Source organism: Mytilus californianus, unplaced genomic scaffold, assembly GCF_021869535.1.
Source record: "Mytilus californianus isolate M0D057914Y unplaced genomic scaffold, xbMytCali1.0.p SCAF_4, whole genome shotgun sequence".
Classification (NCBI taxonomy): domain Eukaryota; kingdom Metazoa; phylum Mollusca; class Bivalvia; order Mytilida; family Mytilidae; genus Mytilus; species Mytilus californianus.
In genome coordinates this window covers 28,717,684-28,789,772 of record NW_026262690.1, presented here as the reverse complement: position 1 = coordinate 28,789,772, position 72,089 = coordinate 28,717,684, and the positions used below count along the sequence as shown (strand labels likewise).

The 72,089-nt window shown below is 32.0% G+C and overlaps 2 protein-coding genes and 1 long non-coding RNA gene across 4 annotated transcripts in view; 2 read left to right on the top strand and 1 right to left on the bottom strand.

The window, feature by feature from the left end:
* Nucleotides 1-1,787, top strand: part of LOC127698213 (uncharacterized) — a 5,210-nt gene extending 3,423 nt beyond the window's left edge. Inside the window, exons 2-3 of the long non-coding RNA XR_007980754.1 lie at nt 1-60; nt 1,413-1,787. The exon at nt 1-60 is cut by the window's left edge and continues 27 nt beyond it. This is a non-coding gene — a long non-coding RNA (uncharacterized LOC127698213). The remainder of the gene's footprint in view (nt 61-1,412) is intronic.
* Nucleotides 1,788-31,720: 29,933 nt separating this feature from the next.
* Nucleotides 31,721-59,158, bottom strand: LOC127698183 (cyclic AMP receptor-like protein A). 2 transcript variants are annotated; one of them, XM_052201537.1, is made up of 14 exons: nt 59,095-59,158; nt 57,849-57,901; nt 57,316-57,370; nt 53,828-53,884; nt 51,715-51,775; nt 50,486-50,573; nt 46,158-46,247; nt 45,677-45,712; nt 45,134-45,212; nt 43,973-44,103; nt 42,863-42,939; nt 40,284-40,354; nt 39,757-39,883; nt 36,243-36,382 (listed from the first exon to the last, which is right to left on the bottom strand). In XM_052201537.1, exons 1-13 carry the CDS (start codon nt 59,149-59,151, stop codon nt 39,758-39,760), a joined length of 981 nt encoding a protein of 326 aa, XP_052057497.1. In that variant the 5' UTR covers nt 59,152-59,158; the 3' UTR covers nt 36,243-36,382; nt 39,757. The 2 variants fall into 2 exon arrangements, with proteins under 2 accessions (XP_052057498.1, XP_052057497.1); XM_052201538.1 differs by lacking the exon at nt 39,757-39,883 and having other exon boundaries at nt 31,721-36,382.
* A 3,741-nt stretch (nt 59,159-62,899) lies between these two features.
* LOC127698190 (uncharacterized) lies at nt 62,900-69,874 on the top strand. Its single transcript, XM_052201545.1, has 2 exons — nt 62,900-63,294; nt 69,145-69,874. Exons 1-2 carry the CDS (start codon nt 63,118-63,120, stop codon nt 69,823-69,825), a joined length of 858 nt encoding a protein of 285 aa, XP_052057505.1. The 5' UTR covers nt 62,900-63,117; the 3' UTR covers nt 69,826-69,874.
* The last annotated feature ends 2,215 nt before the right edge of the window (nt 69,875-72,089 follow it).

Here is a 72,089-nt window from a genome sequence, read left to right as displayed (position 1 = left end):
CTATAAACAAAAGAAATTATCAACAAAAATAGAAATATAGACGTCAACAAAGCCTAAATGGTAAGTCCACTTCTATAAAAGTTATTGCCCTTGAATAATGATTATTATGAAAATAAGATGTGGTATGATAAATGAGAAAACTATCCACCAGAGTTCAATTAAGTGGATGTAAGCAATGCAATTACTTATTAGAGGCCAATAATGACCTGTAAATAATGAGAAAACCCATACCCTATACATGACATAGTCATCTATAAAAGACACCACAAACAAAATTTGGAACAAAACATAAATTCAAACTTCAAATATACCAGACTAATTTATAAAAAAAAAACAAGTTTTGAAAAAACAAATATGACGGACGTGAACCAACATCAACCACTGAACTATGTACAGGCTCCTGATTTTGGACAGGCAAAATATGGCAGGGTTGATATAAAGATAAGAAGCGGTATGATAGCCAATGAGACTTTTCTCCAATAGAGATCAAATGACATTAAATTTAACAAAATTAGTTCACTGTACAGTCTTCGACAATGAGCAAACCCTATACTGCATGGTAATCTATAAAAGGCCATGAATAACAAATGTAAAACAATTCAAAAAGGGCATGGTGTCTATCCATGCTAAACATGCTTGGGGGAAACACCACAAAGGCGAAAGCTAAGTGCCTGATTTTTGCACAAAACAAAAAACAAAAAACAAATATGATATATATCAACAATTGACAACCACTGAATAACAGGCCCCTGACTTGGGACAGCCACTTACAAAATGTGGCATGGTTTAACATGTTTGCTGGCGCCAAATCCTCCTCTAATTAAGGACAGTGGTGTAAGTCAGTTCATTTAAATATAAAAACTATAAAATCAGTTGAAAAGGGCTATTTTCTGCTCTTTGGTCAGGTTATTTTGATACATTCCCGTTTTCATTCTCAATTTCATTAACTCATTAGAATGCAACAAAGCAGAAAAACAGCTACCAAAAAAACAGACCGGATGTGGCTGGAAATTTATTCTTTCCCTTTAACAAAAAAGACTCAACATACAGATCTATTAGTACTCACATTTACTGACAGCTAATTCAAAGTAAATATCAACTAATAAAATAAACATTTTGTGAGCACCCAACCCACCCCTAACCTGGGACAGTGGTTTTAATAACAGCACAACATTTGAACAAACTGTAAACATTTGTTGCAATTGGCTTAACTCAAAAGACTGCAACAAGGCACAAAAAACAACTAATATGAAAACCATAGACACAAAGCACTGAAATAAGAGTTCTTACAATTTTAAATATTCAAATGAAAGTTTTATCAAAATGTACATAAACATGATAAAATAGCCATTTTATTGCTGTACATGTGTATTTCTCTTCATTTATAATTTTTGAGTTTTGTGTATTTGTAGGTCAGACATCTTGGTTTTCATGATCATCATTCAACAAGTCAATACTGAACGGAAAACTTAAAGTTGATATTTTTCTACATAGTGTGACTTTTTTATTAATTTGAAATGGAATGTGTTTTTTTCCTTCATAAGAAAGAGGAAATTTCATCATAATGACTATAAACAAAAAGGCGTCATATCATCATGATCATAGATGCACAAGAACTTAATCATGTAAATGCAACAACGTAATTATCAATTGAAAGAAAGGAGGAATGAAAAAATATATTAGTATTTTGTTGTCCAAATGAACTTGCTTTGTCCACTCATTTAAATCGCTCCATCCAATAAAGATGTACGGAGGAAGATTTTTGAAGAACAGATTGCAAAAGAGGTTTTGTCTAAGAATTGTAGGAATATTCTAGTGGATGAAATAATTTATTTACTTGACTCTTATATAGTGGACTGAATAATTGTACATAGCAAGCTGAAACAAGAAAAACTAAAACTCAGTCAGAATATGAAATATTTTATTCAGTTCTATTTTTCATAATAAAACAAACAAGACAAAGATTTCAAATCAATATTTCTTTCTTTTATTAAGACATGTCATCATTTCATTTCAGTTAAAGGATTTTATTTTTTGACTTTAAATAGTATTATTATTTCCAAAATAATAATAATCTTTATTGTCATATAAACAAATTAAAAACATGTTTGTGACAAAATGAAAAAAACCAAAATACACTCATATATATCTTATTTAATTTTTTACTACCAAACAGTATTCATTGTAACATACACATTACTGTATATTTATAATTTGAATTCCATAGGATTTTATTTTGTCCCATGGGATATTAAAAATCCCATGGGATAATTCTAGTCCCATGGGATTTTTTTTGTCCCATGGGACAACAAATATCCCATGGGACAACAATTATCCCATGGGACTCAAAAAAATCCTATGGGATTTAACCAAAATCCCATGGGATAATGGTCAATCCCATGGGATTTGCCCTATCCCATGGGATATTGAAAATCCCATGTTTTTCTAAATCAAATTACAAAATATATACAATAATAACAGCAGAAAAGCAATGAAATTATTGAATCCCATGTAATTCCGCACATTTTGGTTATATACACGACATTGTAGGTCTAAGGAGAGGCGGCGGCGGATTTGCAAATGAGTGTTTTGCAAATTAAAAGTGTCCAGTGTTAAATCATTCGCGCAAACAAATTTTAATGCCCAGAATAACAATTTCTACTTATTTACCATTTCCACCTAAATAATCAGATGGCTTCTTTGAATGACTCCTTTCCAGATTGTCCCCCTAAAATGATGACTTTTGACTTATTCGCGAGGTGTGCCTTTAACATCGAAAATTATGATAGGTTGTAACTATAAAATAATCAACAATGCAAAATATATTTTTGACAGGTGAGCAATTCATGCTATCTTGTAATTTTAGTTTAATTAATAAACACTTATCCGATTTATGCAGCAAGATATTTTCTCTCGAATATATGAGACAGACTACAATGTATATAGAAGCTTCTGAATATAGTCTACTATTTTACTGTATGTCAATACTCTTATCCCGGAAATAAAAGTGAGTTCTCATTTGAATAGTTTCTTTGATGCTGTTGGTTTTTTCTCCTTTCTTTCGGAATGAAACAAAGTTTCTTGTAAACTTGTGAAACTGCTAGCATCTTATAAATAAAGTAAATGCGCCTTGAGCAGTGTGGACAGTGCCGTGATATATACCTCCAAACTTGTTTGTAGGAGATGTAAAAAAACGACCCTGTTAACAGAAAAAGAAACGAAAGGACCATGATATTATTGTTCAGATCATACCTCTTTCCGAAGAAATCTGCAATTTGACTTTTTATGTTGGTACTCTTATCCCGGAAATATGATGTAAAGAGAAAGTTTGTGTTGCAGGGAAAGCTGCTATGCTTTCCGTTTTCTCCGTTTTCTGCCCAAATATGACACAATATTGTTCCTTATGTTCTGTTCAACTACTCATATCATACCTTTTTAAATACTTTAATAAACTTACAAACGGACAGTTGTGTGGAAAGAATGATTCCTATATACCCTTAAAAATTGCATTACAATTTCATTTAATATGTCGGTACCCTTATCCCGGAAATATGTAAAAAGATAAAATAGGTATATGCTCCCTTTTTTTTTTTTTTTAGTTTTTTGCTCTGTGTTCAAGGCCTCACTGTGACTTTGAGATGATGCTTTGCACATGCTGATTTTGTGTCTTTGAAAGATATCCCATATCCTATACTTTCTATCAGGGTAGTAGCTCCGATGTCTAAGTTGTTTTCTAATAATCATATTCTTTTCAAGGTGCTCACATCATACATTTTTGAATATTTGTACGGTCTAAACAGACATTCAAGCAAACAGAATATATTAGCATTTACTTCAAACTGTGTTTGCAATACACAGTAAAACGAAATAGCGACTAAACAGTGCTATTCTTTTTTTATTTTTACCATTTTCCATATCAGTCTCAAAAATTTAGCCTGTAATTTTATATCATACTAGAACACACCCGCGAAATCACGGGCATTTAATGCGTGGTTGAAAGTATGTAAACTGTTGTAGGATGAATTTTCGTAAAATATTTTATGACTGGCTAATTTCAGATTAAAATTTTGTTAATCAATGTTTTTTTAATTTTTTTTAGTATTTCCTGTCTATTTGTATTACTTTATTAACGTATTTGATAATGACATCACTATTTCTTTGTTTTCTAGCAATGTGCAGTTTACTATCCATATCCGTATACTGAAGGATTTTTCAGTATACGGATATGGATAGTAAACCGCACATTGCTAGAAAACAAAGAAATAGTGATGTCAACGTCAAGTACGTTAATAAAGTATTACAAATAGACAGGAAATACTAAAACAAATTAAAAAACATTGATTAACAAAACTTTAATCTGCTAACCGAGTCCCTGTGGTCAGCGACCGCCGTGGATAGTAAACTTGGAACTGATAGTAAATTGCAAATACATTTTATTAATAGTATATGTATGATCATAGTATACAGAAAACCGTGAAAATAATTGTCCTGTCCCAAGTACTTTGGAAAATTATGCGCAATTTTAAAACAGTTCTAAACGGAAGTCTTGTTTATGACTTAAAAGTCCGTCCGATGACGGAAACAATATCCGGACGCCTTTTTTTGTTTCGTTTTTCTCCCAAAATAACCCAAACTGAATTATCATGCGACTATGCATGGTACCTATAGGACACAGGGGCATGATGATTAATTTATTGTGGAAGGAAGAGAAGCGACACACAAAATGAGGTCTTCTCGTTTAATAGTATAGATGTCGATACTCTTATCCCGGAAATATGTTTAAATATGAAGGGAAAATATGAAATGCAGGGAAAAGTGGCTAGTTACAGGAATGCTTTAATGTAACATATTTCCGGGATAAGAGTACCTACATATGATATAAAATTACAGGCTAAATTTCGCGGTCAGTATAATTTCAATATACAAATCATTTCACTTTCAAGTCATATATAAAGCGACGATGTGTATACTTTTATCTAAATAAAAATCATACAATTCTATATCTTTTTCAAAAAGATTATATCTAAATCGAAATTTATCTGAAAAAAATTGCTTACATTTTACTTAATATGTCGATACCCTTATCCCGGAAATATGTTCAAAAGAGAAAATACGTATTAATACTCCTTTTCTTTTTTTTATTATGCCAGTCCAAATTCCAAACCATTCATTCCAGTCGACATACCATACAAAACGTGCCTACTCTGTATTGTTTATAGTTTCTCTCCTGAATATTTATTATAAATTGCAACTGGAATTCGGTGTGAGTCAATGCTCCGTGTTTAAGGCCGAACTTTTACCTATAATTGTTTACTTTTAACACATTGTGACTTGGATGGCAAGTTGTCTCATTGGCATTCGTGCCACATCTTTTTGTTGTTATTTAAGCAAACAACAATCAATTAGTCAACCAATTTTAATATTAATTACTTGTTTTTTATCCCATGTATTTCATATAAAATGATCAAACCAAAAAATTACCCCACTTGTATCATTGAATAAATATATTTCATAATCATGGATTCAGTTAAAAAAAAACTATATACAACATTTAGAGAATGAAGCTTCGAAACCTCTTTAATAACATTTATTCGGTGATCAAACTGCATACAAACCAAACAATGTCTGAAACAATCTCTTTAATACTAGTACTTTGTTTTATGTATAGATGTTGTACGAATTAAGATGAAACAATATGAATGTTTAAATAACATTGTATCAACCTATCATGACATGCTAAAATCTAATAACCTACAAAAATGTACATATTTGTTATTATAAAGATATCTTTTCAATACAATGCAACTTAAAATATGCAAGATTGGAAACTATAATAAACTTATTGTCTGTATTTGTAATCTCAAGACGTTGACGAAGCTAAGATGATTGTAAATATTGCGTTACATTAGGTACAAAACATCTATTTGACATCTCAAAATTACACCTCTATTTCACTAAGTTTATTGATACAAATCTATTCCTCTGCTTCGTCTGAATTGTAGTCTTCTTCTTGGTCAGGGTTTCTTATCCTAAGTAGATATTGAACAAGATCATAATTACTGTCCTCATTCAAAGTAATTATACAATTGCTGTAGATATTAGACATACATGTGTGATTGAACAACGAAGCCCATCGACGAACATCATTGGTGAGGTATACAACATAAAGTCCACTGAAGATTAATGCCATATATGACCGAAAGTCGTCATATAAATCCATAAACGGGTGGTTTACTAGTATGAATTCTCCGCCAATCTCATGTTTAAATGGTAAAACAAATCCATGTAATTTTAAAAAGTGATAAAACACCATTGACCGTTCATCTTTTGATAGTAGAATTCCTTTGCCGAATGATTGATCTTCAAACTCAAGTAACTTATGCTGGAGCCACTTGTTAATCAGTTCGAAGTTTTGGTCATTTGACAAAAGTATATCATTTTCGTGAAGCGTATCCGTTGAATCATTTGGTCCTTTATGTGGCTTACCAACGCTTATTTCGTTGTCATCATCGGGGTCAAAGTTTTCTTCTAGCATACTGTCAAGGGTAGTATTTGAGTACAGATCAACATCAAACTTGTCATGGTCTTTATTGCGGTCTATTTGCTTAATATCTTCAGAGAAATTGAATAAACATTGATTTTCAGTGTGGATTGTTCCACAACGATGGCATAATATTTCATTTGTGTTATTCAAGGAATTACACGTATTACAATCAAGGGTTCCGCATACTTCGCACAACATATTATGGTCTGCGCAATCAACGTGTTCGCCAATGGATTGTGCTTGATCGGGTATCAAACTTAAATAGTGAAATTCGGCTATATGTCCTAAGTATAAAGTCTGCTCCAGTGCAACATCTCGTGGTATTATTCTTACAGGTTGAGAGTTTGGTCAACTTGATAATATTAGAATTGGAATCCGGAACAGACATGCGGCAGCAACAAGCACGGTATTATCACCCCATTCTCCATCACGTTCCATTCTTTCCAAATAATCATTCCAGTCTACATCGACCGTAAAATCACGAAAATCAACAGTTCCATCAGAAAAATCAAGGACAGGTTTATTACGTAAAGAGTCAACTATCATATGACGTAATCTTGTGTAAGAAATTTGGATCCCTACTCGTGAAAGGTGCAAGGACAGCGCATGAAACATACAGTTACCATCCGATGGTATATCCCGGTCGACATGTAGATCTTCTTTCGCTGCATTTTGTTGAAGTTCAATCATTTTATCATGCATGGCTTCTTTGTATGATGTTGACATTACTCTGCTTTCGGTAATTATATCATTTAGTTCCTGAAGGATATTAAAAACTCGTTCATTTTCGCCCTGCAAGTTTATGTTCTTTCTTTTTGTGTTTTCTTTTGCTCTCTGATTTTTTTCTCTTTCTTTACTTGCTATTTTGGAAGTGATCATATCTACCCCAAACCAATCACTGGAAGTTGTTTTCTCCTGCGTTGTATACTTAACTTTGTATTTATGTAGATCTTTATTTGTCGCATTTATAATTCCTTCTAATACCCTTGGCGCTGCGATCGATGACCCTCCTCTATACACTCTTTGTCTTTGCCTATAAATTTTACGTATACTTCATCGCCTATACTATATTCGGATGGTGGAAATTTTGCCAAACCATTTTTCTGCATATTTGCTCTAGCTTTTTTCGAAATGTTAAATGCCTGACTTCTAACTTTTTCAATTTGCCTTATTCTTTCTGCACAGTCTTCACTCGGTATAAATGTCATATTCGACTCGTTTGCAAATTCAATTGATATGTCTTCTAAGTTTGTATTTGTGAAATTACATTTTTGTGTTACAGAATTTGGTTTGATTCCCAATAAACATTCATAAGGTGATATTCCCAAAGACGAGTGAACTGCGTTATTGTAAATACTTTGTAAATTCGGAAGATTCGTCACCCAATCGCAAATGCCTCCAAATTTTGAATTAATTAGATCAAAACGAATTTTGTCTTTCCAGGTCCCATGAGATCTTTCTATTTTCCCCTGGCTCTGCGGATGGTAACTTGAACTGTATATCAATTTGATGTTCATATCTTTACAGAGGCGTGTAACAACACCTTTGAACTCTGAACCTTGGTCACTTTGTAATATTTTCGGGTTTCCAAATTCCGCGTATATCTCACGTAGCTTAGCAGCAACTTTTTCCGAGCTCTTATCAGACATTGGTAGCAACCACACAAATCTTGTGAACACATCCATTGTTGACAGAATATATTTATACGAAACATCGTCTTTCTCTACTATGAGCTTACGCATGTCCACAAGGTCAACTTGGTGTCTTTCCATTGGTTGTTTGGCATCAACGGGTATAAGTGGTGCTTTATTTGAAAACAATGGTCGTTTTTGTATCTGCATATCGTTATTAGATATGTATCTTTGTATCATAGGCTCCCCGATTCCAAAGTAATGTTCTTTAATTTGATGGTAGAGTTTTCTTGCCCCATCCGCTTTGCTTAAAGTGTAAAAAAATTTCTATACACTTATCCAATTCCTCCCACGGAAGAACAATTTTCCCATCAATCGTAATCCTGTTAGTTTGTTTACCAAGATACGGATCAATTATCAGTGCTTTCCGAAGTTTCTTTTTTTCCAGACTATTCCTTTCTTTTACTGGAATAACTTCCCTCCTTGACAAAAGATTCGTTAAAATTCGATAATCTGAACAACTTAACTTTGGAGTCCTTCTTCTCTGTCCCTGAAAATAAAGATTAATGATTTCACCGTTGAGTCATAATCTTTAAATTTAAGGAAAATAAGGACAAAGCAAACTTTTGATAAAGGTAGCGACAAATATGCCGACGGTTATGACATCCAAACGATGACGTAATTTTAAGGGAATCTATAAACGCTTCTTTTTCTTTTGTTAATTTTTATATGTTATTTTAGAATGCGTTCAGAAAAAAATAGAGGTTTCACCAAAACTCTATAACTTTTAAGGAGACCACTCTTATTATTTCAATTGAGTATGTTCGGACATATACGAATAGTCAAATGCGTTTTGTTAAAATATACTTTTTCCCTTTTTTGGTCTTTCGGAAAATGTTTTGTATGCTGTATTTAGATCCTGCTACCTAAACATTTGTTTTGCTTGCATACGTAAAAAAAATGTTGTTTTTGTCAAACGCAATCATATTTTTTATTAGGTTTGAACGTTGTTTTCAATTCAGATTTGTTTATGTGTACACATTTTTGCACCTCATGTTTGCAGACTACCATCTTTTCCGCAGGTTAATTGTTTTCTGTTTGGTAATACATTAATAATAAGATCCATTTTGTTACACCTTGTGATCCGTTTTTTGGACAATCGCCAATGGCAGTCAGCACTGTTTTAGAACATCCGTTGTTCGACCTGCTAGTCAAATGCGTTTTGTTAAAATATACTTTTTCATTTTTTTGATCTTTTGAAAAATGTTCTTTGTGCTGTAATTAGACCCCTCTACCAAGAAATTTGTTTTGCATGCACACGTTTAAAAATTGGGGTTTTTATCAAACGCAATCATAGACGAATTATATGTACTGCCCGAAGGGTGACTGAGGAATAGAAATAGGATCACTTGGTCTTCTTCCGACCGGCAGTAAGACGCTTACCAAAGTGGGGCGTGTGTTTGGCTGTGCGGGATGTATAAGTTTGCAGCCACGTCCGGTCAGAATGGGGACGTTAAATCCAATGCCTCGTGTAAAGAGAGTGCAACGCTCTTTGAACGTTAAGAACCCATGCAACAACTCTTTGAGGGGTCCGTAGGTGGCATGTTGCAAGGCAAAATTTCTGTCCCTATCCAATATACCCGCATTTTCTAGATGCAGTCCAAATTTCCCTGTCTATCATCCCGGATGGCCTCTTTTACAAGACCTACCTATTGCATTTATTGTTAACTTATTCTCGTCCTGAACACGCATGAAATATTTGCCACTGGACGTTATGTACTGTGTTACAACGATAGATAAAAACTGACGAGGAAAGGTAGCACCCGGCCATCGAAAGTTGTATTATAGAGCCTAGTTAGTCGAGTAGTCTAGCGCGTCGGGCATAGTGCAAGGCGATTTAGTGCCACGATATTTCAGTAGCATGAGTTCGAATCCCGAGCAGGGAAAAACAAAAAAATGCTTTAACAAATTTACAGATCTAACATTATTGGGCTGATATTAAGACGAATTATACATATACATATAATACAGATAATGGCTGTCGTAAAGTTGTCTCATGTTTAGACGTATAGGCTTTAATATGTATATATATAAGCTTAGCCTGGCATAGATAGTATACATTATACATATAATACGAATTTTTACTTCAAGAGTCATAAGATACGGTTAACAACGGAAGCCTGTTAAGGACCTCTACAAACTATAATTTTAGTCCGAGTTCACGATTTTTTTTTTATCACGGATTAAGTTCGGAGTAAAGAATCTTAGAAATTACAGTTCTCACAGAATTTTATAATTCTTAAATTCGTTAATGCAGTTTTTCGACTTTGACCTGGAGATCAATCTGCTGATATCTCTTCGGTTTGTCTGTTCCCGCCGAGCAGCCCGGTGGTTCTCTCCGAGTACTTCGGCTTCCTCCTGCATAATAACAGATTCTGCCCGGTGTCCTAACACTCCCTGATGTTGGTGTGGGGATTGTCCTTGTAAATATTGAACATTGTAAATACGTTAGTGACACATCTCCATTAATCCCGATAGGGAGTGTACAAGGATTCCACTGTACCCTCGCAGTTCTCGAGGGGTGCTTCATAAACGGACGGATCTACGTACATACATGTACATACATACATATTCATTATAAAAAACAGTAACAACTTATTCTACAGATTCGTTATCACGAATAAATCAGTGTGTGTTTTACCTCGTGTCGATGGTTTGAGTCAAGCAACCAGTTGCTTAAAGTTACGACACATGGAGTTAATATATGTTGTCCCAGGTTAGGGGAAAGTTGAGCGCTCACAACAAACATGTTTACCCCCCCCCCCCCCCCCCCCCCTTCCCCTTCCTTAATGTGTCTGTCCCAAGTCATAAGCCTTTAGTTTAGTAATTGTCGTTGGTGCATGTCTGTCATATTTGTTTTTCGTAAATTATTTTGTTATGAAATAGGACGTTAATTTTCTCGTTCGCATTGTTTCTCGTTTTTCATGTTGGAGCCTGTTATAGCGAACTATACTGTATGAGTTTTTTCTCATTGTTCAAGGTCGTAAGGTGGCCTATGTTTGCTTATATCCACTTCAATTGAACTCTGGTGGAGAGTTGTCTCATTGGCAATCATACATCTATCACATCTCCTTATCTTTAAAATTATAATGTGTGATAAATAGATCTAATTACAAATACTGATAACGATTTTAATCCTTAATCGTGATTTTTCAAAGTCGTGATCTCGAATTCAAAGTACATTTTGGAGATCCTGTAAAGGCTTATGTAGTTCATAGACTAAGTCGATCTTTTATCATTTATAGGACTGCTATGTACATACTACTTCTAAATAGCAGATAGACCAAAGTAAAATTGTAAAAATGTATTATGCATACACATAGGCGTTTTTCCTAAAAAAAATTATTATCAGGCACATGCATTTCCAATATGAAGTACAACAATAGGGGATAAAAAAAAATTAACTTCAGAGAAAATAAACGACTAGATTTCGTTCGAAGTGCGCCGAAAATTTAACAATTTAATATTTAAATATACATACCATTCAGATGCGAACTTTTGCTAATGTTGAATTTCAGAAGGAGCAGCAATAAAACGATTGTATATCAGGAATTGAAATTTAAATATCTTTTTTAAAAGCAGACAACTTTGGGATATATTATGATTTTTTTTATAGCATTTACAAAGTGAAAACTGAGTTTATGAATTAAAATTTCAAACTATACAGAAAATTAAGAAAATTTGCAGGAATGCATGTTTAACACCGCGATGTCAAAACAGTATTTAAGATTATACAAGTACACATAATTTAAACTTGACACCTGTTAGATTCTTTTTTCGGAACGCATAGTGTATTTAGTTTTAATCGTATGATAACCTATTGAAGAAAGTTAAAATGTTTGAAACACGATGCTAGATTACGCTATCCATTCACTTTATTTATTTGAAGGCTAATTAGTAATGACTGGTTGTTGACAGATTTATTAATTTTGTAATGGTTGGTTCAGTTGCATATACTGCTTATTTCGACACATTAAAACAAACAAAGGGGGTTTAGAGTGGTGGTACCTTTATAGTTTAGCTCAAGATTTTTTGTAGACACTGTTAGTGTATAAAATATTCTATTAAATTACTTGATTTTTATTCCAGGAAAATACGAAAGTCCATATATATATCAAAATATTTAAGTTAAAAAAACGTCGCATTTGTAAACTTAAATTGTAGAGTTAATGAGAAGGGGAAAAATAAATAATATACTAGTTATTTCGGGGCCTTTTATAGCCGACTATGCGGTATGGGCTTTGCTCATTGTTGAAGGCCGTACGGTGACCTATAGTTGTCAATTTCTGTGTCATTTTGGTCTCTTGTGGAGAGTTGTCTCATTGGCAATCATACCACATCTTCTTTTTTTATAGTATGAGCTTACCAGGAGTTCATTTAAATACGAGCACGCTCAAACCAATCGATCTGCAATTTTTTTGTATGTATTATATGTATACACGGTGTACTCTCTAAATAATATTATAAAATCACAGAAGAAAAACAAAATAAATAAAAATATGATATGTGTTTTATTTCTGTCGGATCAGTACTATTTGAATTTGATTTATGATAAATTGTTTGTGTTGCTGTACAGTATTTGAGGCTGTACTTTCCGATTAAATCATTACTACAACTGTTTAATCACCGGCAAAATTGAAATATCGAGTTTAAGGTATTGTATCCACACCTATTTTCTTATCCACAAAGAATAAAGTTTTAAGTTACACACATTTTAATCCCCCCCCTTTTACACCCTCGCAAAATAAAATATCGCCCCATTGTCATATAATGTAAGAGTTTGATGTTCAAAACCATAGAACAAAATGAGTTATTAGGTTTAGAACACTTACCTATCTAAACCTAAGATATCTTACGACTTTTCTTCCTCGACAAACCATAAATTTTTCCTTGAACCCTCACAATATATTTTCGGTATTTGAGAACATGTCAATATAATCAAATAGGGTAAGTTGGGTTATGGTTGGAGCGTTATAAGTTACAAAAATGTATCTTGTTTATCTCTAATCATTTGGATTTAATTATTTTGACACGAGTGAATTTTATTTGTCAAAACGATTTCGGCATATTACTAGCACTATGATGATTAATAGAATTGTGTGTACAAGGATTTATCAATCAAAAAATACCCACAAATAATTAATACATACCTTTTCTTTTTCATCTCTGTGAGAGTTGACATTTTTCATCAGAAGAAATAATAAAAAGTTAAGCAGCATCAATATTGTTGAAAACTTCATCTTGATATTACGGACTTCGGAAATAGCGCGAACTAGAGCTGGTTCCTATTTCAAGTTTTTTAAGGGGTAACAGATACACGGGAGACATAATTTTAGATCTCGGCAGCTATGATTCTTATTTCGGTATTAGTTGAATGAATTTGTAACTAAATTAATAGTAAATGCAAAAAAAATACAATTCATCAATATAACTTACGATGTCAAATAATAGAACCGTTTGTTAATACTTGTAGGTATATTTTTTGGAAAAAAATGAAATTTCCAGGATAAGTGTATTTTGTAAGAGTAAATTATCGGGCTAAAAGTAATTCCTGGATAAGTGTATAACAGACGTCGTCAAGACCACACCTGTGTACAAAAAGATTATACTAACGGGTTTAATTTTCTTTCATTTACAGATCATTGATGTCGGATCATGCATGCTTTTTTCGTACACATATTTACGAGAGCACAGAATTGTATTTTAATGCACGTTTAGAATTTCACTAATATTTACGAACTTTGGAGAGATAACAACTCATTGATTTTAAGGGGTGGTGGCGGACCTTAGATGATTAGTAAAGATAAATTGCATGTACCCATCATGATAGCTGTAATAAGTTAATTTGTTCATTTTTCCATTTCAGTGGCATGGAACCCCCAAAAATGACACGTACCATTTCGACAAAAACTCTCCAGTTAAATCAAGTCGCGACTAACATTTTGAACATATCTTTTTTGTCGATATCCCTAACTTTTTTCTGAGTAAATGCAGCGTGAAGTGAATGTCAAAATTTAGAACATGACCTTAACCTTTAACCTTGACCTCATTTTCTTAGTTGGGACCCAAGGACCTCAAATAAAAGGAATCTAGGTTTATACGGTTTATGAGTTCATATGCATATCACTTATATCAAATGCATAAGGGGAAAAAACTCTCATATGGAGTCTCCGGATGGCTTCACTCAAAATTATTGGTCAGATCCTGAGGATATAACGAGCAAATTAGTGAAATAATTTTGTCGTAATCTTTTACGGTTGCGAAGGAGTAGTGGACACAAGAAAAACAGTGTTTGTGGAGATAACTCTTACAACATAAAGTGTTCGGTTAAACGGTGTCAGTTTCAAAAGCGCAACAGTTCGATATCATATACGAAAAATCTAAGCGACATCTTGCGAAACCACAATACAGCGCAAGAACAAAATGTGGCGGAAGAAAAAAAAATAATCAGAACAAAAGCAATAGGTCTTTCCACGGAAAAGTGGAAAGACCTAATAAGGACACAGTTACTTAATGAGAATTGAGTTCGCACTAATAAACACTAAATATCAAGAATTATCCTGCAATCGACCTTTCTACTAGACTAATACAGGTGTACAGATAACACGAAGCGATATACGTATACTAGACCTACATAGTCTCCTGGTATCCTGCTTCTGTTGCGAGCGAACGGTTATGTCAAATTACTGTTTACGTCACAGTTCAATTTGGGGTCTTCATTGCGGTCCGCGTTTAAGTTATGTCAATTTCTTTCAAAAATAAATTCAACGATTGGGATGGAAAAAAATGTACAAAATTAATTGCAGGATAAAGACAATAACTGTTTAGTGTCTTTAAATATCAAGCTGTTGTTAGTCCCAAATTGTGTACAGAAAACGTTTTCTGTAACAGCGTCTTCTCGTTGCAAAGTCAATCTATCAGAGAAGGTTGAGAAAAGGAATAGAAATTATAATATGTTTGAAGGTGCGCTCCAGATATAATTCTGAAATATATGAACTCATCGTAAATGCGATTAAATAAAGGATATTGCTGAATATTGGGGATAAACCTAGTACATTACTAGTGTGTGTAGACCTACCAGTGCTTGGGGTAACATCCACCCAGTAAGCAATGCTTTGGTATAAGTCTGATTAAAAAGATGATTGTACTAAAATTCCTGTTAACAACTTGTAATTTTACTAAAACTAAAAAATCCAGCTCCTCCATGAAATGTTGAACTTTTGTTTGGTTTTAACTGCACTGTTTAAGCCGATTTGGATCTGGTCCTATAATATATTTTTAATGTGTTTTGATTTTCAAAAAAAAATGGCCTCGACTGTACCTGATGAAAGGTAAACCAGTATCATGTGATGTAAACTGGAGTTTTATCAGTATCTTTTATTAATGTGTTTCATGTCTTTAAAGAATTCGATCCCTGTTAAATTATGTAAAATAGTAATAACTTATCTTATCAAGGGACTATTAAGAGATTTGATTATGATAATTGATATACGATATATGCAATTGTCGATTTGTAAAGACCGCTTGTTGCCTTTTTAAAACATGTAATTTGTTTAATAATGTTCAAGGGTAGATGTCCTGTTAATGTTCCACGTATCACTTATTATTCATACAATTTATGTCTGTATAAAATGTTTATGCAAAAAGTGGCAAAACGTATTAATTTTTCCGACAAGTAGATTTGTAAACAAAATGATAAAACTTTTTTTCCAGTAAAACATATAATAATACTTGTCTTCCCGCATTTGCCACATAAAATTTGATTTAAAATGTGCATGTTTGTTTAATCTTCATAAGTGGAACTCCTTGTATAACTCTCTCAGGTTAAAGGCTCTTTTTTTTATTCCCGCAACATGTGTATTTGCAATTCACAAAGGACATCGCCAGGGGTTACCTTTTATTACAATTTTATGGTATTTTAGGTAAAGTAATTTTAATTTCCTGAATTTTGTAACTGTGAGAAACAAAAAAAAAAAATCATTGTTCACTTTAGACTACTTTTAATCTGAAATTATTCAAAATAAAACAAATCGTCTTTTATAGATTTAAAAAGCATAAAATTGAGACAGCCAAGACGTTGAAGTTCATGGAGAGTTAAATGCACAAAAGAAGCCAAATCAGAATAGCCACAATCATAGAATGTCAGCTTTTTCCTTAGAATTTTAATTTGTAAAACTTCAATATGTAATATCGATCTGTAAAATAATTTAAAACAAAACCACAAAACGATATCGTACAAAAATGAATGAATAATACTTCAGAGGATGTACGCAACTCTTTGATACATGTACCTGTACAAAATCCAAGAAACAAGTATAAAATACTAGCAAATAATGATGAGAGTTATTTAAAGCGTATTCAAAGTACTTATGCTTTATGTTTGTGCTGAAAGGTTGCCGTCATACAGTTTAATCGCGTAAAATGTACGGTAAAGTTAAAATCATAATTCGACTAAATGGGCATTGCATGAAGACACGATTCGCAATATCCGCAAAACCTAGAGTCATTTTTCTAGAATATCAATACAGAAAAGGTAAAAGAAATATTTCAGTCTGGTTCTAAACCACAAATTACAAATAAGCAAACCTTAACCGATCCTAAAAATGCCAGATACAATGATCCAGCAATAAATGTTTAGTAGTTAATAAGTCCACCAAGCTGGAAAGAAAACCTAAAAGATAACTCAAAACCTGTCTGAATCACAGACAAAACCAACATAAAAAGTCGAGTATAGAATTCCTTCAAGGGGAATCATATTTCTGGAACAAATAAAGTGATCGTGAATAAGATTAAATAAGTGGAATTGATAAATTATTGTAACCAGTACAGTACTATTGTTGATAAACTACCAGTGATTGAGGATACAATCCACCAAGGAGCCAGTGATTTGGTATCATCATGATTAAAATGATAAATATTTACATAGATGTCTGTTAAAAAACTTTTTAAGTTTACTAAAACTACGGTTTCAACTCCTTCGTGTTTTTGCTTCACCAATAGCACGTGCTTTGCACACTGGTTCGAATCATATGGTAATTCAGAAACTTCAAATTCGAGGAATTTTAAGTAAAAACATCAAATTCCCTTATGACACAAGTAAGCAAATGGAGATTCCTCCATTGGAATACAAACGTTTTTTTGTTAAAAGCACACGAGAAATCTGATGATGCTAAACTAAGAAAAAAGAACACAGAAGAGGCATTTCTTGAAGCTTACAGTAAAATATCTACTATATAGATAGATTGAAGAAGACATTATTGATAGATACTGTTTTATTTGGATATGAAGAATTGCCAAAAAAATAACAGATTTAGAAAATAAGACGCCATACAATGAAAACTTTAGATTTTTTACCATATAGTTTTACCAAATATTTTAACAGTTGTTGCTCATTTTTAATTGTTGAATAAATAAAAATTGCTGAAAACTGACGACATGATTTCATATCAGCAGGTATAAATTACTTTGAGCTTGTTTTCAGTAAATAAAGGCAACAGTAGTATACCGCTGTTCAAAACATAAATGTGTGCATTCTTAAATGAGATTTAACATTGTTTATCATTATTATTGTACTTGTGGTTTTTTATATATATTATACCGTTTAGAGTTAAGTGTTTTTCCTTTACTAATTGTTATTGTTTGTTCTTTAATGCGCATATTGTTCGTTTTTAAATCTATGTTCAAACGGGGAAAGTTGAGATCTAAAAGGAAACCTAGTCAAACCCTACATATATTCATGTGCTTGTCCCAGGTCAAGAACACTCAGTGGTTGTATAATGGCATATATCTATGTCTTGTGTTTATTGTTGAGAAATTTGGTGTTGATGGCAGGATTTGAAAGTTTCTGCTTGGATTTCTATTTGTTATTTCCGTCGTTGGTTTGCAGGCTCATTTGTTCATGCCCAACATTTTCTTATGGCATAGTTACAAAAACTCAAAGAATATTAGAACTGTAATACATATCTTTAGCAGTTGTTTTTCAAGTTGAAAAATGTTTAATTTATTGTTGAATATTGTCATTTTCAGTTTTACGATTGATTTAATTTCAATATTATATTAAAATATTAAGATATGAACAATACGGATGGCCATGGCCTAATAACTTATATTTTATTGCTTACTATACTGTAACTAAACATAAAATTGAGAATGGAAAAGGGGAATGTGTCAAAGAGAACAACCCGACCAAAGAGCAGAAAACATCCCAAGGCCCAAGTCTAAATCAATTAAGAGAAAACAAATCCGGGTTACAAACTAAAACCGAGGGAAACACATCAACTACAAGAGGAAAACAACAGAACAACAGAAACACTGAACTACAACAAAATCAAACGCCAACATACATAGAAACGGACTATTTGATACAACTGCCATATTCCTGACATGGTACAGGACATTTTAAAAAAAATGGTGGGTTGAACCTGGTTGTATGGCTAGCCAAACCACCCGCTTATATGGCAATGTTGAAAAATATCGCTAAAATGACAACACTACGTGACAGGAATACAGTACAAACAAACGCAAGAACACTCAGCACAGAGAAATGCATAAATAAATAATATAATAGTACATTACAACATGTAAACCGCAGAATAACAACGGACATCTCCCATTAACGACAGCACAGGACACCACAAACTGCGTGTCACATGAATGGATAAACGCCACAAAAAGTAATGTCTCGGACAATTTCGAAAATTAGTGCTGATCAAATATTTTAATGAGTTTCCCTTGGAAATATTGAATATATAGAAAATTGCTCTCGAGTCTTCAACTCTAGTGAGATAATTTTTAAAAGTTTAAAGAACAAATTTAAGTTTTTTTTTTTGTTATTGCCCTTGGACAGTACAGATAAAATATGTGCAACGCGGGGAACATTGGAACTCTGCTCAATTATCATATTTGAATAAAATCAGTAGATTGGAGGTATACTGATTGATTTATTCCGTCTAGGAAAACATGGTCGATTCATTAGTGGAAATTTGGCTTAGAGCTTCCAGTAACTGCCAGGACTTTAGATTGGTTTGCTTTTTTTTTCTTTTTGTTAGTCGTTTCATTGCCTTGTATCGATTTGATGAGTCAATCTCTTCCAACTGACTTTTTTAGTTTCTTCTAACGTTGTTCTGTTACATCACTGTCCCCAAGTTAGGGAGACGATGTAGCCCGCCACATTCTGTATGTGCGTGTCCGTAGTTAAGTGGTTATCGTTGTTGTCCGTCTGTCATAATTGTTTACCGTTGTATAGTACACGTACTACCTTTAACCAAAATCGTATGTTTTCTCTGTTTCATTGTTTAACATTTCCGTTTTCTCAGGATATTCTATTGTTTGCTATCCGATATTGTGTTTGCTCGTTATTTAAGGCTGTACGGTGACCTATAATTGTGCATCACCTTCTCGTTTTGGTATTTTTTGGTGGATAGTTATTTCATCGGCAATCGGTTGACATCTCCTTATTTTTATTTTAAGATATTAACAATACGCATGGCCATTGCTTTAACCTATTTTTAGGTTTAAACCAAATTTAGTTATTTTTTAATTATTTGTGTTAATATGATTTTTATACATAGGAACCTTCTTTTTAAATGGGGAATACATTTCAGTTCTTTAAAAGCTGTATTTTTCACAAATTCTTAAATTTACAATATATTCTTCCCCACAATTTTTGTATTTTCAGAATCTTATATATCCAGATTTTGATTTGTTATTCGAACGAACTGTTCCATTACTTTTAATGAACGTATTATCCATTATAAATACTTGAGTATAGACTTCTAAAACAACGGAAGTAAACTAAGCAGTTTTCTATCATAAAAGGTATGTTTCTAGGGGGTGATTTGGGTAAGCACATTGACCACTGATTATAGTTAAAGGTGAAAAAAATCAAGCATAATCGAATCAGACCAATACAAGACGTAATCGTTACCATAATGGCAAATATTCCGGTTTTTGGGATCGTATATTAGGGAGTAACTGTAACTGGCTTTTGTGTGCCTTTCTAATTCCCGCTGATTGAGATAAAAAAAAAATAGGAGGGATAGAGTACTTAAAACCTGTTAAATCCCGTAACATATTAAACTAACTAGTCCCGAATTGGAACTCATTAGTGAATCGCTTTGCCTAGCCCTTTTGGAGTTGAAACTTAACTTACTAACGTTTTATATCATGTGTTTTGTATATTTTTCGAGCGTTCTGTGCTGTTGTTCAAGCAACACCAGTCGGTGATGTCAATTAAACGTATATCATACGTTTTATTATACGAATGGGTTTGTACTGGCCTGACGCAATAAGTTTAAACCAGTGATTGATTTTAGGTAGAGATAACACAATCAGGAGCTGTCTTTTATTCTACAACCAATCCAAATATGGTGAAAAACTGAAAGAAAAAAAAAAGAAAAATACACATTACAACGAACCCAATTAATGATAATATTTAGAATAAGGACACAGTCACTTAATGAGAATGGAGTTCGCACTAATATACACTATATATCAAGAATAGTCCAAAGAAAGAGTCACAAAATGCTGTAAAAAGTTGAAGGCATTAAATATAATGTTGTTAAAATAACTAAAGCTGTTGTTAACCCCAATTTGTGTAACAGCGTTTTCTCGTCGCAATGTCAATCTATCAGAGAAGGTTGAGAAAAGGAATAGAAATCTTTAAAATATTTTACGGCGAGCTCCAGATATGATTCTGAAATATATGATCTCATCGAAAATGCGATTAAATAAATATTTCTGAATATTAGAGATGTAACCTAGTACATTACTAGTGTGTGTGTAGACCTACCAGTGCTTGGGGGTAACATCAACCCAGTAAGTAGTGCTTCGGTATAAGCCTGATTAAAGAGATAATTGTACTAAAATTCCTGTTAATAACTTGAAATTTTACTAAAACTAAAAAACCAGCTTCTCCATGAAATGGTGAACTTTTGTTTGGTTTTAATTGCACTGTTTAAGCCCGTTTGGAACTGGCCCTATAATATATTTTTAATGTGTTTTGATTTTTAAAAAAAATGGCCTCGACTGTACCTGATGAATGGTCAACCAGTATCATGTGATGTAAACTGAAGTTTTATCATTATCTTTTATTAATGTGTTTCTTGTCTTTAAAGAATTTGGTCCCTGTTAAATTATGTAAAATATTAATAACTTATCTTATTAAGGAACTATTTAGAGATATAATTATGATAATTGATATATGCAATTGTCAATTTGTAAAGACCGCTTGTTGCCTTTTTAAAACATGTAAATGGTTTAATAGTGTTAAAGGGTGGATGTTCTGTTAATGTTCCACGTATCACTTATTATTCATACATTTTATGTCTGTATAAAATGTTTTTGCAAAAAGTGACAAAACGTATTAATTTTTCCGACAAGTAGATTTGTAAACAAAATAATAAAACGTTTTTGCCAGTTAAACGTATGATAATACTGGTCTTCCCGCATTTGACACAACAAATTTGATTTGAAATGTGCATGCAGGCATGCTTTTGGTCAATCTACATAAGTGGAACTCCTTGTAGCACTTTGTCAGGTTAAAGGCTCTTTTTTATTCCCGCAACATTTGTATTTGCAAGTCGCAAGTCAATTAAGGACCTCGTCAGGGGTTACCTTTTATTACAATTTTATGGTATTTTAGGTAAAGTTATTTTAATTAGCTTAATTTTGTAACTATGAGATACAATAAAAAAAAATCATTGTTCACTTTAGACTACTTTTGATTTGAAATTAATCAAAATAAAACAAATCGTCTTTTATAGATTTAAAAAGCTTATAATTGAGACAGCAAAGATGTTGAAGTTCATGGAGAGTTAAATTCATAAAAGGAGCCGAATCAGAATAGCCACAATCATAGAATGTCAGCTTTTCCCTTAGAATTTTAATTTGTAAAACTTCAATATGTAATATCGATCTGTAAAATAATTAAAAAAAACAAAAAACACAAACGATATCGTACAAAAATGAATGAATAATACTTCAGAGGATGTACACAACTCTTTGATACATGAACCTGTATAAAAGACAACAAAATCCAAGAAACAAGTATAAAATACTAGCAAATAATGATGAGAGTTATTGAAAGCATATGTGTTACAACTTTCATATGGCAGATACACTTGTCAATTTATAAAAACCGACTGTTGTCTTAAAAAATTACTGTTCTGATTTTAATGTGTTTAAGGGTTTATGTCTTATCAATGTATGCACAGTATCTCTTATTATTCCTGACTTGGGACAGGTAATTCCTTATGTAGAAAATGGTGGATTAAACGTGGTTTTATAGCTAGCTTAACTCTTGTATGACAGTCGCATAGAATTCCATTATATTGACAATACTGTGTGAGCAAAAAACAAACAGACATATAACAGGTAAAAATGTCAAAAATTGGGGTACAGCAGTCAACATTGTATTTTAATCTTAATCACTATAAAACCAAACAAGAATGTCAACAAAGAAAAACAAAATGGCATATAGACACTCTATAGAAAAGAAAGTCAGCAAAAATTAAACACAAGAATACAAAAAATAACCATAGCACAATAACACAATGGCGGGATGTATAAATACTGAGCCACGTCAAAAGGATATTACAAAAAAAGGACTGAACAGTAAAGGTTAAGATATACAAATACAAATAAAAAGAACAATACGTCATTAAGATGGTAAACAACGTCAGTACCTTGAATCTATACTTTAAGACCATCACAAAAAGCCGAGTATACAAATCCTTCAAGTGGAATCATAATTCTGGAACAAATAAATTGATCGTTATTTCGATTAACAGTATTGGTACATTTATTGGATCCAGTCTGGGAAGAGTATATCTAATATGTCAAATTTAGTACAGTGGTTAGTGCTATTGTTGATCAACTACCAGTGATTGAGGGTAACATCCACCAAGGAGCCAGTGATTTGGTATAACAGGGATTGAAACGATAAATGTTTACTTAAATTTCACTTAAAAAACTTCTTAATTATACCAAAATTAAGGTTTCAACTCCATTGTGCAATTTAGAACAAAGATAGTTCTTTTTTTCTTACTGTACCAGTAACACGTGCCCTGCGCCCTGGTTCGAATCATGTTTATATTAATGTGTTTCTTAGATTTAAAGAATTTGGTGGTACCTGTTATTCTATCTACAATATTAACAACTTATCTAAACTTGGGACGATTAAGACATTTAATTTCATATAACAGATACACTTGTCAATTTATGAAGACCGTATGTTGTCTCATAAATTTTCTGGTTCTGATTTTAATGTGTTTACGGGTTTAAGTCTTTTTAAGGTATGCAAAATATCTCTTGTAATTTATATATTTTATGTCTGTATAAAATATTTATGCAAATAGTGACAAAAATAATAAATTGTCCCGACATGTAAATTTGTAAATATGAAAGAAAAAAGTGTTTACCACTAAAAATATATAATTATACTTGTCTTTACGCATTTGACACAACTCAATGGTTTAACCTCCTATTCCGTGTATTGTCCTCTCAGGTGAATGGCTATTTTACCCATGCTACATTTTGAACTGCAAATCGCAAATCAAGGACCTCGTCACTCACTTAGGGAATCTCATAATGTTATTAATTTTGTGATAGTTATATAGAGAGCGTATCTAGCTTAATTATGTAGCTATGACCAAAATACTAAAAAACATTGTTCACTTTATCGTAGTTTTCAACATTTGAAATCAAACAAATTCAAACTAATCGTCTTTTGTTATTCATCGAAAAGCTTAACATTGAGGCAGCCAAAAGTGTATAAAATCACAGAGAGTTCAATGTCTAAAATAGACCGAAACAGAATAGCCACAGTGATCTAATGTCAGATTTTTCAGAAAGTTGCAACCTTAAAAATTGAAACACTTAAACTATGTAATATCGATCAGTGAAATAAAAAAAAAAGTATTCAGAAGAAAGCATACTGAATCTAACTTTCAGTTGAAATGTACTCAACTCTATGATACATGCACCAGTACAATAGACTAAAAAGACAGTAAACAATACCCTATAATAATAGAGTCATCAAAGATACCAGGTTTATAATTTGGTACGCCTGACCAGTGTTTCGCCTACATAAGACTCATTAGTGGCATTCAAATCAACACAGGTGGATGGTCAAATCAAATACGAAGTTGAAGAGCATAAATCCGAAAATTCAAAAAAACACACGGCTAAGGCAATTTCCACCATGGGGCAGAAAAGCCATAGTGTTTAGAATAAGTCAATATTTCACAAAGAGTAAATTTACAGAACAAAATCAACACATCAATGGTATTTCATGTCAATACAAAAGTGCTGACTACAGGGCATGAAACGTTGATCAGAAGTAGAAAAGTATTAAAAAAACCAAGCTCCAAGGTAAATTCGAAAAAAGGGAGTCCATAAAAACTGATAAACTCAATCGTTTGACTATTTCAAACAATGGAACGAATGAAAAACAACTGGCATATTCCTGAATTGGTACAGGCATTTTTCAACGAAAATTATCGGTTCAACCTGGTTTTATAGCAAGGTAAACCTCCAATTTCTATGTGCAGTTTTTTACAGTTCCGTTATATTGACAAAATTTGGTGAGCAACCCAAACAGACATAATTGGGTAATGTGACAATAATTGGGATTCAACAGACAAAACTGTGTACATCACAGACATACGACACAACTGACTAAATCATCCAAACAAACATACAAATAAACATTACAAGGCCGCCGACACAAAATTTATTGCGATTGATACTAAATTTGACAAAGAAGCAAACTATAAAGGTTTTAGTTGATAGTACATATAGTGAATAAAAACATAATGCCTTACTAGTATGCACTTTTCCAAAAAGTACATATTAAGTTGAATATAAATACAAGAGTAAACATAATGAAGACAACAATGTAAAAACCTCTTGTGTCCTAATGACACCTCTTGACCTACTTGCACCAGGAACGCCAAAAACCAAAAACAAGATACCTGGATGCCGAGTCACGTAAAGTGTCATACAAAATAACACAAAGACAAATAAATACATGGGCAACTGTTCAGCAATAAAAGGATAAACAAATTCAGCACGTAGAATGTCTAACTCAAGACCATCTTACATTATTTGTGAGTAGACATTGAATATTTATCTTTTAGGTCTTGGTACTTTCCGATGAACTTTTTGAGAAAAGGAACGAGACGTTTTTTGACAAACCCTGGCTCAGACACCGATGACGTTTTACAAATTCTGAATAATAGCTACAAGCTCTTGAATATAGTATGAGTTGCGAAATGTATACTACATACGAGGGGGAAATTGATATATTGCTGCTAAGGTGAGGACAATTTATAAATTTATAATTTCAGAATTGAAATCGTATCGTTTGTCATAGATTCTAGTAATTAGATGAACGCTATAGTCAATGTCTAGAAATAAGTCGGAGGAAGCTGTATCTGTGGTTTCTTTAACCTCTATTACAAGAGGATATATTAATGGGATCCAATCAGAAATATTTGTATTGTTAATGGAAAGGACATTATCCTTTGGTTATTATGTTTTACTTTAGGACTCATTTTTAATAAAAAAAAAATGCCGAATTATATATCCCAAAACAATCATTTGCAGCGTATGGTATCATTTCTATAGAGGCAAGCATTGTAATTATTACTTTATGCCGGATTTTCAATTTTCATGTTTTACGGTGGTGTATTAAAAGGTTGGATAAATTGAAGGTTGTGATAGACTTTATTTCAGAGAATGATCGAGATTTAAAAATTTCCAGAAGTTTTTATGAGTTTTTAAAATCTACATTTGGTTAATGCCACTACTTGAGTAAACAGTATCACATTATTTTTGTTATCATCCTCTTTTACTGTGGACAACATTTTGGCTAATCTAACGGCCAATTCTTGGTAGAACAAGCAGATGAGCCGGCAAATGTATCGTTGTTTGTACAGCGCATTGTGAAGTTTGGGTATCCAATACAAACAAGATAAGTCCTCAGATTTATTGCCCATTGAAATATCCATTGAGGTCATGAAGGACTCATGGTTTGCAAAGATCTCATCTTTATCAAAAGTTACGTTTATGTGAGATTATGAGATAGGAGCCAGAGGCTGTAAAATTTCATTGAATATATCAGGCTTATAATTTGTTACACCAGACGTGCCTTTCGTGTACTCATCAGTGGCGCTCAGATCAAAACATTTGGAAGGCAAATTCAAGTACGAAGTAGAAGAGCATTAAAAAAAATTAAAAATTCGAAAGGTTATGCAAAATACGACTAATGTAATCCATGCCTGTGGGTAGAAAAAAAACTTAACGTTTCGAGTAATTCAACATTTTATAAACAGTAAATTTACAAAACATTAACTCATCGATAACAATATATGTCAAAATATCTGACTATTTGGCTAATGGTACCATCGGGGCGAAACGTCCGCCAACAGTGGCTTGCAGAGAATTCTTACAGTGAAAATAAACTCAAAGTACTTAAAATGCTTATGCAAAAAAATCCCGACATACACTTTAATAACGTAAAGTACATACGAATTAAAATCATACAGCAACGCTGTAATAACGCAACGCTGTAATAACGTAACGCAATGAGTATTGCAAGAAGACTAGAGGCCCAGAAAAAGTAAAAGCAGAAAAAGCAAAAGAAATATTTCAGCTTCTTTTCAAAAAAAAAAAACACGCCTGACACAATGATCCAACCGCAAGAGTATACTCTGACCCCTATCAACAAGTCAACAAAGGCAGATTACTTGAAGGGTACAGAAAACCTGATTACATTACAGAAAATAATACCACAATAAGCAGAGTATTTAATTCCTATTTTCTCCTCCCGTTTAAAGGCTAGTTTAACTCCGCTACATACTTCAATTCTCTGATAAATGTATAATGGACAATTAAATAAAGTTACAAGTAAATAAAATCCTATCATAGAATGCCAACAGCAACTCAAAGTAGTTAACTGCTTGGAGTGTAATACACTCCAACTTTCGGCAGATGTACTTAGTAGTTAATATCTTACATCAACTCAATGAGCATCTAATTCCTATAGTAATTTTTTCCAGTATATCAATACAGAAATTGTAATAGAAATATAGTCCAGTCTGGTTGCAAAGACAAACCAAAAAATAAGCGAACTTCAACCGATCCCAAAAATACCAAACACAATGATGCAATAAAATAAGTTTAATTATAACCCCTATCAATAAGTACACCAAGCCGGAAAGAAAACGTGAGAGACAGTTCCAAAGCATGTCTTCAATACAGTCACAAATTCTGAGACGTAGTTCTCAATAATTGTATATGGTGTTATTAGGAAAATTAAACTTCAATTCAGCTTTATACATGGTAAAATTGTTTCTTTTACGTTTCAGGATTGAACTTCTGTTCACAATAGACTATTATGGCCCCTAGATTTCCAAGATTAAAAGATTTTTTAAACTATCAAAGAACATACTTCGGGTGTGTACAAGACTATTGGATATCAATATTTATACATTGTTTTTGTACTTTTGAAATTTGCTAAAAAAATAATATAAAAAGGATAACAGGAATCCTAAAAAAACATACTAGGCTCTCAAATAGACCACACCAACCATCAACACCGCGGCACTGGGTCGATGCCGCTGTTGGTGAACTATCAGCCTCGTGTGTATCATCAGCTCAGTAGTCTGTACCTCGGTTCTGTTATGATTTATAACAAACCTTTCTTAAAGTTTCGCTTTAAAAAAAGTATTAAGGTAACACAATACAAAGATTTTTTCACCCCTAATCAGACAACTTTAAACTGATGTAATTTCTTTCATCCAGCTTTAAATTTTATAAATGAGGTACCAAAAGAAAGAAGAAAGATTAATCTTTCAAGTGGTGATTATTTGATTATGACATGATTATTACATAATTAATTATCATGTAATTAGTTGCTATATTGTGATGTCCACACTTGAATGAAAATAGCTTCTTTGTTATTCATACCATCCCAAAATATTTTATAGATTCTTGTGAAACACAGTTTGACCTTCAAAAGGGTGTCTCAGATTTTTCCTATTGTATTTCATTCTCTCATAAACCTTCAATGAAGTTTGCAACCTCAATTCATAAGAGATCACTAAATTAAATTGGGTATAAAATTTGTTCTATTGATGTTTTGGGAAATCTGAGACACCCTTTTGAAGATAACTGGTGAAGGAACAACATGTGTGAAAATCAGGCATATAGGGGCACCCATCTAGGAGGTAATTTCATTTAAAACTACATTTCCATGACAAAAATGAATGTGTCACAATTGAATAAATAAAGATTTTCCTACTTGTACCCCATTTACTTCAATATAATTCACACATGTATCATGGGGATACTTCAGGATTGACCTTTAATCATAAATCAATTAGGTTTTGACCAGTAAGAAAGCATTCCAATTCAGCAATTCTAAATATAAAAAAAAAATGCACACCCTATGCATCAAAAATCAGATCTGGCGGGAGTTTTTATATCATTATTGACCTTGCTACTGATATGGTCAAAACTCCGCCCACCATGATAAACCTTTACTATTAATGATCTCAGAAGTTTAATTACACATTGAATTAACTTTTTTTAATATGGATTTTATTCTTTTAGTACATAAAATGATATATTTTGTTTTTTGCATTGTTACAAAAAGTAAGTTATGCATGTGTACACAAAATGATCAGTTGGTCAGTCTAGAGGATCCTTATGGGGGATTTCTAGAATTATAATTGTATACAATGACAATATGGTGTTTTACACAAAGTAGATTTTTTTCATTTTTTGTAGTTTGAAAATGAAACATTTAATTTGTATTTTCTTTTAAAAAGAATTCATATTTAAACATTCTCCTCAAGAAATTCTAGTATAAACATCAGCAACATTTATTGTTGTACAATTATATTTGTTTAATATCTGTACATTTATATTTTGATTCCCTCTGAAGATCCAAATAGTTGTTTTGTTTGTTTATTTGGAATTCATTATCTTCATTTTTCCATAAATCCCTAATCCACCTCTTTTTCATAAATGTTATTTTTATTGCTGGTCAGTGGTCGTAAAGCTATCAAATGATTCTATTGATTAACCACCTAGTACTGCCCACATGTTCTCATCTTGTATCAGTCAGACACGTACATTTGTTTATAAAAATAATTATCATCAAAACTCATTAACAGTGCAAGATATGTAAATAATTTTTTCTTCTGTGGTTTTTGAATATTAAGAAGTAACAAAAACAGCTGAAAATGCTTTTGTATTGTGCTACCTTAAGAGACAAAAGTTTCAATTCCCTCAGGCAAATTTGACCACCTTAGATGGAATTGGCTATTATTTGTAGGTCCTTTTTGGTCATATAGCTCTTCAACTGTTTCGGTTTTTATACATCCTTGGCTTTCAGATATTTAGCATAGAGCGTTTTTGATGAAGGTAAATCCACAAAAGCACTTCGGCATCATGAAATTTATAAGTGTTGCTTTCATTTTTGTAGGTCTTTTGACGTGATGCATAACCTTCACCAAAAAGATATGTGGTGTTTAAAGATGTAACCTACCAAAATGCCAAAATAGATAACAAATCTTCTCTGCAACATCTTCGACAAATGAACCCAAAGAAACGATGAGAAAACCACAAACGAAGTAACTGGCGTGGGACAGATACAAGCATTTGGCTAATTCGAAATAGTTTTGAGAGTATCAACGAAAGATAAACAGAAGACGGAGAAACGTAAAAAACAATATGGACACGTCATAATAATGTTGCTGGGGTTTTTTTTTGGACAAAGGTCATTAGTTATTATTTATAGCCCCTTGGTATCTTCTCTAATTTTTTTACTGGAAGATAATCTCGAGCCTTACTGTCGATTTTGTAGAACAATTTAAGATAAAAAGTTAAATAAAGCATTGTTGCAGCTCCAATTATATTCCATATTCTATAAGTTGATTGGATGCAGAGATGGCTTACCTTCATCATATCGTTGGTACCATTTTCTTTGTGCTATCATTTAATGGCAGTACTAATTTAATGTTAATAGTTATTGAATACGTTTGTCAAAGATAACCATGAATTTCCCCCATTTTTTGTAAACACAATTCCGTCAAATTTTAGCTGATATAACTAAATGTGATTTATCATTGACATTTTTCTCACTATGATGAACATGACAGATGCTCATAGTAGAAAAGAAAAAAGAAAACAACACTTTATAAATTTCATGAGTCCAGAGCACTTTTCTGGATTTACCTTAATCAGGAACTCTTAAAGCAGAATATTTGAAAGCCATGAATTTATAAATTTAGAATAGGAAAAATAAGTTTGAATAAACTGCTCAAGTTTTCATTTCAAACCTCATATTCTAACATGTCTAGGTATTAGAGGATTTGCGTGTACAAAAAAGAGGGGCGAAAAATACCAGAGGGACATTCAAACTCATAAATCGAAAAAAAACTGACAACGTCATGGCTAAAAGAGAAAAAGACAAACAGAAAAACAATAGTACACAAAACACAACATAGAAAACTAAAGACTAAGCAACACGAACCCCACTAAAAACTGGGATGATCTCAGGTGCTCCGGAAGGGTAAGCAGATCCTGCTCCACATGTGGCACCCTTTGTGTTGCTCATATTAGTACAAACTCGGTAAATAGTCTAGTTCGGTAGGTCATATTCGTGAAAAGGGAACGGGATTGTAGTTACGACATAAGGAACATATCCGCTATCATCTGTGAAACTGATGTTCCATAACGGTCAACCAACTCGTGATGGCGTCCGTAAAATTTACGAAGGGATGATTTCAGCTTCACCATTTGGAACTCTTGGTTTAATAGCTCCCTTGTGGGCAGCAACCCTCTATCAAGGAATCATGATAGGAAATACAAGCCCGGGAATATCGTATCAATTGGGAGATATTGGTCAACATGCAGTCGCTGCGGGAATGTTGCTACATAGAAATGGTGTCGTAATTTTGTAATTTCTTTTGATTAGACAAGAGACATCCACCAAGTCTTACAGGTTCGATTTAACAAGAGCAAAACGATGTGTGCCATTAGTAAAGCAGAACTAGCTAACCCTTCCTGAGTACCTGACTTCAAACTAATTTTTGGCAGGGTTCATGTTGCTCAATCATTGGTTTTCTGTGTTGAGGACTGTTTAGCTTTTGGTTTGTTTTTTGCTATGGTGTTGTCTTTCATTTTCTGATTTATGGTTTTCAACTGATAATTATCATGTCTTGGTCTTGTTTTCCTGAAATATTTGTTCTGCTTGTCGGATTTTAGTTAGTTTAAACATCTATAGTAAGACTGGTTATGAATCTTTTGGTAAAGCGTTATCTGAATCAACATATTTGAGTTTTTATGTGTTTTTTAACTCCTGTGTCTCTATCCTTCTCATTATCTTTCACTTATAAACCATTTAAAAAAGTTCTGATTTTCTATGATACCAAAACGAATACTTTAAACATCTTGTTCTTAAATAATAAATCAATTTTTGTAACAATAAAATTTATTTATTTTTACAACATATTTTACAAATCTGTTAAATTTTTTAATAAATATCTGGAAACAAAATTATTTAAAAAACTGTATGTCATGAAACTTATATTCCCTTTAAACATGTTTAAAGGAGTTATAAACAAGCCAGAATGACTCCCTGAAGAACAATTTAAAAACAGTGATGCATAAATGATCCACTTTTATTTTCCTGTATATTTCAAAAGAAATAAAAAATGAAGAATAAAAGAGAAATATATATCCACCTTAACTTATGCAATATTTAACTCCTAATTCATGATATAAATTAAATCATCACTTGCTTAATTTCTCTGAAAGTAAAATAAAAATCCTATGCATATCCATTAAATCGCATTAAAAAAATCGCCTCAAGTCAAAAATAACATATAACCATTGTTACAACATATTATTTATTATTTTTATCTACCTTTTCAAGTCAACTACAAATTTACAACATGAAGATATAGAACAAACTTAAACCCAATTTATTTTTTTTCAGAAATCAACATGTGTAGCTTTAAAAATATGAACAAGATGTACTTATGCATATTCAAATCCAAACCATTTATCATTCAATACTTCTGTCTAGTCTTCCACAACTTACATCACAGACATGACACAAATAAATAACTTTCAAACAATTAAATTGTTCATTAACAAATGTAAGTAAAGGGGAAGTGTATTGGAAATAACATATTCTATACTCATAATTTATGAATGAATATCACATTTATGGTTTGATCTTTTAAACAATAGTATACAAAAATAAATCATATTTTAAATATCATTATAAAAATCTATAAATACAACAACAATAAATCAACAAGTGTTATTTGTTCAAATATATTAAAACTACTGGTATATAAAAACCTTATAAGGCCAAAATAAAAAACTTGTGTTTAGGGTTTGCCTACATACTCAATTTTGTTATGCCTACCTTAATGTTTTTATTGGAACTTTTGGTAATCAATCAGGACAAAATTGCAGCTTACCCAATACACTCAAGGTAAAAAATGAGAAATAAAAAATCATTTCTACTTATCTACACTATCTATCTTAAGGAGGAAACCCTAACATGTTTTGTATTTTCTTTACTAAAATTGAAATATATAATTGTATATTGTATTCTGCATGTCTGGTACTGGTATTATTAAAAATATCTCTATAAAAACTATGCTTCACACTGAAGCATAGTGAAATATAACTATAATCTAAAAAGATTTTAAGTATTGTATTCATTTTACTTTACCAGTGATAATTGCCTCTGATCACATAAGGTATTAAATAAAATTGCACAACAAATGTCTTATACACAATAAAATGTTGTTTATAAACATTTGGTCATTTCTATACATCTCTCTAGCTATTTTCAATACAGGTTAATGAAAGTGGTAATATTGTAAGACATAAAGAGTTGGAGAAATAAAAATCAGCCCAGTAGTCAGCAGTTCTGTGTGACATGAGTTATCATTGATATGGTCATATTTATAAATTAACTGTTAACAAAACTTTGTTCCAAATACTAAGGATTTTCTACTCTGGGAATAGATTATAGTTGCTGTATTTGGCAAAACCTTTTAATGCTCTTCAACTTCCTAATTTATTTGGCCTTTTCAACTTTTTAACTTCGAGCATTACTGATGAGTCTTATGCACACGAAACACATGGCTGACATACAAAATGTACACAGTGATGAGGTACATATTGAATGTCTAAAAACTTACAGGAGATCAGTATGAATTGATGAACTGGTTAACTGTTTGAATCATAGATCATTACCCATATCCAGATAGAATAAACAGGTTTTACTTTATTCATAAGTTCAAATAATACAGATTCACATTGTAAGAATAGATGATCAATTAATAATAAATGAAAAGAAATCTAAGGCAATTAAAAGGTCCCAAAGTCACCAATAAGCATCAATATTTAAAGTAAGCAATAAAAGCAAAACAAAAGCTTCAATAATTCAAAATAAGTACTTGTTAAACTAATTAAGTAATTATATAAAACTATAACATCAATAGAACACAACAGAACACAATAGTATTTGCCATAATATATTCACTTTATATTTTATCAGTATTTAGTGTCAGACAAAAAGTTAATTAGATGTTCATATATATTCTTCCAATATCTATCTATTCAAGACATGAGAATGTATGATAAGGCCTATAATTTGGCCCCTTGAATTTCAAATAAAACAAACACACCTATGAGTTTATCCAGTTACTAGCATCCAATGTTGACAAGATTCTTACATGTATACCAAAGACTTCTCAGCTTTAAATTACAAATAAACCTGCTTTTTGGATCTTCCCATTTCCATTTAGAAATGAATAAAATCCCTCCTAAAAAGATTGATTGCCAAAAGATATCTTGTATCAAAAAAGTTAAGTGTAACATCCTTTTACGTTAGGCTGATGCTCATTTAATTGTAACAATTTTTTCTGTAAAATGGAAATTTTAATCAAACAGTTCAATTATGATGTTTATGACATCACAATGCTTATTCTGCATTAAAGTCACCAGTTTTACAAGTTTAAGTATTTATTTGTTTCTTTTCAATTTCAGGGGCAAAAGCATTGTTTCTTTTCGTACCTCCTTTGAAATTTTTCTTTTCATGAATTTTAAAACCAGAACATTTATACTTAATGGATGCATATTAATATCAATGGTTGAAAGAGAAAAAAATAAGTTTCTTCTACAAATGATAAGAAAAATGTTACGTATAATTCTTCTCCTAGTTTTTCCAAGAATGGCCAATTAATGTACCATGTAATTCACAGGTCAATGGTGTAGAGTCAGATATAGAAATATTGTTAAAATGAAAGTAAATATTTTTGAAGCACTGTGTTCTATTGATCTGCTCTATTTGGTCTAATTATACAGCAGATTTATCTACTAAATAACAATGATATATAATCATAATGGTGATATGTATACACTGACAGAGTGGTTCCCCTTGGACACGTTATCAATTACTTAGACCTTTGAAAGAATTAAATACCCTTTTCTCTACAAATACAAACTATTAATAAATTGGACAAAAATATGCTGACAAGTGATTAAAATACAAAAGAATAAGAGAGAAAACTGTATAATTATTACCCAAATTATCAGATACTAACTTGCATTGTATGAATCACCATAAATTTGGCAACATAAACATATTTTGAACAAGACTTCATTTTAAACTCATACAGAAAACCTTACACTAACAGAAAATTAATTTCAAAATGAAACTGAATTTCTTTCAAGCCCCAAAGAAAAAGTAAAACATACTGTTCTTATTCTTATAATAAAAATATTATGATAAAAATGGAATGATTTAAAATATTTGTTGAAATATTACAATTGCCTTTATTTGATCTAGTTAATATCCAACATGTATGTAAATAATTTGCAAAGACTGATTACTAATACTTCAAACATCAGTATAATGTCGAATCCATATTATTTACTGCCATTTATCTCTTACAAACAATACATCACTGATATATTTATAGGTAATAAGGCAATTTAATTAAAAAGATTATTTTAAAACAAAAACATCAATCCCTTGAATAAATTAAGCACAGTTGCTGAGGCATATGACTTGTTTGTATATAAGTATAATAAGATAATAATTTAAAGTAAAGATTTAACCTTATCCAGCTTATATTTAAAATAGCAGCATATTACATGATGATAACAATTGTACTTTTTCACAAATTTCATCTTTCTTTCTACATTCTCTGAAGTGTCTGCCATATGGGAATTCAGTAAGCAATGGTATATGTACAAAAAAATGTACATAGAAGAAAATATCATTCCAAAAAATAGCACCAAAGTTAGTATCTAATGATTTGAAATATACACACAGTACCTTAACTATTTGGGATCAGGTAAATATTAACCACTATTTTGGATAATGTGATTGCTGAAATATTTCACATATTTTATCACATGGACATAATGTTACTGACCCTGCAAGGTTTGTGTCTGTGAATCAAATTCCTAATCATTTTACTGTTAATGCCATTAAATTGATGCAATCAACCCTACTAAAAAAATGAAATTGCTGTTAAATTCTATTTAAAGACACTACCATATTGTAGGTCATGGTAAATGGCCAGGAAAGAATTTAAAAAAGAAAGCTCTAGTAGCTAAACAGCAACATATCTGATTTAATGAACAAAATAAAAAAATTAAAGACGGTCAAAAGTTGGCTTACTTTCATACTGCTAAATGACAATCCATAAAAAAAGGTATTATGAACATGTGTAACAGAAAGTGTTTTCTTATGTAATAACATAGAGGAAGTTGACAGGAAATGATAGTTGGATTTATATGTTTGTTTTAACAACATTAAATTCAACATTAATTAATACAAATGTCCTGACAAATATGACAGCAAAAAAGCAGTTGCATTGCAATGATTTTTTTTAAAGGATGTGAAAAGCATTACATGTATAAATAAATAATGATATAACAGTTTCCTGCACATGAATATCATTTGTTTTATATTTGTTCCTTAGTACTCTTGATGGTCTGTACCATGGTCTTCTTCATGCTCTATGGATTGTGCCATGTCATAGTTAGGGGTGTATTCCTGTATACCTTCGTCACGCTGAAACTTACGCTGAATGGCAATCTGTAATCAAAAAACATTTTTTAGTGTTTCACTACAGTAAGTTTGTGAAGAAAAGTGTCCAAAAAATCTACTTGGAATTTTGCTGAATGCCAGAGTAACAATGATAGTTCTCGCACATGTTTTCTTCTAAACTTATTTTTTTTCTTTTCTTTGAGAATCTATATTTATAATAATTTACTTTTATTTTCATAAAATTACATCAAAAACAGTTTAAGTATATTAATTCAAAGCCATAATATCAATTACTATTTACAGATCTACAGAAACCTGCAAATGTTCAAATTACAATTGTTTTATAAGAATCACAAATTTCAATGAAAAGAACAAAAGAAGTAAGCCTCAAAAAGCAAATTAATTTATCTTCATGCATATAAATAGAACCTAATATTGTATACCTTAATGACTTTTGCGAGTAGAAAAATACTGTGAATATAAATTGTCATGAATATGTAACAATTGGACCTTTCCCCATATAAATACATTGTTTCCATGTAGGTTTGTCTAAAAAAAACTTTAACCAAAGACAAAACCTAAATGTTGACGCCGCCTCCGACGCTGCCGCTGGCGATAGCTATGTCTCGCTTTTGAGAAATAAATTTTGCAGGCTGACAAAAATGACCAGTGTTATTTTTCCTTTTTAAAATCACTCAGAAAAAAAGTGAACTTCTTCCAAAGTAGTTCTGACATTCAGTGATGGAAATCACTGATGGAAAGACTTGAGTTGTGTGTATATACTTTCAAATCATATTTGTGATATCGTGGATAACAGAAACAAAACTTGATATCTTGCTATACCACGTGATCTTGCATTAAATCAGAAAGATAATTGGATTTTTTTCAGTTGATAAAACAAGCTTTCCGTAAAAAAAGCATTGAAAATGCATTTTTTAAATAACAAAAATTAAATAACTATCTTCTTAATTTAAATTGATGTTCATTTTTCATTGAGAACAAAATATTTCCTGTATTCAAATATACATGTACAAATCTACACTTGCAATATAATGGGGAATAAACAAATAAATTTGATTGTAGAAAATGATCAGGTTATGCAATTTTGTTTATTGTTACAAGAAAATTAACTTAAATTAACCTAAATTATTGACTAATATCAGATGATGATCATAACACTGATTTTACAAGTAAAATAGACCCTGCTTGCAATTTTATACATTTTTGTTTTTTGTCTTGTCTTAGCAAAAAATGCATCTTTTAATCTATGAGACATAATTTGCAGAATAATTTTATGTAGTGTAGATCAAAAGTAATTGAATACACAATTATTGAGGTCAATATCTGTGTATTCAATTATGTAATACAAGAGATGTTAACTGTGTTCAAATCAGATTGCCATTAAAGTGGACACCATCCAATATAAAGTGTAATTGTTTGTAAATAATGACAGATATCTATCATACTGTATTGTATCAGTACTCTTACTTGCCTAAGGAAAAAATTGAAATAATACCATTTCAAAAAAGTGTGGAAATCAACTTTGATATCAATACACATCATATACTAAATTTAATTCACTTACTTACACAAGCATAAGATACCAATAAGATTTTCAAAATTTTGATCAACTACTTTATTTTTGATATACTACTTTTTCACATAAATTCATAATAATTTGTTATAAATTTTGACTCACAAAGGAACTATATGCAAGTGTATATCTAAAATAAAGTAGCTGTTTGGCTAACCTTTTCTTTATTTAAGGGCAAATAACATGTCAAAAGTTGGCAGTATAGCATTAAATGGTGTATAATGTTTCCGAAAGTCATAAAAACATCTAATTAGTTTCATTATGTCTTCAACTTAGAATTATGCACCATCTCAATATCTAGAGAGATCACTTTGATAATTCTTTGATAAATTGTTGGATGTTCAGAATACTGAGCAAGGTATATCTAACAGTCTTTGTTTAGAAAAAATAGTCTATAAATTTTCAAAAAAGTCATTCACATAAAAAGTGTTGAACATTGAAAGCAGTGGAAACCTTTGTTTACATATTTTATTCCAAAGATGTGATCATGTGTTTTTTTGATAAGTATATCTATACTTTGGTTAAATACCTCAAATGTCTTTTAAACTATTTGTATATGTGTACCTTTTTCAATGTTAAAAGCTGTTTATCATGAAAATGGGAAAAATAAAATTTATAGTTATAGTAAGGATACCTAAGCATGTTTGAAAGAATAATTACTTTTCCAAGATTTTGGTTTTAATTCATTGTTGTATCAACATGGTTAAAGAGGCATTAGCTACGAGATATAAAAAAAAATAAAATATGATTTTTTTTGTTCAATCATTAATGAAAGTGAAATAGTAAAATAATAATTTGCTTTTAGCAGCCAGTTTAGTTCAATTTTGTCAAAATAAGCTAAGAAACACTTGCAAGTGAATAATTCCACCTTATTGAATCCATATTCATGTGGATTTAACCCATTAGCTAGAGATTGGTTACGCATATATTAGTCGTGTTCAGCCATTAAAAGGAAAAGAATGTCAACATTGAAAGTGAAACAAAGGTGAACCCTTTCGTTGACTGATTCTATCCACAAAAAATCATTCTTATACAGGTAAAATCGATGATTAACTTAGCTTTTTACCCTATAACATGAAATCAAACAGACCTAGAAATGTCCAATTGCATGAGGTCGCATATATTTATGTTTATGTTTATATCGGGTTATGTGACCGTCAGCAGTCTTCGGATGTCACCTTGATAGTTAATTAGATGGTGTCTAAACTGAACACACACAAAATGCTGATATATATTATCGAGTCCATACATTGTAAATTGTTTATTTCAAACTTATTGTAATTTGGATATACGTTTTAGTACGTTATAAATCAAATATGAGAATTTGAGTCAAATCGGTGAACATGATTTTGACAGCTAATGCCTCTTTCAGTAATTTTTTATCTTTTATGCCACCTTTAAATAAATAATATTATAAAAATACCTAAAGAACAAACCTGAACCATAGCAAACATAAAAAAGCAAAGCAGTTATAGTACACTTAATCATTATAACAGTTATAATGTCAAAAATTAAGTTTAATATCATTTATATTCTGCTTTTAAAAAAAATGAGGAAATATCTTAGAACTTCATATTTTATAAGGCAAGGTAGAAAGCACCCTATGATCATGTTTTCATAAATGTATAAAAATATATTTTACACCATTCAGTTTTGAAGATAATTGATGATGAAAACAGGATCGAGTTGAACCATCATCAACAAATAAAAAAAACATCAACTGCAGTGGCAAATAAAAAATGCATGCTATAAAATGAATATACTAGCTAATACACAAAGAAATTAAACACACACTAGGTAGAAAACAAAACTTGAAACAGAACAGTACCTCAATGAAGTCTGGAGTACGACACCTTACTATAACGCTCAGGGCGAGAAGGAGACGATGGTTCTTCATCATAAGCTAGAGGATATTCTCTGGGTTTTTGGGGTGATGTATGATTACGCAAGGCCATCTAATAATAAAAGTAAACGAACTAATAACATGCAAGGTGCATGCACAGTTTTTTACATTAACATTTTGAAGGTCACTAAGTAACTTGATTTTCTTTTCCAAAAAAAACCAGTTCTAGATTTAATGCAAAGAAAATTAGCTGCTTAATCAAGATCATTTTAAAATTTACACTGTCAGTATGAGTGCTTGAAAGTATCAGAATTTTTTATTTTTTTACTTAATGAAAAATCATGTTCAATATCTCATTTAAGTATTCTGGTTAGAGAAATAATAGTTAGTCTTACAGTGCATAGAAGCATGCTAACCAGAAAATAAATCTAGAATGGCTGCTTTTACATGTTTAAGCAATGTCTCAAATCAATATGAAAAATATGTACAGGAAAATACAATAAGGTCCATACCTTTAGCTGTGATGGTGTAAGTCTGCTGAAAGTTTCTCTGTCTAAACCATACACAACAGCATTTACAGCACCTACAGGAAGGTCAATATTGGCAAATTTAAAAACACACAAACATTGTACAAGACAGTAATAAATATAGCTAACTGTAGCAAAAACAAAAAAACAATACATAGTACAAATTGTGAAATTTTCAGAGAATTAGTCACCAGGAAAAAAAATTGAACTTTAAGCTTGTCATGAAATATGGAAGAAAATAGCTGTTTTACAATAAGGAATTACAAAGTATTAAATGATCGCTTATTCAAATTGTTACTGTTTCTTTTGGGGGCCTTTCAGTACATGTTTTGCATCATTGCTCCTGAAATTTTCATAGAATTAGTCACCAGGAAAAAAAATTGAACCTTAAGCTTGTCATGAAACATTCTTTAAAAAATTTCAAAATTTTGGTGGAAGAAAATAGCTGTTTTACCATATAGGGAATTACAAAGTATTAAATGATGGCTTATTCTTTTGGGGGCCTTTGAGTACATGTTTTGCATCATTGCTCCTCATGAAATAGGTATTTTGACATTCAGATGTTCATGCTTTATCATGGTGATCATTTGAAGGTGATCACTTCATCGAAAATAACTCCACATTTCTTTAGGATTGTAACAGAGAAGTATCACTAATTCTACAAATGAACTTAATTCAATTTTTTTAAATTAAAAATAGTCATTTAAACATGACATTGTGACTATAGTTTATTTTTCCCAATTTCACAATAAAGATTACATCATGATATTGCCCATCGCTTAATAAAGAAGATTACAATCATGATATTGCCACTTGCTTAATAAAGAAGATAACATCATGATATTGCCCCTTGCTTAATAACAAAGAAGATTACATCATGATATTGCCCCTCACTTAATAAAGAAGATTACATTATGATATTGCCCTCGCTTAATAAAGAAGATTACATCATGATATTGCCCTTTGCTTAATAAAAAAGTTTACATCATGATATTGCCCCTCGCTTAATGAAGAAGATTACATCATGATATTGCCCCTCGCTTAATAAAAAAAATTACATCATGATATTGCCCCTCGCTTAATAAAGAAGATTACACCATGATATTGCCCTTCACTTAATAAAGAAGATTAAATCATGATATTGCCCCTCACTTAATAAAGAAGATTACATCATGATATTGCCCCTCACTTAATAAAGAAGATTATTTTAGGATATTGCCCCTCACTTGATAAAGAAGATTACATCATGATATTGCCCCTCGCTTAATAAAAAAGATTACATCATGATATTGCCCTCGCTGAATAAAGAAGATTACATCATGATATTGCCCCTCGCTTAATAACAAAGAAGTTTACATCATGATATTGCCCTTCACTTAATAAAGAAGATCATGATATTGCCCCTCACTTAATAAAGAACATTACATCATGATATTGCCCTTGCTTAATTAAGAAGATTACATAATGATATTGCCCCTCGCTTAATAACAAAGAAGATTACATCATGATATTGCCCCTCGCTTAATAAAGAAGATTACATTATGATATTGCCCCTGGCTTAATAAAGAAGATTACATTATGATATTGCCCTTCGCTTAATAAAAAAGTTTACATCATGATATTGCCCCTCGCTTAATAAAGAAGATTACATCATGATATTGTCACTCGCTTAATAAGAAAATTACATCATGATATTGCCCCTCGCTTAATAAAGAAAATTACATCATGATATTGTCCCTCGCTTAATAAAGAAAATTACATCATGATATTGCCCTTGCTTAATAAAGAAGATGACATCATGATATTGCCCTTCGCTTAATAAAAAAGTTTACATCATGATATTGCCCCTCGCTTAATAAAGAAAATTACATCATGATATTGTCACTCGCTTAATAAAGAAGATTACATCATGATATTGCCCTTGCTTAATAAAGAAGATTACATCATGATATTGCCCCTCGCTTAATAACAAAGAAGATTAAATCATGATATTGCCCCTCGCTTAATAAAGAAGATTACATTATGATATTGCCCCTCGCTTAATAAAGAAGATTACATCATGATATTGCCCTTTGCTTAATAAAAAAGTTTACATCATGATATTGCCCCTCGCTTAATAAAGAAGATTACATCATGATATTGTCACTCGCTTAATAAAGAAAATTACAATCATGGACAAGAAAAATGCGTAAATTAAACTTCATAAGAAGGCAATGTACTGGAAATTATTGAAACTCAAAATTAATAAAACAGTTTACAGTAGTGATGAATAGCACTGAACTTAACCAAAGACTTAAAACTAATAAATGTCATGGTGATTCAAATACTGCTCATCTTTAAAGATTGCATTGAAGTGGTATGTCATGTTATAGAAAACAGCTATAAATTTTCAAATCTTAATCTATTGCTTCACGGACATAAGTGGACGTGTCACAAAAAGACAAAATTGGAGGCAGTATGGTGACCTTTAGTTGTTTAAAACTTCTATGTCATTTGGTCTCTGGTGGACAGATTGTCTCACAGGCAATCATACCACATCTTCTTATTTTTATAAAATACCATACCTTGTAATGGAGAAGATAGAGCTTGTAGCACAACAAGAGCAAACACTGGAGAGTTTGGTGCAACAGCATTCTGTATCCTGAGAATAAAAAGGAATGCATGTATTTTATATTTCTCTGGGTTTTTGGGGTGATGTATGATTACGCAAGGCCATCTAATAATAAAAGTAAACGAACTAATAACATGCAAGGTGCATGCACAGTATTATTCCTTTAACTTCAATTGTTTGGATAGATAAGCAGAGTAAAAACCTTATACAATTGGTTTAATGACCAAGATTAAGAATCGTCTCTAAAATAAATAACTTTGATTTGACGAATTAAAATTTTGCTTTCAGAATCTTCTTCCACTTTTTACTTTTTCTTCAATCACTGTTTTCCCTTCCTACTGCAAAGGGTGATTGCAGAATTTTTAAGGAGAAATGTCATGTTAAGGTCACTGCATACAGAAAAGCTAACATGAAAAAGAGTACTGGAAGACAATTTAACAGCAGTACATTTTCTAAATATTTGGATATACTTAAGAATTTCTTTTTAAAGTAAGTTATGTTCACAATGTTTTATAATAAAAATTAACCATTCAGTATTTTTAGAGCAAGTGTGGCAGATTTACGCATCATTAAAATAATCTTTTTGAGACAAAAAAAATATATGTCCGTTCCCTACCTCTGACTGACCCTAAGTTTGATTGAAGACCTTGAAAGATTCTATGCTTTCTGAAATAATTATTAAAGGCATAGCATTTGTGATATTGAGTTGACTTCCAATCCTATTTCTAATGGATTATTCGGTAAAGATTGACCAAAATCATGTGCAAATTTTGTCAGAGACTATTCCAAATTGCAAAATGAACCATTGTGAATGCACATACTGGATGTGTTTAAATCAGGATTGGATTTGGAGAAAATATGCAATTTTTCTAGAGGTTGTAAATACTTAGTCCACATTTTTTGTTTACCTTACTATATTAATCAGTAGGAATATAGAAACATCAGTGTGTAATCTAACTTTATGCCAACATTTATAAACTACTTATGGATGGTAATAGAGAAACATCAGTGTTGTAGACTATTATCTACAATATGATTATAATAAACAAAATACATTCCTCACCTATTTATTAGTGGAAATATAGAAACAGCAATGTAAACAAATGGGTAAGCTGTTAGAGGCTTTATATCCTCCTTTAACATTTGTTTCTGTCTCTCTGTGTCTGGATCATATGTACCTTGCCAGCTGGAGGCCTGCAATCAAAAGTAAATCTTCTTGTATCATATCTCATTTTAAAAAAATATGGGGAATAAGGCCCATGTAACCTAAAATTTCCCATAACACAACTTAAGTATAAAGTGTTGAAAAAATAAAAGCAAATTTCACAATTGACTAGTTACCATAGTAAGAAATCATGATGTAGATTGTTTATTCTGTAAAAACTGTTAATTTTCCTAGTTTTGTAAAAACTTTTAAATCTATTATGGATTTTAGAAAAACTTTGGAAACTGTATATAATCACTGTGTTTTTTCTTCATTTTCTGTAATTCTATTGTGCTTCCATCATAAATAATGAAAATAATATTACACCATTGGTTGGATATCTAGTGTATTGGAGAACTAATCACAATGTTTTGGTGTATGCTATTGAAGATATGCCTTAGAATGCATTAGATTCAGTGAAATTGATGAAACAAATGGTAGTAAAACTTAATTTTACAAAACCCATAGAGAGAGTTATCCCACTTAAACATAAAATACCATTGACCAAATACTTCACCTTTTTTAGACGACAGTAATCAACAAACTCAAGTATGTTCACATGACCTGAGTACAGTTTAGAAAATATGATGTAATGGTCAAGTGTTTAACAAATTGAAACAGTTAAAAGTATTTACATGAAAAATGACTAAATTTTCATTGTGATTAAAACTGCTTTGTGCCAGTAATGAGTCAGACTTTTAACATGCTAACTCACAAGGTGAAAGTCCACATGAAAAAGTCTTACCCTAACCAGAAATATCTTTCAGACTTTGAGTCTGACCAATCTTTGTTCTAACTCCTATATGTCCTGTTCTTGAAGAAGAAGCAGTAGAAACCCATTCTAAAGTCTTTGATAAGACCTGGCAGACAGTTGAACCCATAACCTCATTCACAACAGGCAAGTACGCTACCATGTGACTACTGAGACAGTTAATAAACATTAGTATTTCTGATTCTCACATATTTGTATTACTCAAAGTATTTTTGTTTCTGGTATTATTTAGAAGTCTTAAAATTTACCTTTCTATATAAGCTGTATACGATGTATAAATATGTGATAACTAATCCTATCAATATAACAAACAATGGTCCATAGTATCTGAAATACAGAATAAATATTTGTATTAATCAGCTTATGTCACATAATCAGCTAATTAGTGGTGAAGGTGGGGGACCTTGTCCCATAAATAATGTTTGGCCTGACATTATTCAGTTTGACCTTAGTGATCAATGAGGTCATAGCAAACTACATATGTATATATCTTTGAACCCACTTTGTTTTAACTGAATTTAAGTAAATGAACTCATGAAGGGTATAGTATGGATAAAAAAACTTTTTACAAGCTACAACAAAATTTAATTATCATATATTTCTTTAGGATATCATAAACTAACAATATGAAGCTAAGACTGAATGAACTTGGTTAAACTTGGGTCACAAGCTTGATTTAACTCACAAGCTTTTGCAATTGGATATAAATTAAAAAATAATCTACAATTCAAAGACCTGACTTCAAAGTAACGTTACACAATCATTTCTGTCTTACTCTGCAAAATACTCACATGCCTACTCTCCAACCAACATCAGACTCTATCCAGCTGGAAAAGATCAAATACAAGTAACAGCTATTTATTGACAAAAATTTGTCAAATATACCACAACATTTTTTAAATGGTTGTTGCCCCTAAAAATCTGTGACAATCAACAAGCTGATGTCACTTCAGTGATGGTTTTAGAAATCCATCTGAATCTGTATTATATCACTTTTATATATAATTGCGTGAATTCAATTTGGAAGAGTTGCAAGGTTTCATGTATGTCTTTGCACTTTGCTAGTTACTTAAAAGAACATGTAGAATAGAATATTGAAGAGTTCTATCATATTTTTGCATCTTAGGGACTTGAAGAGCAGTCTCTTTTTTAATTTTGTTTGTTTTGTTCAGATAATGTGCAATAAATTATCATCTCCATGCATTTGTCCATACTAGGAAAGTGAAGTTTTAAATAATTTTATCACAATGCAATAATAAGTATAATACTTACCACCAAGCACCAGCAGGTCCATAGTGGTCATTTATAAATGGAAGAAGTGACAATACCAATGGTACTCCCCAACAGAATACATGGTACAACCTAAAATTAAAACCAGAGAATTAAGACTAGTACCAGATATAGTCCCCAACACAATACATGGTATAACGTAAAATTAAAACCAGAGAATTAAGACTTGTACCAGATATAGTCCCCAACACAATACATGATATAACTTAAAATAAAATTAAAACCAGAGAATTAGGACTATATGTAGTACCAGGGATACTCCCCAACACAATACATGGTATAACTTAAAATTAAAACCAGAGAATTAAGACTAGTACCAGATATAGTCCCCAACACAATACATGGTATAACGTAAAATTAAAACCAGAGAATTAAGACTAGTACCAGATATAGTCCCCAACACAATACATGATATAACTTAAAATTAAAACCAGAGAATTAGGACTATATGTAGTACCAGGGATACTCCCCAACACAATACATGATATAACTTAAAATTAAAACCAGAGAATTAGGACTATATGTAGTACCAGGGATACTCCCCAACACAATACATGGTATAACTTAAAATTAAAACCAGAGAATTAGGACTACCAGAGAAACCCCCAACAGAATATATGGTATAACCTAAAATTAAAACCAGGGAAACCCCATACAGAGTATATGGTATATCCTGAAATTAAAACAATGAGAATAAGGACTACAAGAGAAACCCCTAACAGAACAAATGGTATAACCTAAATTCAATACTGAGAATAGAGACTACCAGAGAAACCCCCAACAGAACATATAAAATTGAGAATGGAAATGGGGAATGTGTCAAAGAGACAACAACCCGACCATAGAACAGACAACAGCAGAAGGTAACCAACAGGTCTTCAATGCAGCGAGAAATTCCCGCACCCGGAGGCGTCCTTCAGCTGGCCCCTAAACAAATATATATACTAGTTCAGTGATAATGAATGCCATACTAAACTCCAAATTGTACACAAGAAACTAAAATTAAAAATAATACAAGGATGACAAAGGCTAGAGGCTCCTGACTTGGGACAGGCGCAAAAATGCGGCGGGGTTAAACATGTTTATGAGATCTCAACCCTCCCCCTATACCTCTAGCCAATGTAGAAAAGTAAACGCATAACAATACGCACATTAAAATTCAGTTCAAGAGAAGTCCGAGTCTGATGTCAGAAGATGTAACCAAAGAAAATAAACAAAATGACAATAATACATAAATAACAACAGACTACTAGCAGTTAACTGACATGCCAGCTCCAGACTTCAATTAAACTGATTGAAAGATTATGTCTTCATCATATGAATATCAGGCACAATCCTTCCCGTTAGGGGTTTAATATCATACCATCATAACATATATGAGAAGAACATAACCCGTGTCATGCCAACAACTGGTTTTTAAGTAAATGTGTTTAGTGCCGATGCAAAGACCCTATAAGTGAATCAATATTAACGCCAAAATATGCAATCTTTAATGACCTGACAACAGTATCGTAACTATATCCCTTCTTAATAAGTCTATTTAAAGGTTTTGTTAGCTTCAGAGGTGAATACTGACATTTTTGTGCTTTATAAAGAATATTTCCATAAAAAATTGGATGTGAAATACCTGAACGTATAAGAAGTCTGCATGTTGAGCTATATTTACGAATGATGTCCTTATACCGATGATAAAATTTAGTAAATGTTTTGACTAGTTTGTGATATCGAAAACCCAAGTGTAATAATTTTTCAGTAATACATAAATTTCTCTCGTTAAAATCTAAAACATTGTTACATACACGAGCGAATCGTACAAGTTGAGATATATAAACACCGTAAGATGGTGACAAGGGAACGTCACCATCTAAAAATGGATAATTAACGATAGGAAATGAAAAATCATCTCTTTTATCATATATTTTAGTATTAAGCTTTCCGTTAATGATATAGATATCAAGATCGAGGAAAGGGCAGTGGTCATTGTCAGTATTAGCTTTATTTAAAGTAAGTTCAACAGGATAAATTTCTTTAGTATACATACTGAAGTCGTCATTATTGAGAGCCAAAATATCATCCAAATATCTAAAAGTATTATTAAATTTGTGTATCAGATGTTGTTTCGATGGGTTTTTGCTGATTTTTGTCACAAATTGTAACTCATAGCAATACAAAAAAAGGTCCGCAATAAGTGGTGCACAGTTAGTCCCCATTGGAATTCCGATAACCTGACGATATACGGAATCTCCAAAGCGAACAAAAATGTTATCTAGTAAAAATTCAAGGGCATATATAGTATCAAAGCATGTCCAATTGACATAGTTTTTTTGTTTATTGCTACTAAAAAATGACCTAAAAGAGTTTGAACATATATATTCACATTCTGACTTTTTAAATGCCCATTTAATTAGGTGTGTGAATTTTTTCTTAATGAGAATGTGAGGCAATGTGGTATATAGGGTAGAAAAATCAAAACTTTGAACAGATTCAAAATCACCAATATATGCATGCAATTTATCAAGTACTTCCAACGAGTTCTTGACACTCCAAAAGTAATTAATTCCACTATTATCGAAGGCCTTATTTGAACAATTTATTATCAGGTTTTTGATTGTACCAAGTGTACTGGTAAGAAGAATAGACAATTTAGTAGTGGAACAATGGCTTGAAGACGAAATGAATCTATATTTGTAAGGTGTTTTGTGTAGCTTCGGAAGCCAATACATAGTTGGGACTTTCATTGTATTTGGTTCTGCTTGTAAAGCGGTAGCTAAAAGTTTATGTTTGTTACAGATGTCGTTTTCTGAAAATGGAGTCAGTTGGAATGTTGGTGAATTGGTGATTTCTTTTTTCAGAACCTCAATGTAAAATTTACGTCAAACAATAATAATATTATTAGCAGCTTTATCGGCCGGGATAAAAACAAATTCCTTGGCTAGTTCTTTTAGTTTATGTTTGATACGAGAAATAGGTTTATTGTGGTTATTGTTAAGAGTAAAATGTTCTTTAAAATGTTGAATACGTATATCAACTATGTTCATTACTGATTTAAAAAAAGAGTCCAAAGATTTTTTGTCAGCTTTTTCCCGTTTTATCCATTTCAAACAGTAAGTATGGAGTGAGTCGTGGATGATATTACGACACTCATTCCAATTAATAATTGACGGGGGACGATATTTAGGTCCTTTACTGAGGAATGATTTTAACTCTCGGTCTTGAACGATGTTAAGATCTCCTGTTATAACATGGGAAATGGGTCCATAAATGTATTTGGAATTACTGCAATTACATGAAGTAGGTGTATTTTCACTGATATTAACATCTTTACACATTTGGCTATAATTAAACACAAATTTCCGGGTAGATTTCTTGTAAATATAACAAATAAGAGGGAGCTCAGTATTATCAAAATATCCCGGAATTTGTTCTTTAACAGAATTGTCGTTAAAAATACCGGCAATATTTACAAAATCAAAACCTTTATTGACATACTTTATTTTAATAAACTGTTTTTTATGATCTTCAGGGCGATCAATTTTGGGAAACAGTTTAGAATAACAATATGCCATTATAATTTGAACGATTTCATACTTAGGACTGCTATATGAAATTGTGTTGCAATCCTCTAAAATTTTATTTAACTTATTAACCGGTAATGAACAGAGCTTTGTTAACAGATAATGTCTGCCGTTGTTTTTAGTATAACCTAAAATTAAAACAAGAGAATTAAGACTACCAAAGAAACCCCCAACAGAATAAATGGTATAACTTTAAATTAAAACACGAGAATTAGAACTACCAGAGAAACCCCCAACACAATATATGGTGTAGCCTAAAATTAAAACCAGAGAAACCCCCAACACAATATATGGTATAATCTAAAAATAAAACCAGAGAATAAGAAGCTATAATACATTAAATATCACATTTTGTTTAAATAGTAAAATATGATTGTCCCACAAACATAATAACAAGATAATGTTCAGTGTGTTTCATTATACATTTCCAATGCATAGTTAAGGATCTTCAGTATTAAACAAATCTAGATAACAAATGTAGCTTTTTTTAAATTTTCAATGTGACATTTTAATTTCAGATTGTAACCCACATTCTAGACCATATTTTCATGTACTGAAACTCTGCAGGCATGTTGGGTTTGATATAAGGGGTTTGCCTCACTGAAGTAACTGTAAGAGGACATGTCATTATAGTTTGACATTTTCACAACTTATCTTTGTTCTTGCTCCTAAATTCTATATGCTTTACAGGCAAGTAGAAATTATCATTCTTTTGCCTAATGAAAAACCACTTACCATTCAAACTTCTCTGTAGTTGTCCTTCTGACAACATTCATAAATAAATTAAAAGTTATACAGGCTACCCATAACAGAACTGAAAAATCTGAAAGTATATTTAATATAAGGCAAAATAATGGAATGAAGTATATTTCTAATTTGGAGGTTTATTGCATGTACAAAGAAATAAAGTATCATATTGTACATTTAGTTCAATGACCTCTTTCAAAAAATCTTTTCAAATGTTTAAGAACTAAGTTTGTTTTATAATTCTTGTTAGAGAAAATAAACAGTCTCCTTGTTATAAAAACAAGTTTAACATTTACATGGGAATGCATTGAATGTTTTTCTGTTATATTTCTCACTTTAAAATTGTGTTTTACCCTTTGTTTTTGGTACAGTAACTGCAGTTACAGTGATGTATTAAGACATGATTGATTTAAAAAAGACTATGGCTGTGGAGGCAGAGACAAATAATCATAGAAATGAGATGTGTGAATGCTAATACAACTGCAAAACCAAAAATGATATACTTGCAATTATTGACCCAATTACAAACTTTAACATTTAAACTATGCAGAAGTCAATGGATTATGACTAAGGGAACAAGGCCAAATAAAGTCCATGGAAATGAGATGCGTTCAATGACATCGGGGCCGATCCTAATGCAACTGCACAACAATCATCATTGACTTACCATTTGTGGTTCCTTTTCAACTGATCTAATCACAAACTTACACAAATTGTTGATTCTGCTGATGCTAAAAACAGCCAGCCAAAGTCTTGTTTTCATGACTTTTTGCAGGCCAGACAAAAACTGGTTTTACTGATTTAATCTTAAAAATATTGTGTACATCAGATGCTTGCCGAAAAAAAGGCGTTTGGTTGATAAATGTCTCAAAGGCAATCATACTACATCTCCTTATTCATGTTTTTACTAATATTGAGCAAAACTTCTTAAAAATTGTCCCGAAGAAGTTTTAAAAAAATGGAAATTGAAATAAAACTCAGATAAAGATCTTACAATTTCTTTATTACTGAGAACAGAATACATCATATTAGTAAAAGAGGTTGTGTTTTTCTTTTGCAATTGTTAATATGTTTTCATACATGCATGCAAAAGCAGTATTTGATATTCATATCAATGGTAGTATTTAAATTTTGTTGAAATTCACCATATAATCAATAATGAAGAAAAACATTTTTGTAGAGTAAAATCATACAATTATCCTCATAAGTCTACTTACCAAAAAATTGTAAAAACCAAGCTTGAAAATGACAAGTGGCTCCATCAGGAACAAGACCTCCCTATAATATAAAAAGAGAAGTTTGACATTTTCATGTAACTAAAGAAGCAATATAATTAATTTTCAATTTTGAGTTTTTGTTATATCTATTACAAAGTTACTATCATGTGCCTCAAGTTTGTTTTTTTTATCATTTGAAGACTTTGGTGTTGATGGAATACCTTTGATGGTTTCTGTTTTAACTAATTCAACACCTTTATAGACTCAGAACTTGACATAAACACCTGTCTATAGACGGGAAACAAAACTTCTTAAACTTCAGTGAAATCACATTTACATACCTGTTACCTTAATATTAAATAACATGGTTTCGATAATATAAAAAAAATAATAATATAATAAAAATTAAGGTTTCTCTGCAAGTTTCATTGATGATTGCCAGTTACAAAGGCCATTCTTAAAAAATTCTTTGTTTGATATTGCCTACCCATACCTTGAAAGGTTGGGTAAGTAGGGATTTTATTTTATTTTTGCTAACAACTTAAGTTACATGTTTTAGACAAGAAAATGAAGTTAGAGTAGAAAAAAAAATTGAAATGATTTATGCCTTAAAATTTTTGGGGTAGTCTGCTTTTCAGGTGGGTAGGTAGGCAACATCAAACAATTTAAATCTTATTTTTGACCTCATTCTATCTTAATTCTGTTTTTAAAGCTTTATCTAGTTTTAATGTAAATGTACATCTGTTTGGCTTACTGTGTGTTATAGAAAGATATCTTTCATAAAGAAAAAATTCATAAGGGGTTCCGCAGAACCCTGTGTCTCGCCTGCGACTGCTGCTGTCAGTGTTAAAAGTGTTATGTTGACTTAAAAAGTGAGTCCATTCATCAGTAAAATACAGAATTTAAAAAAAAATTCAAATTTTTTCTTGAGATGCTATTTTGGTCTTGAATATGAGATTCTGTACAAGTTTCATAACAATCCATTAAGGTTTACAAATTTATCATGTAAAACATTTTATCCCAGACTGTCTTTAAATGTTAACTGTAAAAAATGAAGTCCATCTATCAGAAAAATACTAAAAATGAAAAAATATACATGTATTTTCAAAGGTTTGCTTCAGACATTATCTCTCAATCATTAAAAAGCTACTGCCAAAGTTTCATAAAACTCTATGTAGGTTTGATAAAGTAATTGATGTGTAACAAACTTTAACCCCAGACTGTATCTACTTGTTAACTGTAAAAAAACTAAGTCCATTTATCAGTAAAATACTGAAAATTAAAAATAAATATTTCCAAAATTTTGCTCTGGATACTTTTTCTTGGTAATAAGCAAGCTTCTGTCCAAATTTCATACATTTCCATGAAGGTTTGACAAAGTTATTGATGACTGAAAATTTAACTGTAAAAAAAATAAGTCTATTTATCAGTAAAATACGGAAAAATGAAAAAGAAATATTTTCAAAATTTTGCCGTGGATACTGTATTTTGGTCATAAACAAGCTTCTGTCCCAATTTTATAAAATTCCATGTATGTTTGACAAAGTCATTGATGTCCAAAAAAAACTTTAACCACAGACTGAACCTAAATGTTGATGCCGCTGACGACAGAATCTAGGATCACTATGTCTCGCTTTCGCGAAATAAATTTTGCAAGTTTTACAAAAAAATAGAGTAATAACTTAAGCAAGAAACAAAGGTATGTCCTTGGCTGTGTTTCTACTCATATCATTTGCAGAGTTCTTGAAAAGTGATCAGAAGTTTTTGACCATTAAAATTTTGCAAAGGACAGACCCAATTTTTATATTTTGCAATAGAAATAATAGTGACCAGCAGATTTTCTTCAAGGACCTTCAGGGAAAATAATATTTTGAGAACTTTGCATTTGTTTTCATAAACCCTACAAATTACATGCTGACAATGTAGAAAGGCAGTTAAAATTATTAAAGACTTTCATACTCTCACATAGTTATTAACCACTTGATGAAATTGATTGTACAGTACAATTTGTACTCTTGTTTGATTTTTCATAAAAAAAAAAAACTATAAAGAGATTATCAAACACAGAGTAAAATGAGACATTCCCTATCATGGCTAAAGAGGATGTACTTACCATCAGATAGGCAATGGATACAAAAAATGCTGCTATACTGAGGTATAAAATTAGTCTCTGTAAGAAGATAAAGTATACATAAATACAGAGAAATAAATAAACCATATAATGTGTCTTTTTATAGATACATTTCAATATCATATAATTGGAGTTGATAGAGTTTCATATTGTATTGTCTTTTTATGATGTTTTAGATGGATAAGATTTTTTAAAAATCATAATACGACCGCAGAGGTCGAACCCTGAACAGTTGGGGCAAGTATGGACACAACATTCAAGCTTGATACAGCTCTGAATTTGGATTGTGATTAAATATTTGACACAGCATAGGTTTCTGACACAGAATGAATGTGTTCTAAGAACTTAAAAATTTTAAATTGGACATTCAACTATTATGGTCCAATATCCAAAATCTAAATACATGGTTAGATTAAGCATATCAAAGAACCCCAAGAATTCAATTTTTGATGAAATCAAACAAAGTTTAATTTTGGACCCTTTTGACCTCAATGTGGACAAAGTTGATAATGGGGCCCAAAAATCAAAAATCTAAATACATGGTTAGATTCAGCATATCAAAGAACCTCATATATTCAATTTTTGTTGAAATCAAACAAAGTTTAATTTTGGACCCCGATTTGGTCCAACTTGAAAACTGGGCCCATAATCAAAAATCTAAATACATGTTTAGATTCAGCATATCAAAGAACCCTAAGAATTCAACTTTTGTTAAAATCAAACTAAGTTTAATTTTGGACCCTTTGGACCTTAATGTAGACCAATTTGAAAACAGAACCAAAAATTAAGAATCTAAATACACGGTTAGATTCGGCATATCAAAGAACCCCAATAATTCAATTTTTGATGAAATCAAACAACGTTTAATTTTGGACCCTTTGGACCTCAATGTGGACCAATTTAAAAACGGGGCCCAAAATCCAAAAACTTAATACACGGTTAGAATAAGCATATTAAAGAACCCCAAGAATTCAAGAATAAAACCCCATTGAAATTGGTCAAGAAATAAGCAATTTATACGAAGTATCTTCTTTTGCACAATACTGTGCAATTGAATATTTCTTGCTATTGCGCAATACTGTACAATTGACAATTTCTTGCTATTGCGCAATATTGTGCTATTGGATATTTCTTGCTATTGCACAATACTGTGCAATTGAAGATTTCTTGCTATTGCGCAATACTGTGCAATTGAAGATTTCTTGCTATTGTGCAATACTGTGCAATTGAAAATTTCTTGCTATTGCACAATACTTATTATATAATAATTTACACATCCTGTTTGGTGTGTATCTCCTACCATATCATTATTATTTGCTTTTAAATATAAAACAGAAATAACCAACTTAAAATGGAAAATTTTAAAAGAAAAAAAAAAAGGAAAAAAAAATTTTTTGAACCCCCTTATGATTCATCACCCCCAAACTCAATCCCAGCCTTCCCTATGTGGTATGGTACCTTGCAGTACAATTTCAGAGAGATCCATACACTTGAACACAAGTTATTGTCTGGAAACTAGAAAAATGCTTATTTTTGGCCCCTTTTTGGCCCCTTATTCCTAAACGCTTTGGGCAATTACCCCCAAACTCAATTCCAGCTTTCCGTTTGTGATATGGAACCTTGTAGTACAATTTCAGAAAGATCCATACACTTACACACAAGTTATTGTCATGGAACTAGAAAAATGCTTGTTTTTTGCCCCTTTTTTGGCCCCTAATTCCTAATATTTTGAGGCAATTACCCCCAAAATTAATCCCAGCATTCCCTGTGTGATATGGAACCTTGTGGTACAATGTCAGAGAGATCCATACACTAACACACAAGTTATGTCTGGAAGTTACAAAAATGCTTATTTTTGGCCCCTTTTTGGCCCCTAATTCCTTAACTGTTGGTACCATAACCCCCAAAATCAATCCCAACTTTCCTTTTGTGGTATTGAACCTTATGGTAAAATTTCAAAGAGATCCATTCACTTAAACTAAAGTTAGAGTGCGAAAACCAATGTGTCTTCGGACGACGCCAGACGACGACGACGACGACGACGCCAACGTCATACCAATATACGACCGTAAATTTTTTGCGGTCGTATAAAAATCTAAATACATGGTTAGATTTGGAATATCAAAGAACCCCAATAATTCAATTTTAGATGAAATCAAACAAAGTTTAATTTTGGACCCTTTTGACCTCAATATGAACCAATTTGATAACGGGGTCCACAAACAAAAAATCTAAATACATGGTTAGATTCAGCATATCAAAGAACCCCATATATTCAATTTTTGTTGAAATCAAACAAAGTTTAATTTTGGACCCCAATTTGGACCAACTTGAAAACTGGGCCAAAAATCAAAAATCTACATACATGTTTAGATTCAGCATATCAAAGAACCTCATATATTCAATTTTTGCTAAAATCAAACAAAGTTTAATTTTGGACCCTTTGGACCTTCATATGGATTTTTTTGTAAAAAAAAAAGATGCAACATTTGCAGATATTTTTACTGGTCTCCCTTCTTAAATATGCATTTCTTTAAACATAATTTAAAAGCAGTGTAAGGGAAGCAACCAAAACGTTGTATTTGGATTACCTCCCTTACACTGTTTTAAATTATCTTTATTGTTCATTAACCATTACTTTATACATAATTTAAAAGCAGTGTAAGGGAGATAATTTCAATGATGTATTTGATTTATCTCCCTTACACTGCTTTAAATTATGTTTTGTACTAAAGTATTTGTCCATTAACCAGGACAACCTTGTTTACCCCCTTTTTTGCCCCTAATTCCTAAACGGTTTGAGCCATAACCCCCCAAAGCAAATCCTAACCATCCTTGGTGGTATGGAAACTTGTAGTATAATTTCAGAGAGATCCATACACCGTTCCACAGTTATTGTCTGGAAACTATAAAAATGCTTATTTTTGGCCCCTTTTTGGCCCCTAATTCCTTAACTGTTGGTACCATAACCCCCAAAAACAATCCCAACCTTCCTTTTGTGGTATTTAACCTTATGGTCAAATTTCAAAAAGATCCATTCACTTAAACTAAAGTTAGAGTGCGAAAACCAATGTGTATTCGGACGACGACGACGCCGGACGACGACGACGACGCCAACGTCATACCAATATACGACCACAAAATTTTTTTGCGGTCGTATAAAAACATAGGTTACTGTGCTTACATCTTCGTCACTTGGTCCCTGGAGGATAGACATCTCATTGACAATCATACCACATGTTCTTATTTATATATATATATATATTTTTAAAGTAGGCTCAAAATTGAGAGTTGAAGTATTTTTGTTGAAATTTTCTATCACCTTTTTCCCCCCATCTCACAATACATGTATAACTCAATTTTTTGCCTGTGGTATATAAAATAATGGGTTGTACAATTATCTGCATAAACTTATTGAACTAAAATTGGTTATAAAATAAATGTAGCTTCTCAGACAAATTCTTCTTTACCTGTGCAAAAACAGTATACTTCTTGAACAGCCATATCACAACTATCATAAAGAAACTGAAATTAAATGATATGAATTTAATATACAAGTGGTATTTACCCCCTGGTCACTAACGACAAATATTTTAATACTTATTTTGCCTTTATATGGTTTCCTCCTCAATCTGCATTTTTTTCCTGCTGGACCATGTGGACATCAAACAACCATCCATCTATCCACAAATTTTTAGAAAATTAGATTTTTTAAAGTTTATTCTATCGATTTATTTGTGATCTTACAAAACAAAATACCAAAGAAAGGAGATCCCAAGTCCTGGAACCCACACCCTTCATAAAAGGTGTCTTGATCATACAACGTACATACAAGCAATTATAGAGCTTGTTCATTTGCCTCAGACTAAAACTTAAGATATTTGAATTTTAAACTCTCTTAAATAAACAGTCACCATTAAGCTTTTTTTATTGCATAAAAATACAGACAACCACTGAATAAATAACTTGATTTGTTTTCTGTTATCAATAAGTTAACATTTACCATCCTACTAAAGATAAGGCTCCTGTTGTCCTTCGAACTGCTATTACAACATCCTACAAACACAAAAATTTCTTCAGAATTTTCAGAATCAAATTTTCAACTTTAATATAGATAACAAATACATGTAAATAATTCATTTTTGTAATTAGTACATTTTTTCAGGCATAATTATTACATTTAACTTATACATGTAAATGTACATGTAGGTTTCAGAAGCAAGAATATGAGCTGGAATTTTAAAATGCTACAAGAAATTCACAGGTTATAAAGGTAACCATGGTAACATTCTGCTGGAATTTTTTTTCAAGTAATGTCATCTCATGAAGACGCATTAGGTTGACTCTGAGTGGTGACAGACTAAATGCTCTTACATGTGTACAGTACTCCTAAATGTAGCATGCTTACACAAAACTAGAACAAATAGCAAATACCAATTTTCAATTCTTTTGTTTGACCTGGAAAGACACCCAATCCACTGCCTCACACTTGACCAGAGCATGCTATATCAAGACTGCTGAGGTATTTTTTACCTTCTATGTAATGGGAATAGCTGTGTGTCTGAATAAAAAATCTGGCAATTTTTTATTTCATGCAATGCAATCTGGACAGTAAATTTAAATGTGAAAGGAAAAACAATCCTGATTTTCCATTTGAGTAAACAGGAAATTCAAATATCAAAACCAAAAAAATTGAACTGTAAATAAAACATGAAATCATGGTTTCAAGACTATCAATATTCCTAGTTACGTTAAGCATGTAAACAGAGAAAAAAAATATATGTGTATTAAAAGATCAAATTATAATTCATTCAAATGAATAATTTGTTTTTTCATAAAGTTTCTTACTGAGAAGGTCAGTCCTGTTTTTTCCCCTACTGTTTGTTGATGAGGAAGTGTTTATATTTAAACATGATCTAGGAAGTCACGAAAATTTCCTTTCATAAATGTACCAACATCTTCAAATAACAATTTCAGGTTAGGATTACATATGACAATGCCAAATAAAGCACTAAAACTAAAAATTGTAATTTTCCCAAAAACTATCACAGGCAGGCTGATTACTGAAACAAACATGTACATCCTTAGGAAGTTGAGAAATCGAGAACATTTCGAAATCACAATTTATTGTGTCACAAAAAGACACCATTTCCATCAAAAATTTGCTAAAAAACTTTTGACAAAATTTGACGACTACAATATGCCCTAAGATAAAGTTATATAATTTGTTCTCAATGTTCATAACTTACACATTGGTGAGGATTATCAGGAAATATTGTGCATTCAACTTTGGTGACATTTTCCATTTTTCTGTTTATATGAAAAATACTTTACGAATCTCCAATTGGGAGAGTTTCCTTAACATAAAAATATTTGTTGCTACTAGTACAATATGTTTTACTTGTTATTGCTATGTACAGCTATGTACAGTAATTGCGAGAACTTTCAGATCGATACTTTGCGTCTTTAGAAGTATTTGTGTTAGTTGTTTTTGTGAGCTTTGTGTCGATCTGATGAGTTCACAGGTATTTTGGGCATGGACTCACTTTAGGGCCCAACGATGTAAAAAAAAATCTAATCAAGCTTTTTTCATACTTTTCAATTTTCTATTTTTTTACACATATAAAAAGTCTCATATTATGGGTTTATTAGACTTGATATATGTATTAGAATTCAGAAAATTGTAAATATATCTTTTTTTCTACATTGAGGCCAAAAAGGGGTGTCCATGCCCCAAATACCTGTGAATGAGTCTAGCTTTTTTCAACTGATTATTATAGTGTGTTCATAAGTTGGGCTGTCACATCACGTTATTAGGTTAGGGGGTTGGTCGCCCGCAAACATGACACCTTTTACAAGAAAGTTATATGAATAAAACATGAAAATAGAGCCTGTCAGATGATGATGATGATGATGATGATGATGATGATGATGATGATGATGATGATGATGATGATGATGATGATGATGATGATGATGATGATGATGATGATGATGATGATGATGATGATGATGATGATGATGATGATGATGATGATGATGATGATGATGATGATGATGATGATGATGATGATGATGATGATGATGATGATGATGATGATGATGATGATGATGATGATGATGATGATGATGATGATGATGATGATGATGATGATGATGATGATGATGATGATGATGATGATGATGATGATGATGATGATGATGATGATGATGATGAAGAAGAAGAAGAATTAAGATTAAAATGGTCTATCTTCTTATCAATCTCTATTAAAGTCTCCAATAAAAAATAGTTTCTTTATTTTTCTGAAAGAGTTGTATCAAATTCCTACTCAAAAAGATCTTTCAGAGACTGAGGAGAATTTTATAAGATAATTCGGGTCGATTTTGAACTAAAATGGAATCTTTGACATAAACTTATAGATCGCCACCGTCCTTATTCTGGCGATCTTTTCTAAACATTTTGTATTCTTACAATTTACATTCTTCATCATTAATATCAGGTTTTAGAAAGGTATCAACTAATCCAAATAAATCTATGTATTAGATGTAGGCTTGTCATATATCTGAGAGGCGTTAACCCCGATGACATGAGACGACTGCATCTGGTTTACATAGAAGTAATAAATAAATATTTTTATCTTTTCTCTTGTTCTAAAAAACGCAATGAGTTTTGATAAAACATGAAAAGTGTCATTATCTAAAATTTTCCAGATGCAGTAACACTTTCAGAAGGTGTTTTGTAGCTATGGATTTGGAACGAAATCTTAATTGCGTTTATATTTTTCTGTCACCAAATTGATACCTTATCACTGCTTCTGTATGGCAATATCAATTGCTGTTCTGTCTTGTCTTTTTCTGGTTTAATTGCCAAAATCTGAACGTTTTGCTGATAAATGATAACACTATTATGTAAATACATGTTGTTTATAGTCATTGAATTATTTAACTCTTCAAATTTAGATAAAACATGCCTAACATTAATGCTAAATTAAAGGGGCATTAGCTACGATTTAGACAAAAAAATCTAATAAAATACGATTCTTTTTTTCAAGTATTTATAAAAGCGAAAATATGACATAATATTTCGTTATAAGCAGCCAGTTTAGCCCAAATTTGTCAAAATACACACGAAATGATGATACATATTATCGAGTCCATGCATTGTTAATTGTTTATTTAAGTCTTTTTGTACTTTGGATTTACATTTTAGTAAGTTAAAAATCAAATGTGAGAATTTGAGTCGAATCGGTGAACATGAATTTGACAGCTAATGCCCTTTAAGGCAGTTTTTAAACAGTCACAGAAATAGATTGTTTTTAGTGCAAATATTTTCTTTTAAATTTAGACACATTTTTGAAGCACTTTTGTTTTTTTTAAATTCTCAGCTGTAGGAAGAGAATTTGCAGTACAAATACATTCTATTGTATTACAATTTGGACATAGATTTAGAACTATATCAAAAGTGTTCTGCAGAAGTAATGGTTTATTATGATTTGAGTTTTTTCCACAAATTGAGATACATCAGGTTTGTCCTTATATCCATAAAGTCTTTATAAGGTAACCATAAAAGTCAGAATTAAAGCAGTGACCATTGAATCAATTTACAATGTTTTTATATTACTATGTTGTTCGTTGCTTTCATTTTTGTACTGGTACCGATTGACGTGGATGAAAAGTTTATTACCTCATATATAATTGAATTGTATAGTGATTTTTTTATGTGGATTGCATCACGGTAGTAGTAAGTGGAAACAAGCTCGCCGCCTCTTGAGATAAATGCATGCGTAATTTTTTGGGGCCCTTTATAGCTTGCTGTTCGGTGTGAGCCAATGCTCCGTGTTGAAGGCCGTATCTTGACCTATAATGGTTTACTTTTATAAATTGTAACTTGGATGGAGAGTTGTCTCATTGGCACTCATACCACATCTTCCTATATCTATTATCTGTTTGTTTAATTCGTTTAATGTTCGGTTCTGTCGAAACCCTTTGTATAAAAGTATTATATACATATAGTCTGCATTTCTTCTGGGTTAAATTTCTGGTAAGACAATGTCTATGCTTGGTTTGGATCTTACAGTTTGGTAAGACAATGTCTATGCTTGGTTTGGATCTTACAGTTTGCAACATTAAATCGTAGTTTTCTTGAAAGCTTTCTGGTGTATATTGGAAGAGGCATCATTTCCACCAACGATTATAATGATAGTTTTGTTTTGTATTGTTGCTCTCTCTCAGTTTCTGTAAGATTCTTCGCTTCGTATCCTTTTGTTGTGCTGTCTCTGTTGCTGTTATTTACAACTTTAATATTACGACATTCCTTTTCTGCAATCTGCAAACTCTCATTTACACTTGATTTTACCATCTCTGGTGTTATAGGTTTACTGTGGTACTGGAAACGTCTTTGTATATCCTTCACCTTATCCGCTATTTTCAACCGAGATTCTACCTCAGTTTTAGTCCGATAAATGCTGAGACAACTATAACACAGTATAGTCTCAGATAAAGGATTGTTTTTCTGAAATTCTTACGGAAATTTTCCCTTTTACATTTTTAACGCAAATACGATAACATATTGGTGTTATATAGTATTGAACGTTAATTGCATCCAAATCTTAGAACACTGTTGTTCCAGAGGGTTTTATTTTTGTTCAGAGAAGTAGGATGCTGATGGTGAGGGTGGTTTGTTGTACTGTTCTATGTTTTGGTGATTCTATTAACCTTTTTTATGTATTACATAGTCTTTCAAATACAGATTTCTAAAAGACTTTACTTGAAACGTTTTTCACATAACGTACCATTATATACTAAATTTTGATAAATTGTTTGCTTTTCAAAATAATGTCTTTAAATCGCATTCCTTTTATTCCGAAAAACGATTTCTGAACAGAAAATAAATTGAAGTCTCCGATGAACAAAGGACTAACATTTCAAATCATTGAATAGTGAATTATAAGTTAGGTCTATAAGCTTTAGAATTTAAACTGCTAGGTGCTACAATTTAAACTTTTCAATACATGTCGGAAGAAAGGTGTTATTGTTCATACCGAGAGAGAATATTATTTAATATTGACAATGGTTATGTGTATATAAGTATATTGTCATGGAGTGGCATGCCATTCTTTGTGGAATGCAATGTAGATCAGCTCATTTTTCAAACTCGGAATAGAAACGTTTATATCAAATTTAATTTTTATTTATGTTAGACTTTCATATTTTTGCAAATTTCCTGAGAAAAATTAACAGTATTGATGTATAAATAAACTGTACTGATAACCATGTCGTACAGACTGAATTTAAATAAGAACTACGGCTCAGACGAAGACAAAATAGTGAATGCTGTGATTGATAAAAATGAAGGATTTCTTAAACGACACATGGTTTTGTCATCTTCAATAGTAGGCAAGCTGCGAACAACCGGAGTTCTCAATGACGTGGCTAATGTTAGAATGAAAGTAAGTTGTTTGAAACAATATACTACGATTGAAAATAGGGTTTAAGTATTATGAAACAATATATTCCTCAAAATCGAATTAACGAATACCTTCTTTTTTGTCAATATCAATAATTTAAATTTGTCTTCTTCCAACTCAATCTAACAACATTAACAACACTTGTTGTTTTCAATCAAGATTTTACTTCATTTGTAGTACGACATTTAAAAAAAAGCATTCGAGCTTAGAGCCATATGAAACGAGTTTCTTGAAATTAGAATGTTAATAAGGAAATTTTTGAACCAATGCATGTATATATATATATATATATATATTATATATATATATACCAAACTAAATCCTCTATACACAGTTTTTTAAACATTTATTACGAATCCATAACATGTAATCAATTTTATTCAGTGAAAACTTCTCCTGCTAATTAACTTTCGTGTTTTATTGTCGAAGTTTACCAAACGTGACCTCAATAGATAATCAATCAAGAATTATGGAGCACGTGAAAAATATGTGAGAAAACAGACATGCAATAGAGCGGTGTTTAATTTTTGTTATATATTTTCCATGCGTTGTTAATTGTTAACCAAACATTGTCATAACAGTCGTTAAATGATTTCATGTATTAAAATTAAAATACTATCGAACTTCAATGTTTGTGAGTTTCCTTTTCTTTCATCACGGGTTGTCTCTCGCACTTGCGCTGCGCGTTTGTCGAAGTACCAACGAGATGTCTCGTGGTTAAGTTCATTGCATATCGGCGAATTAGAGTACGGGAAGACAATTATTCAATAGCAGTACATTTCTGAAGATTTTTTATAAGATAAATGATTCTCTTTTTTAAGAAATGCCATGTACACGTGTTTTATAGTAAAACTTGGTCATTCAAGTATATAAAACGTATTCATTTTTTTAATTTTAATTATCATATGAATTTAAACAATTGTAGTGCTAAGAGTTTGACCATTCGTAGTATCTGCATGCTTATATGAATAATTTACCGAGTCAAATTGTTCGTACATGAACAATCATTAATTATTTTATTGCATTTATAAAGTATTTAGCACGATTATATCAATTTTTAACCGATCACAAGTGGTAAAACGAAATGTACAGAACATTATTTTGCTTTGTAAGCATTTTAAATTCAAATCTATAGGGTAAGTCTAAGATTAATTTTTAGAGGATTACGGATTCACATAAGGAAAAGTAATGGAAGCTTAAATAAGATTAATGTGGCTCCAACATGGTCTAATCCGACCTACGACCTTGCAACCTGACGTCTAAATTTTAAAATAGGACCTGTGAATTTAAAAAAAATGTTTTCAAATTTGTTTATGTGGATTGCATTTGTTTTCAAATTTGTTTATGTGGATTGCAGTTGTTTTCAAATTTGTTTAAGATTGACATGATGACCTAAGGCAGTTTTTAAACGTTATCTTGTGATATAAGGAGGTGACTTGCTGAAGCCCTTGATCGCCTATTCAACGATTTTAAATAAATTCCAATATGCATTTGCTATGTACTACAATCCGTATAATTGTATAACTCAATGATTGATTAGTGTTTGTTTCACACCCACTTAACGCAAACAGGCTATATCGTGGCCGAATACGCCAAGTAGACAACATACACAGCCATGTTCAGTTCTTCTAAAAGACATTTTGGATTTTGATGACTCTGAACAATACTGTCTCATTTCGAAATGTGAAGCCAATGGCTGCAAAACCTGTGGAATTTTAATAACAGTTGCTCAATTCACTAGCAATTTAACTAAAAAGTCTTATTTTACCAGAAGTTACGATGATCAGAATTGTAAATCTATAAATGTCGTCTACGGATTAGAGTGTAACCTTTGCGGATTGGTATACGTCGGTGAAACGAAAGGAAGGCTATAAATCAGACATCAACCACAATGCAAGCGACATTCTTTACCAGCATTTTAACAAGCCTGAACATTCAATCCTTTCTGATGATATCGGATATGTTCCGTATGTCGTAACTACAATCCCGTTCCCTTTTCACGAATGTGACCTACCGAATTAGACTATTTACCCCTTTTTATGACATTTTACCTATTGTTTTTGTTTGTTTTGTTCACACATCGTTGTCAATATAATGGAATTTGATGCGACTGTCATACAAGTGAGAGGTTTAGCTAGCTTTAAAACCAGGTTCAATCCACCATTTTCTACATAAGAAAATGCCTGTACCAAGTCAGGAATATGACAGTTGTTATCCATTCGTTTGATGTATTTGAGCTTTTGATTTTGCCATTTTATTATGGACTTTCCTTTTTGAATTTTCCTCGGAGTTCAGTATTTTTGTGATTTTACTTTTTTCTATGCAAGTTCGCATTATTGAAAAAATATACCACAGGACTAACAATCCTCATCTTGTAACACCTCTCCGTAGACAAAAAGAAGACTACTGGATTCGACAATTGGGAACTGCGACACCATATGGTTGCAATGACAACATTGATGGTATAGGTATTCATCTAGTCCTTCCTGTAGCTCGGTGAATGTGATGAATATTTTCAACTCAACTCCTCGACGTAGACGCAGTCATGGTCATCGTCATTATACATCACCAACTCTCCATGATGTCTCTATTAGTGACTTGCTGCCATTTATACAAAAGCCGCTAGGTATTCATCACATTCGCACAAAGCTTTATTCATTACCCCTTTCAAAACTTCATTCTCTGTCCAATTTATGTTTGGAAACCACTGTTCAAACCAATACAAACTTACAGCTATCATTTCGGATATTGCAAGTCACAGACTTTTCAAACCAGTTCGCATTGGAAAAGATGAAAAAGAGAAAAGATCCTTTCTTAAACTTTCCTTTGCCAACAAAGGTCTCGATGCCGTCAACTTGGGCAATATCCTTCATCATAAATTATTTCAATCGAAAATACCTCCCTATTTTAAAGATCAGTCTGTACCTATCATTTCTTATACCTATACCAAACCAATTGCAACTAAAATTTTAAATTACAAACACGTGTTGCAGGATCTCAATATTGACGACTTCAAGTCTAAACCTCCTGATTGCACCTGTGCTAGTTCCCCATTCATATATAATCCGGCTGGCCACGTTATTACCGGTGACCTCAACATTGTCAATAACACTTTCCTGCGAAATGTGTTATCCAAAGGTCCGAAATATCGTGAGCCTAAATCCATCAATTGGAAATACAACTTCAAAATACTGATGGATTCAGTCGAGGATTATGCCAGGCAATGGGTACCGTTAAACGCGAGAAAGAAGACGTAGATACTCTTTCTAAATGGATTAAGGCTGTGAGGTCGTTGATACAAATCAGAATTAAGAAACTGAATGGGTCTATTAATACCCATGCTACGTCAATCTTTAAAGACCCAAATGTTGCAAAACACTTGTCCTACCTCCATGACAAATATGTTGTTGTCCCTGCAGATAAAGCCCCAAACAACATCGTTTTTGTGTGTAAATCACATTACATAAACTGCTTGATAAATGAATTAAGTATTGACAATTCACTTGGAAACCAAACATATACCCCCACGACACTTACTAAAGAGTAAATCCTGGATAATCATAGGTCTGTTCTATGTTCCTTTGGAATTTCAACCAAAGATGAAGAACTGGATCTTCCATCACTGTATTGGATACCTAAACTACATAAGTGTCCTTACAAACAACGGTATATTGCTGGGTCTTCCAAGTGCTCCACGAAACCTCTTTCTAAATTATTAACATCAATTTTATAAGCAATCAAAGCCGGGCTTCAAAGTTATTGTGAAACTGCCTATTCTAGAGGTGGAGTGAATCAGATGTGGATGCTAAAAAATTCCAAAGATCTTTTAGGGTACTTACAATCCAAGACTATTTCATCTTGCAACAGTATTAAAACATTTGAATTTTCTACACTTTACACATATATTCCCCTTTCCAAACTAAAAGACAAATTGAAAGAGTAGGTATTGCTTTGTTTCATAAAAAAGAATGGCAAACGTAGATAGAAGTATTTTAGTGAGGAATAAATCCTACTTTGTAAAAAAAACACTCTGATTCAAGCAAAAATTCTCTGAAACTGACATTATCAAGATGCTTGATTTCTTGATTGACAACATATTTCTTACGTTTGGATGACGTGTTTTTCAACAAACTATCGGCATTCCCATGGGAACCAACTGTGCACCGCTTCTTGCCGACTTGTTCCTTTATTCTTATGAGGCTGAGTTCATACAGGAACTTCTTAGGAAAAAAAGAAAAGAAGTTAGCAGTATCCTTTAACTTTACTTTCCGCTATATAGATGCTGTTCTCTCACTAAATAATTCAAAATTTGGTGACTATGTTGAACGCATCTATCCCATCGAACTAGAGATAAAGGATACAACGGATATAGTTAAGTCTGCCTCATATCTTGACTTACATCTAGAAATTGACAATGAGGGTCGGTTGAAAACAAAACTTTACGACAAGAGATGATTTCAGCTTCCCAATTGTGAACTTTCCATTTCTATGTAGCAACATTCCCGCAGTGCCTGCAAACGGAGTATATATCTCCCAATTGATACGATATTCCCAGACTTGAATTTCCTATCATGATTTCCTTGATAGAGGGTTGCTGCTCACTAGAAAGCTATACAAACCAAGAGTTCCAAATGGTGTAGTTGAAATCATCCCTTCGTTAATTTTACGGACGCCATCACGAGTTGGCTGACCGTTATGGAATATCCGTTTCACAGATATAGCGGATATGTTCCTACTGTCGTAATTACAATCCCGTTCCCTTTTCACGAATGTGACCTACCGAATTAGACTATTTACCGGGTTTGTACTAACATGAGCAACACGACGGGTGCCACATGTGGAGCAGGATCTGCTTACCCTTCCGGAGCACCTGAGATCACCCCCAGTTTTTGGTGGGGTTCGTGTTGCTTAGTCTTTAGTTTTCTATGTGGTGTTTTGGGTACTTTTGTGTGTCTGTTTGTCTTTTTTTTTAGCCATGGCGTTTTCAGTTTATTTTCGCTTTATGAGTTTGAATGTCCCTCTGGTATCTTTCACCCCTCTTTTAAAACAATTTTGAAAATCAAAATTTAAAAAAAGCGCCCATAAAATTGTCTTGAAATAGCATGTCTCGTAAAACAGTTCATATATATCTTCATTGTAAGTTTTGACGTTTGTCTGCATTTTTTATTGAGTGAGATTTAAAATATAACATTTGCACAATCATTTGTTATTTATTCTTATTCAGAGGCGTAGGAGTAGACTGAAAAGTGTGCGTGTGTGTGTGAGGGTGTGTGTGTGCGCGCGGGGGGGGGGGGGGGGGGCAATTTTTTGAAAGTGACAAGAAAAAAAATCCTTCTATATGAAAAGTCTAGAATTTTGTCAGTGTCCTCTATCATTCTAATTTTTACTTTTTTATAATTCAGCCTTTTTCAACTGATTCTTATAGTTTATTTTTGTGTTGTGCTGTTACATTACAGATCTGTCCCAGGTTAGGATAGGGTTGAGCGCTTGCTAACATGTTTAACCCCGCCACATTCTGCGTGTGCTTGTCCCAAGTCAGATTCCTGTATTTCAGTGGTTGTCGTTTGTTCCTGTTCATCGCTTTTAATATTGGTCCAAGAACAAAACACTCCTTTATTCAAACTTATATCAAAGCCTATAGTTGTTAATTTCTGTGTCATTAGGTCTATTGTGGAGAGTTGTCTCATTGAACATTATACCACATCTTCATATTTTTATATTAACTGTCAAATATATATTTCATATATGTAGTGCGCATATATACATATGCATTCCGTCTATAACAGTATACATGCCATACATGATTAACTACAGTGTCCACTTATTTTGCAGGGAGAAAGCAACGAATCACAGGTACATATACTACTAAGTGTATTACGTCGTAGTGGAATGCGAGTTTTCCGCAAGTTTATTGAGGTATTACGTACGTCAATGGACAGTTGGGTAGCTGATGTTATTTTAGACACAAATGTTGCAGAAACTGCTCTAATGGGAAAAAAGTACACATTAATTGACCATATAAATAAAGAGGACTATTACGAAGATACTGCGAGTACTGAATACAAAGCATTAGATATAATACCTTACAACATACCGCAAATATCAGACAAATATCCAAGCAAAAGAACAATTTCTAATTTATCTGAAAAAATGGCAGCTATCAAAAGCATGAATCCCCGGGGGCATGATTTAGTATCGTCGAACCAATTACAGAGGATGACAACTATGTTTGACAGTGAAAGACAGACCCAAGAGGCAACTTTAGCCGTTTTAAGACAAGAAGAAAACGCAATTAGAGAACTTCTAGATCAAAACATCAAAGAACAAACGCAGATTCGAAGAAACCAAAGATCTCTTTATGAAATCGACAAAAAGTTAAAGCAAATATCTTTGGAAACCTCTCAGTTATCAAGTCCGTTACCAAGGTCAAACAGAGCTCGAGAGAGACTGATGCATATTCAAAGAATACCAAGGTTGAATCTTTCGCGAGATGAATTGATAAACAGTACCTGAAAGTATTTTTTAAGTATTTTCAATAAAGCAAGCTAACTTTCGCAACCGCCTACGTCTTTATTTTCAAATTGTTCGTATCACTCACAAGGACCCTCACTAAACGACATAATTTTATTTAACAACTGATGACTTCAAAATTCAATGTTTCTATTTCTTTTTCTATATTGACAGGCTTTGACATAGGTAATTCTCCTTCTGACACAATTGTAAATACTGTAGCAACATATTAAGATAGACAGCACTTCTGATTTTTTCCTGCTATCTTTTCTTTTTAGTTTTTACAAACTAAATCGTCAGAGTCAACATGTAAGTCCAAAATTCCGTCTCTTGTTTTCGATTTTGACTTTTAAAATGTTTTTCCCATTTTTTGTTTATTGCTTTCTAGGATAGACACTTTCAAATGTATTATATGTCACCGTACGGCTTTCAACAATGAGTAAAACCCATATCGTATAGTCAGTTTGTTAACCATATTCTTGACTCGATTCCTCGCTCTGTAACTCCTTATTCTTTTATTTTGGTCTTTATTGGTGCATACTATTTTTTGACAGAATATTATTCCTCTTATTTTGTCTCTTGTTTTTTTTATTATAACTCTGGTGTTAAAAAGCTTTTCACAGACACAGAGAAATATTTTAAATCAACAGTTTCAGTCTGTATTTACTAATTACTAATGAAACACCCCTAACAAAGGTAAAGAAGCCCCCATCGTCAAATGCCAAACATAACAATCAATGAAGCAGGTATTATCAAATTATTGTGAAACCTTTATGTGTGGCACTGATGACACCAATGACCGAGTCCTTAAAGAACTACAGGAAAAAGTTTCACCGATCCTTACATTATAATTTAAGTCCCTTGAAACTGGCAAAATACGTAAGGATTGGAAACATGCAAATGTAGACCCAACTTTTAAGAAAGGGAAAAATGTAAGCCGTAAATTACAGGCCATTATCTTTATAACCTGTATATGTTGTAAGATCGTGGATCAATTCATTACCAGTAGTGTAATGTCTCACCTAGAAAAATATCATATATCATACGACCTTCAACATGATTTAAGAAAATCAAGGTCTGATAATATTTTATTCAAGAATTGTCACAACGACAATAGTAACACTCAAACTGACTTTAAACATAATTGACTTCGCTAAAGCATTCCACAAAGTTTTACATCTTCGCCTCCTTTATCAGCTTAACTTCTATGGTATACAAAATTACACACTAAATTGGATCCAGGCATTTCTACATAACAGTACACAAACAGTCGTCATTAAAGAAATTTCTTCCCCTAAGTATCCGTAACATCTGGTATACTTTAAAAAAACAGTTGTTGATCCAATATGGTTCCTAATCTATAAAAATGACATACCTGGATATTTACAACACCGCAAGCTTAGACTCTTTCTTCTTCTTCTTTTGGTATACAATATTCCATCGACATCCGATGATTACATATTGTCGCATACGTGGACTATTTATAAATTTTACCCCAATTCAAACAAATATGATCATTTAGTTCAATGAAAATAACAAATTTGTGATTAAAACTATATACAATCTTAATTAATGCCATTAGATAATAGTACTGATAACAGCTGTAGTGAGCTGTTCCCTGAAGCTATCAACGGATGGTGCCTGGACAAGTACCACAGGGACCTGATTCCACTGTGGTATTGTATAAGGAAAGTATGGATGTCTGTAGGAGTCCTTAGATGTATGTACATGTCTGTATGTGAGTGTGTGGTTTTTCCTAGTTCTTGAGTCTGCTTTAATGAATATGTCAGATGGAAAAGCCACAAGATGGTATGGTATCTTATACATCATTACCAATCTTATGCGTAGCCTACGTTCTGCTAACGATGGTAAATTTAATGTGGTAAGCATGTTTGTAACACTACTCGTATTGTGGTATTTATTGCAGATATACCGAGCAGCTCGTCGTTGGACCATCTCAATTTTGGATACCGATTGGGTTGTGTGAGGGTCCCAAGCAGAACAAGAATATTCAAGTTTGTGTCGGATCAGTGCTTGGTATGCCTGGGTTTTTATGTATGGGTTTGTTGTTTTTAGATTTCGTTTTAGAAAACCCAGTGATTTGTTACCTTTGGATGTTCAAGTATGTCATTTATATGTATGTCCCATTTGAGGTTTGACTGTATTGTGACACCAAGGTACTTAGCTGATGTTACAGATTCAAGTGTATAACCATTTAAAATGTAGCTGTGCTGTATAGGTTGTTTCTTTTTTGTGACAAATAGCAC

What these genes read in the sequence shown, in the direction of transcription:
- LOC127698183 (XM_052201537.1), bottom strand. Translation starts at nt 59,151, where the DNA reads ATGGAAAATGTCACCAAAGTTGAATGCACAATATTTCCTGATAATCCT. An exon ending in ACTACAGAGAAGTTTGAATG is followed by an intron (nt 46,248 to 50,485) that starts GTAAGTGGTTTT and finishes TTTTAATTTTAG; the next exon opens with GTTGTACCATGTATTCTGTT. An exon ending in TTACACCATCACAGCTAAAG is followed by an intron (nt 39,884 to 40,283) that starts GTATGGACCTTA and finishes TTTTATTATTAG; the next exon opens with ATGGCCTTGCGTAATCATAC.
- LOC127698190 (XM_052201545.1), top strand. Translation starts at nt 63,118, where the DNA reads ATGTCGTACAGACTGAATTTAAATAAGAACTACGGCTCAGACGAAGAC. An exon ending in TGGCTAATGTTAGAATGAAA is followed by an intron (nt 63,295 to 69,144) that starts GTAAGTTGTTTG and finishes CTTATTTTGCAG; the next exon opens with GGAGAAAGCAACGAATCACA.